General features: G+C 49.4%; 1 protein-coding gene across 2 annotated transcripts; it reads left to right on the top strand.

The window, feature by feature from the left end:
- Window positions 1–16,193: 16,193 nt before the first annotated feature.
- LOC147083623 (uncharacterized) lies at window positions 16,194–24,723 on the top strand. 2 transcript variants are annotated; one of them, XR_015075970.1, is made up of 2 exons: window positions 16,194–16,283; window positions 24,517–24,723. XR_015075970.1 is itself a non-coding variant. In XM_085980165.1 (2 exons), the coding sequence occupies exons 1-2, from the start codon at window positions 22,908–22,910 to the stop codon at window positions 24,559–24,561; spliced, it is 1,164 nt and encodes a 387-aa protein (XP_085836291.1). In that variant the 5' UTR covers window positions 22,829–22,907; the 3' UTR covers window positions 24,562–24,723. The 2 variants fall into 2 exon arrangements, 1 of the variants encoding a protein (XP_085836291.1); XM_085980165.1 differs by lacking the exon at window positions 16,194–16,283 and adding an exon at window positions 22,829–24,026.
- The last annotated feature ends 47,203 nt before the right edge of the window (window positions 24,724–71,926 follow it).

The following is a 71,926-nucleotide window of genomic DNA, read 5'->3' as shown; positions in this document are numbered from 1 at the left end:
TGATAGAGAATTCCACAGGTTCATCACTCTCGGTGAATAAATTCCTCCTCATCTCAGTCCTAAATTTATTTTTTTTATTCATTGATGGGATGTGGGCGTCGCTGGCTAGGCCTGCATTTAGTGCCCATCCCTAATTGCCCTTGAGAAGATGGTGGTGAGCCGCCTTCTTGAACCGCTGCAGTCCATATGGTGTAGGTACACCCACAATGCTGTTAGGAAGGGAGTTCCAGGATTTTGGCCCAGTGACAGTGAAGGAACGGCGATACAGGTCCAAGTTAGGATGGTGTGTGGCTTGGAGGGGAACTTGTAGGTGGTGATGTTCCCATGCGTCTGCTGCCCTTGTCCTTCTAAGTGGTAGAGGTCGCGGGTTGCTGCAGTGCATCTTGTAGATGGTACACACTGCAGCCACAGTGCGCCGGTGGTGGAGGGAGTGAATGTTGAAGGTGGATGGAGTGCCAATCAAGCGGGCTGCTTTATCCTGAATGGTGTCGAGCTTCTTGAGTGTTGTTGGAGCTGCACTCATCCAGGCAAGTGGAGAGTATTCCATCACACTCCTGACTTGTGCCTTGTAGATGGTGGAAAGGCTTTGGGGAGTCAGGAGGTGAAACACTCGCCACAGAATTCCCAGCCTCTGGCCTGCTCTTGTAGCCACAGTATTTATATGGCTGGTCCAGTTCACCCCCAGGATGTTGATAGTGGGGGATTCAGCGATGGTAATGCCTTTGAATGTCAAGGGGAGATGGTTAGAGTCTCGCTTGTTGGAGATGGTCATTGCCTGGCACTTGTGTGGTGCGAATGTTACTTGCCACTTGTCAGCCCGAGTCTGAATGTTGTCCAGGTCTTGCTGCATATGGACACAGACTGTGTCAGTATCTGACGAGTCTCGAATGGTGCTGAACAGTGTGCAATCATCAGCGAACATCCCCACTTCTGACCTTATGATGGAGGGAAGGTCATTGATGAAACAGCTGAAGATGGTTGGGCCTAGGACACTGCCCTGAGGAACTCCTGCAGTGATGTCATGTGATTGAGATGAATGACCTCCACCAACCGCAGCCAACTTCCTTTGTGCTAGGTATGATTCCAACCAATGGAGAGTTTTCCCCTGGATTCCCATTGACTTCAGTTTTGCTAGGGCTCCTTGATGCCACACTCGATCAAATGCTGCCTTGATGTCAAGGGCAGTCACTCTCACCTCACCTCTTGAGTTCAGCTTTTTTGTCCATGTTTGGACCAAGGCTGTAATGAGGCCAGGAACTGAGTGGCCCTGGCAGAACCCAAACTGGGCGTCAGTTAGCAGGTTATTGCTGAGTAAGTGCCGCTTGATAGCACTGTCGACGACACCTTCTATCACTTTGCTGATGATTGAGAGTAGACTGATGGGACGGTAATTGGCTGGGTCGGATTTGTCCTGCTTTTTGTGGACCGGACATACTTGGGCAATTTTCCACATTGCCGGGTAGATGCCAGTGTTGTAGCTGTACTGGAACAGCTTGGCTAGGGGCGCAGCTAGTTCTGGAGCACAAGTCTTCAGTACTATTGCCGGAATGTTGTCAGGGCCCATAGCCTTTGCAGTATCCAGTGTCTTCAGCCATTTCTTGACATCACGTGGAGTGAATTGAATGGGCTGAAGACTGGCATCTGTGATGCTGGGGACCTCAGGAGGAGGCCGAGATGGATCATCCACTCGGCACTTCTGGCTGAAGATAGTTGCAAATGCTTCAGCCTTGTCTTTTGCACTCACATGCTGGGCTCCACCATCATTGAGGATGAGGATATTTTTGGAGCCTCCTCCTCCTGTTAACTGTTTAATTGTCCACCACCACTCACGACTGGATGTGGCAGGACTGCAGAGCTTTGATTTGATCCGATGGTTGTGAGATCGCTTAGCTCCGTCTATCACATGTTGCTTCTGTTGTTTGGCATGCAAGTAGTCCTGTGTTGTAGCCTCACCAGGTTGACACCTCATTTTTCGGTATGCCTAGTGCTGTTACCGGCATGCTCTCCTGCACTCTTCGTTAAACCAGGGTTGATCTCCCGGCTTGATGGTAATGGTAGAGTGAGGGATATGCCGGGCCATGAGGTTACAGATTGTGGTTGAATACAATTCTGCTGCTGCTGATGGCCCACAGCGCCTCATGGATGCCCAGTTTTGAGTTGCCAGATCTGTTCGAAAACTGTCCCATTTAGCACGGTGGTAGTGCCACACAACACGGTGGAGGGTATCCTCAACATGAAGACGGGACTTCGTCTCCACAAGGACTGTGCGGTGGTCACTTCCACCAATGTCTTACCCCTTATCCTTAGACTGTGACCCCTGGTTCAGGACACCCGACCATCGGGAACATCCTTCCTGCATCTAGTCTGTCCAGTCCTGTTAGAATTTTATAAGTTTCAATGAGATCCCCTCTCATTCTTCTAAACTCCAGCGAGTGTAAACCCAATCGACCCAATCTCTCCTCATACGTCATTCCTGCCAAGACGCACCTTAAAACCCACCTCTGTGACCAAGCTTTTGGCCATCTGCCCTAATTTCTCCTTCTGTGGCTCGGGGTCACATTTTTCAATGTCTTACAATACTCCTGTGCAGCACCTTGGGACGTTTTCCTACGTTAAAGGCGCTATAGAAATACAAGTTGTTGTTCTTCTCATTGTTGGAGGTGAGCTCTGAACAGGCCCCGCCCCTCCCCCTACTCCGCATGCGCCGCTCCAAGGTGAGCGCGGGCTCTGAACAGGCCCCGCCCCCTCCCCCTACTCCGCATGCGCCGCTCCAAGGTGAGCGCGGGCTCTGAACAGGCCCCGCCCCCTCCCCCTCCTCCGCATGCGCCGCTCCAAGGTGAGCGCGGGCTCTGAACAGGCCCCGCCCCTCCCCCTCCCCCGCTTGCGCCGCTCCAAGGTGAGCGCGGGCTCTGAACAGGCCCCTCCCCCTCCCCCGCTTGCGCCGCTCCAAGGTGAGCGCGGGCTCTGAACAGGCCCCGCCCCCTCCGCATGCGCCGCTCCAAGGTGAGCGCGGGCTCTGAACAAGCCCCGCCCCCTCCCCCAACTCCGCATGCGCTGCTCCAAGGTGAGCGCGGGCTCTGAACAGGCCCCGCCCCCTCCCCCGACTCCGCATGCGCCTCTCCAAGGTGAGCGCGGACTCTGAACAGGCCCCGCCCCCTCCCCCTACTCCGCATGCGCCGCTCCAAGGTGAGCGCAGGCTCTGAACAGGCCCCGCCCCCTCCCCCTACTCCGCATGCGCCGCTCCAAGGGGAGCGCGGGCTCTGAACAGGCCCCGCCCCCTCCCCCTACTCCGCATGCGCCGCTCCAAGGTGAGCACGGGCTCTGAACAGGCCCCGCCCCCTCCCCCTACTCCGCATGCTCCGCTCCAAGGTGAGCGCGGGCTCTGAACAGGCCCCGCCCTCTCCCCCTACTCCGCATGCGCTGCTCCAAGGTGAGCATGGGCTCTGAACAGGCCCCGCCCCCTCCCCCTACTCCGCATGCGCCGCTCGAAGGTGAGCGCGGGCTCTGAACAGGCCCCGCCCCCTCCCCCTACTCCGCATGCGCCGCTCCAAGGGGAGCGCGGGCTCTGAACAGGCCCCGCCCCCTCCCCCTACTCCGCATGCTCCGCTCCAAGGTGAGCGCGGGCTCTGAACAGGCCCCGCCCCCTCCCCCTACTCCGCATGCGCCGCTCCAAGGTGAGCACGGGCTCTGAACAAGCCCCGCCCCCTCCCCCTACTCCGCATGCGCCGCTCCAAGGTGAGCACGGGCTCTGAACAGGCCCCGCCCCCTCCCCCGCATGCTCCGCTCCAAGGTGAGCGCGGGCTCTGAACAGGCCCCTCCCCCTACTCCGCATGCTCCGCTCCAAGGTGAGCGCGGGCTCTGAACAGGCCCCGCCCTCTCCCCCTGCTCCGCATGCGCCGCTCCAAGGTGAGCACGGGCTCTGAACAGGCCCCGCCCCCTCCCCCGCATGCTCCGCTCCAAGGTGAGCGCGGGCTCTGAACAGGCCCCTCCCCCTCCCCCGCTTGCGCCGCTCCAAGGTGAGCGCGGGCTCTGAACAGGCCCCGCCCCCTCCGCATGCGCCGCTCCAAGGTGAGCGCGGGCTCTGAACAAGCCCCGCCCCCTCCCCCAACTCCGCATGCGCTGCTCCAAGGTGAGCGCGGGCTCTGAACAGGCCCCGCCCCCTCCCCCGACTCCGCATGCGCCTCTCCAAGGTGAGCGCGGACTCTGAACAGGCCCCGCCCCCTCCCCCTACTCCGCATGCGCCGCTCCAAGGTGAGCGCAGGCTCTGAACAGGCCCCGCCCCCTCCCCCTACTCCGCATGCGCCGCTCCAAGGGGAGCGCGGGCTCTGAACAGGCCCCGCCCCCTCCCCCTACTCCGCATGCGCCGCTCCAAGGTGAGCACGGGCTCTGAACAGGCCCCGCCCCCTCCCCCTACTCCGCATGCTCCGCTCCAAGGTGAGCGCGGGCTCTGAACAGGCCCCGCCCTCTCCCCCTACTCCGCATGCGCTGCTCCAAGGTGAGCATGGGCTCTGAACAGGCCCCGCCCCCTCCCCCTACTCCGCATGCGCCGCTCGAAGGTGAGCGCGGGCTCTGAACAGGCCCCGCCCCCTCCCCCTACTCCGCATGCGCCGCTCCAAGGGGAGCGCGGGCTCTGAACAGGCCCCGCCCCCTCCCCCTACTCCGCATGCTCCGCTCCAAGGTGAGCGCGGGCTCTGAACAGGCCCCGCCCCCTCCCCCTACTCCGCATGCGCCGCTCCAAGGTGAGCACGGGCTCTGAACAAGCCCCGCCCCCTCCCCCTACTCCGCATGCGCCGCTCCAAGGTGAGCACGGGCTCTGAACAGGCCCCGCCCCCTCCCCCGCATGCTCCGCTCCAAGGTGAGCGCGGGCTCTGAACAGGCCCCTCCCCCTACTCCGCATGCTCCGCTCCAAGGTGAGCGCGGGCTCTGAACAGGCCCCGCCCTCTCCCCCTGCTCCGCATGCGCCGCTCCAAGGTGAGCACGGGCTCTGAACAGGCCCCGCCCCCTCCCCCGCATGCTCCGCTCCAAGGTGAGCGCGGGCTCTGAACAGGCCCCGCCCCCTCCCCCTACTCCGCATGCGCCGCTCCAAGGTGAGCGCGGGCTCTGAACAGGCCCCGCCCTCTCCCCCTACTCCGCATGTGCCGCTCCAAGGTGAGCACGGGCTCTGAACAGGCCCCGCCTCCTTCCCCTACTCCGCATGCACCGCTCCAAGGTGAGCACGGGCTCTGAACAGGCCCCGCCCCCTCCCCCTACTCCGCATGCTCCGCTCCAAGGTGAGCGCGGGCTCTGAACAGGCCCCGCCCTCTCCCCCTACTCCGCATGCGCTGCTCCAAGGTGAGCACGGGCTCTGAACAGGCCCCGCCCCCTCCCCCTACTCCGCATGCGCCGCTCCAAGGTGAGCGCGGGCTCTGAACAGGCCCCGCCCCCTCCCCCTACTCCGCATGCGCCGCTCCAAGGGGAGCGCGGGCTCTGACCAGGCCCCGCCCCCTCCCCCTACTCCGCATGCTCCGCTCCAAGGTGAGCGCGGGCTCTGAACAGGCCCCGCCCCCTCCCCCTACTCCGCATGTGCCGCTCCAAGGTGAGCACGGGCTCTGAACAGGCCCCGCCCCCTCCCCCTACTCCGCATGCTCCGCTCCAAGGTGAGCGCGGGCTCTGAACAGGCCCCGCCCTCTCCCCCTACTCCGCATGCGCCGCTCCAAGGTGAGCACGGGCTCTGAACAGGCCCCGCCCCCTCCCCCGCATGCTCCGCTCCAAGGTGAGCGCGGGCTCTGAACAGGCCCCGCCCCCTCCCCCGCATGCTCCGCTCCAAGGTGAGCACGGGCTCTGAACAGGCCCCGCCCCCTCCCCCTACTCCGCATGCTCCGCTCCAAGGTGAGCGCGGGCTCTGAACAGGCCCCGCCCTCTCCCCCTACTCCGCATGCGCCGCTCCAAGGTGAGCACGGGCTCTGAACAGGCCCCGCCCCCTCCCCCGCATGCTCCGCTCCAAGGTGAGCGCGGGCTCTGAACAGGCCCCGCCCCCTCCCCCTACTCCGCATGCGCCGCTCCAAGGTGAGCACGGGCTCTGAACAGGCCCCGCCTCCTTCCCCTACTCCGCATGCACCGCTCCAAGGTGAGCGCAGGCTCTGAACAGGCCCCGCCCCCTCCCCCTACTCCGCATGCGCCGCTCCAAGGTGAGCGCGGGCTCTGAACAGGCCCCGCCCCCTCCCCTTGCGCCGCTCCAAGGTGAGCGCGGGCTCTGAACAGGCCCCGCCCCCTCCCCCTACTCCGCATGCGCCGCTCCAAGGTGAGCACGGGCTCTGAACAGGCCCCACCCCCTCCCAGTACTCAGCATGTGCCGCTCCTGCGCGGGACCCCGCATCCTGGGTCGGCCCGGGTAACCGCAAGAGCCCGGATCACCGGCGGAAAGTGAGTTTTATCAGGGTTTTTTTTATATACCGGAGAGAAGCACGGCGGGGAGATAAATAAAAAGAAAATACAAACCGCACCGTCCCAGCGCCCTCCCGGCACCGAGCGGAGCGGATTGAGCGGCCGCAGCCCCTTGTCCTCTGCAGGGAGCCGGACTGGGGCACGTCATCAACTCCACGGCGGTGACTGACGGGAGCTCCGACCAATAGGGAGAGAGCAGGCGGAGCTTGGAGGACTGAGGTGGCGGCGGGTCCGCCAACCAATCGGGGTGTCCGAGGGGCGGGACTTCCGCTGCCTGCTTCTCCCGCTGCTGAGACAAGTGGAATACAGCAGAGGGCGCTCTTCTGAGTTTGGGGCTCAGGCCTGTTAGTGGAGCAGTGCAGAGGGAACTTTACTCTGCACTGGGCTTTACTCCCTCAGCACTGCACTGGAGGGGCAGCACAGAGTTTTAGACTCCAGTCTCTGGAGTGGGACTTTAGCCCACAACCTTCTGACTCAGAGGAGAGAGTGCTGCCGCCTGAGCCACGGCTGACACGCTGTATCTAACCCGTGCTGCACCTGCCCTGGGAGTGTTTGATGGGACAGTGTAGAGGGAGCTTTATTCTGTATCTAACCCGTGCTGTACCTGCCCTGGGAGTGTTTGATGGGACAGTGTAGAGGGAGCTTTACTCTGTATCTAACCCGTGCTGTACCTGCCCTGGGAGTGTTTGATGGGACAGTGTAGAGGGAGCTTTATTCTGTATCTAACCCGTGCTGTACCTGCCCTGGGAGTGTTTGATGGGGCAGTGTAGAGGGAGCTTTATTCTGTATCTAACCAGTGCTGTACCTGCCCTGGGAGTGTTTGATGGGGCAGTGTAGAGGGAGCTTTATTCTGTATCTAACCCGTGCTGTACCTGCCCTGGGAGTGTTTGATGGGACAGTGTAGAGGGAGCTTTACTCTGTATCTAGCCCGTGCTGTACCTGCCCTGGGAGTGTTTGATGGGGCAGTGTGGAGGGAGCTTTACTCTGTATCTTACCTCGTGCTGTACCTGCCCTGGGAGTGTTTAATGTTGACACCAGGTGCTGAGAATGTTAAAATGTTCCTTTCCGCATAATGACATCCAGAATCTCGATGAGCACAAAAATTCACTCCACGAAAGTAACAGAAGCCCCTTAGCTTCTCTCCTGGACACAGTTATTGAGAGGACAGGGAATGTCTGTAACAAGTCATCAATTGGCTCTCGACTTATCTTCGAAACAGGGCCTCAATAGACTGTCTGTTTCTAACGAAGCTGATTTATTGATACAGAATATTAAAATCCAGTCCAGTTATTGGGGTTTTAACATCCACGAAATATAAGATGGTCACCAATAAATCCAGGAGGGAATTCAGTAGAAACTTGTTTACCCAGAGAGTGGTGAGAATGTGGAACTCGCTACTACAAAGAGTAGTTGAGGCTAAAAGTACAGATGCATTTAAGGGGAAGCCACATGAGTGTGTAAGGAATAGGAGGATATGTTGATCGGGTTAACTGAAGTAGGGTGGGTGTGGAGCATAAACACTGGACAAGTTGGATTGAATGTCCTGATTCTGTGCTGTACATTCTATGTAACACCAAGAACAGTCAAAAGAAGGGAATCATAGAAACATAGAAGGCCCTTCGAGCCTGCTCCGCCATTCAATGAGATCATGGCTGATCATCCAAACTCAGTACCCTGTCCCTGCCTTCTCCCCATATCTCTTGATCCCTTTAGCTTTAAGAAATATATCTAACTCCTTCTTGAATATATTTAATGATTTGGTCTCAACTGCCTTCTGTGGCAGAGAATTCCACAGGTTCACCACTCTCTGGGTGAAGAAATTCCTCCTCATCTCTGTCCTAAATGGCTTACCCCTTGTCCTTAGACTGTGACCCCTGGTTCTGGACTCCCCTGCCATCGGGAACATCCTTCCTACATCTCGTCTGTCTAGTCCTGTTAGAATTTTATAAGTTTCAATGAGATCCCCTCTCATTCTTCTAAACTCCAGCGAGTACAAGCCCAATCGACCCAATCTCTCCTCATACGTCATTCCTTCCATCCCAGGTCTGGTGAATCTTCGCTGCACTCCCTCCATGGCAAGAACAACCTTCCTCAGATAAGGTGACCAAAACTGCACACAATACTCAAGGTGTGGTCTCACCAAGGCCCTGTACAACTGCAGCAAGACATCCTTGTTCCTGTACTCAAACCCTCTCGCTACGAAGGCCAACATACCATTTGCCTTCTTAACTGCCTGCTGCACCTGCATGCTTACCTTCAGCGACTGGTGCACAAGGACACCCAGGTCTCGTTGCACTTCCCCTTCTCCCAATCTATTGCCGTTCGGATAATAATCTGCCTTCCTGTTTTTGACACCAAAGTGGATAACCTCGCATTTATCCACGTTATACTGCATCTGCCAGGCATCTGCCTAATCACCCAACCTGTCCAAATCATACTGGAGTTTCTCAGCATCCTCCTCACAGCACACATGCCCACCCAGCTTTGTGTCATCTGAAAACTTGGAGATATTACATCTAGTTCCCTCGTCTAGGTCATTAATATATATTGTGAATAGCTGGGGTCCTAGCACTGATCCCTGCGGTACCCCACTAGTCACTGCCTCCCACTCGGAAAAAGACCCGTTTGTTCCAACTCTTTGCTTCCTGTCTGCCAACCAGTTCTCTATCCAAGTCAGTACCTTGCCCCCAATCCCATGTGCCTTAACTTTACACGCTAATCTCTCATGCGGGACCTGATCGAAAGCCTTCTGAAAGTCCAAATACACCACATCCACTGGTTCTCCCTTATCTATTCTACCAGTTACATCCTCAAAAAATTCCAGTAGATTAATCAAGCACGATTTACCTTTTGTAAATCCATGTTGACTTTGTCTGATCCTGTCATTGTTTTCCAAGTGCTCTTCTATTACATCTTTTACAATGGACTCTAGCATTTTCCCCACTACCGATGTCAGGCTTACTAGTCTATAAGTCCCCATTTTCTCTCTACCACTTTTTTTGAACAGTGGGGTAACATTAGCTACCCTCCAATCCATGGGAACTGTTCCAGTGTCTATAGAATCATCAGCACAGCAGTTATATAATTTTTTTGATATATATAAATGACCTGGATATTGGAATTCAGTGTAGAATTTCTAAATTTGCTGATGACACCAAACTTGGGGGGTGTGACAAACAGTGAGGATGATACCAATCAACTGCAACAGGACATAGAAAGGCTAGCAGAATGGGCAGACAAGTGGCAGATGGAATTTAATAAAGAGAAGTGTGAGGTGATGCATTTTGGCAGAAGGAACAGGGAGAGGCAATATACACTTAATGGCACAGTTTTAAAGAGTGTGCAGGGACAGAGGGACCTGGGAGTTAATGTGCATAAGTCCCTGAAGGTGGCGGGACATATTGAGAGCGTGGTTAGCAAAGCATATGGGATTTTGGGCTTCATAAATAGAGGTATTGAGTACAAAAGTAGAGAAGTTATGCTGAAACTTTATAAAGCGCTGGTTAGGCCACAACTGGAGTATTGCATCCAGTTCTTGTCACCAAACTTTAGGAAGGATGTGAAGGCTCGAGAGGGTGCAGAGGAGATTTACCAGAATGGTTCCGGGGATGGGGGATCTTAGCTACAAGGACAGGTTGGAGAAGCTGGATTTGTTTTCATTAAAGCAAAGGCGGTTGAGGGGTGATTTGACAGAGGTGTACAAGATTATGACGGGTTTGGATAGGCTGGACGGGGAAAGGCTGTTCCCACTAGTTGATGGTACAAGGACTAGGGGACACAGATTTAAGGTTATGGGCAAGAGATACAGGGGGGATGTGAGGAAAACTTTGTTACGCAATGAGTGGTGAGGAGCTGGAACTCACTGCCGACGGAAGTGGTGGAAGCGGAGACACTCAATGTTTTCAAGGGGAGGCTGGATAGGCACTTGAGGGAAATAAACTTGCAGGGCTACGGGGATAGAGCGGGGGAATGGGACTGACTGGATTGCTCTACAGAGAGCCGGCACGGACTCGATGGGCCAAATGGCCTCCTTCTGTGCCGTTATGACTCTATGACTGTGACTGGAACCGTGTGAACGCGCTGGTGTCTCAGTAGGCTGGAGTACTGAGCGAATCCCTTCTCGCACATGGAGCAGGTGAATGGCCTCTCCCCAGTGTGAACTCGCTGGTGCATCAGCAGGTTGGAGGACTGAGTGAATCCCTTCCCACATACAGAGCAGGTGAATGGCCTCTCTCCAGTGTGGACTTGCTTGTGTGTCAGTAGGTGGGATGGCCGAGTGAATCTCTTCCCACACACAGAGCAGGTGAACGGCCTCTCCCCAGTGTGAAGTCGCTGGTGTCCCATCAGATCCCCAGAGCTTTTAAAGCTCTTCCCACAGTCAGGACATTTAAATGGCCTCTCATCAGTGTGAACTCGCTGGTGTCTCAACAAGTGGGGTGATCGAGTGAATTCCTTCCCACACATGGAGCACGTGAATGGCCTCTCCCCAGTGTGAACTCGCTGGTGTCCATTCAAAATCCCAGCGCTTTTAAAGCTCATCCCACAGACAGGACATGTAAACGGTGTCTGATCGGAGTGAAGTCGCTGGTGTTCCTTCAGATCCCCAGAGGTTTTAAAGCTCATCCCACAGTCAGAACATTTAAATGGTCTCTCATCAGTGTGAACTCGCTGGTGTCCCAACAGGTGGGATGACTGAGTGAATCCCTTCCCACACACGGAGCAGGTGAATGGCCTCTCCCCGGTGTGAACTCGCTGGTGTCCGTTCAGATTGCTGGAGCTTTTAAAGCTCATCCCACAGACAGAACATATAAATGGTCTCTGATCAGAGTGAACTCGCTGGTGTTGCTTCAGATCCCAAGAGGTTTTAAAGCTCTTCCCACAGGAAGAACAGTTAAATGGTCTCTCATCAGTGTGAACTCGCTGGTGTGCCTGTAGGTGGGATGGCCGAATGAATCCCTTCCCACACACGGCGCAGGTGAATGGTCTCTTTCCTGCTCTCTCCAGCTGGTGTCCCTTCAGCTCCTGGGACATTTGAAAGCTTTTCCCACAGTCGGAATGTTTCACCGGCCTCTCCCCAGTGTGAACTCGCTGGTGTGCCAGCAGATTTGAGGACTGAGTGAATCTCTTCCCACACACGGAGCAGGTGAACAGAATCTCTCCTGCTCTCTCCAGCTGGCGTCTCTTCAGCTCCTAGGACCGTTTAAATCTCTTCCTACAGTCAGAACATTTAATCGGTCTCTCATCACTGTGAACAAGCTGGTGTCTTAGGAGGGTGTCAGAATGAGTGAATCGCATCAAAAACACGGAGCAGGTCAACGGTCTCACATCAGTGTGGACAAGCTGGTGTCTCAGCAGCACGGATGGTGCAATTAATCCCTTCCACACACGGGGCCGGTGAACAGTTTCTCCCCAGTGTGTAGCCACTGTTGTCGCTTCAAGTACTTGTAGATTTTGAAGCTCTTCCCACACTCAGAACATTTAAAAGGTCTCTCATCAGTGTGAACTCACGGGTGTGGCAGCAGGTTGGATGAGCGACTGAATCAGGTCCTGAGGAAACGTGTAACTCTGTCAGATCTTGAGGTGCTGTTTGGTTTGAGCTTCCTGTCTGTAAATGCTCCACTTCTAAAACCCTGTAAAAGGAGCGTAGAAAGGGTAAGGCGGGAAGCAGGAATTTTTTTTGGCTTATTTTGCCTCAAAGAACAAACAGGGCAGAGCCGGTCCCACTGGTGTCCTGCCGTGCCCACAATAACCAGCGGGCCAGAAACAGCCCAATCCACCTCACTGACTTGGCCCTAAAGTCAAATCAAGTCTCATCAAATGACATCCTTTGTGACTGTGACAAAGGTAAACTATCCCTCCTCGTCCTTCCTGACTTGTCTGCAGCCTTTGACACGGTTGACCACTCCATTCTTCTCCCAACGCCTCTCCACCGTCGTCCAGCTGGGTGGGACTGCACTCGCCTGGTTCCATTCTTATCTATCTAATCGTAGCCACAGAATCACCTGCAACGGCTTCTCTTCCCGCTCCCGAATCGTTACCTCTGGTGTCCCCCAAGGATCTATCCTTGGGCCCCTCCTATTTCTCATCTAAATGCTGCCCCTTGGTGACATCATCTGAAAACACAGCATCAGTTTCCACATTTACGCTGACAACACCCAGCTCTACCTCACCACCACTTCTCTTGACCCCTCCACAATCTCTAATCCGGTTCTGGGCGAGCAGAAATTTTCTCCAATTAAATATTGGGAAGACTAAAGCAATTGTTTTCAGTCCCTAGCCACTGACTCCATCCCTCTCCCTAACATCTCTCTGAGGGTGAACCACACTGTTAACAACCTTGGTGTCATATCTGACCCTGAAATGAGCTTCCGAACACATATCCACAGCAGAACAAAGACCACCTATTTCCACCTCGGTAACATCGCCCATCTCCACCCCTGCCTCAGCTCATCCGCTGCTGAAACCCTCACCCGGCCCTTTGTTACCTCTGGACTCGACTATTCCAACGCACTCCTGGCTGGCCTCCCACATTCTACCCCACGTAAACTTGAGGTGATCCAAAACTACCCGTGTCGTAACTCAATGCCAAGTCCCGTTCACCCATCACCCCTGTGCTCGCTGACCTACATTGGCTCCCGGTTAAGCAATGCTTCGATTTCAAAATTCTCATCCTTGTTTTCAAATCCCTCCGTGGCCTCGCTCCTCCCTATCTTAGTTATTCCCTTCGGCCTCACAACCACCCGCCGCCCGCGATAGAATCACAGAAAAATAATGACACGGAAGGAAGCCATTCGGCCCATCTTGTCCGTGCCAGCCGATTAAGTGCTATCCACACTAATGCCACTTTCCAGCACTTGGTCCATGGCCTTGTAGGTTACGGCACTTCAAGTGCATATCCAAGTACTTTTTAAATGTGATGAGAGTTTCTGCCTCTACCACCCTGTCAGGCAGTGAGTTCCAGACCCCCGCCACCCACTGGGTGAAAACATTTCTCCTCATCTCCCCTCTAAAGCTCCGACCAATTACTTTAAATCTACGCCCCCTGGTTGTGGACCCCTCTGCCAAGGGAAATAGGTCCTTCCTATCTCGGCCCCTCAGAATTTTATACACCTCAATCAGGTCTCCCCTCAGCCTCCTCGGTTCCAAAGAAAACAACCTCCTCCCCCCCCCCGAGACACCTGCGTTCCTCCAATTCTGCCCTCTTGAGCATCCCTGATTATAATCGCTGCACCATCAGTGGCCGTGTCTTCTGTTGCCTCGGCCCTAAGCTCTGGAATTCCCTCTCTGAACCTCTCCGCCTCTCTTTCATATAAAATAGGAGCAGGAGTCGGCCATTCGGCCCCTCGAGCCTGCTCCGCCATTCAGTGAGATCATGGCTGATCATCCAAATTCAGTACCCTGTCCCTGCCTTCTCCCCATATCCCTTGATCCCTTTAGCCTTAAGAAATATATCTAACTCCTACTTGAATATATTTAATGAATTGGCCTCCACTGCCTTCTGTGGTAGAGAATTCCACAGGTTCACCACTCTCTGGGTGAAGAAATTCCTCCTCATTTCTGTCCTAAATGGCTTACCCCTTATCCTTAGACTGTGACCCCAGCTGTTCACAATATATATTAATGATCTGGACGAGGGAATTGGATGTAATATCTCCAAATTTGCAGACGACACAAAGCTGGGAGGGAGGGTAAGCTGTGAGGAGGATGTCGTGAAACTCCAGTACGATTTGGACAGGTTGGGTGATTGGGCAGAAACATGGCAAATGCACTATAATGTGGATAAATGTGAGGTTATCCACTTTGGTGGCAAAAACAGGAAGGCATATTATTATTTGAATGGCAATAGATTGAGAGAAGGGGAAGTGCAAAGAGACCTGGGTGTTCTTGTGCACCAGTCGCTGAAGGTAAGCATGCAGGTGCAGCAGGCGGTTAAGAAGGCAAATGGTATGTTGGCCTTTGTAGCAAGAGGGTTCGAGTACAGGAACAAGGATGTCTTGCTACAGTTGTACAGGGCCTTGGTGAGACCGCACCTTGAGTATTGTGTGCAGTTTTGGTCACCTTACCTGAGGAAGGACGTTCTTGCCATGGAGGGAGTGCAGCGAAGATTCACCAGGCTGATACCTGGGATGGCAGGAATGACGTATGAGGAGAGATTGTGTCGATTGGGCTTATACTCACTGGAGTTTAGAAGATTGAGAGGGGATCTCATCGAAACCTATAAAATTCTGTCAGGTCTCGACAGACTAGATGCAGGAAGGATGTTTCTGATGGCCGGGGAGTCCAGAACCAGGGGTCACAGTCTAAGGATAAGGGGTAGGCCATTTAGGACTGAAATGAGGAGGAATTTCTTCACCCAGAGAGTGGTGAACCTGTGGAATTCTCTGCAACAGAGGGCAGTGGAGGCCAGTTCATTAAATATATTCAAGAAAGAGTTGGATATATTTCTTGAGGCTAAAGGGATCAAGCGGTATGGGGAGAAAGCAGGGATAGGGTACTGAATTTGGATGATCAGCCATGATCTCATTGAATGGCGGAGCAGGCTCAAAGGGCTGAATGGCCTACTCCTGCTCCTATCTTCTATGTTTCTATGACCCCTGGTTCTGGACTCCTCCGCCATTGGGAACATCCTTCCTGCATCTAGTCTGTCTAGTCCTGTTAGAATTTTATAAGTTTCAATGAGATCCCCTCTCATTCTTCTGAATTCAAGAGAATACATGCCTAGTTTACTCAATCTCTTCTCATACGACAGTCCCGCCATCCCAGGAATCAATCTCGTGAACCTTCATTGCACTCCCTCTATGGCAAGTATATCCTTCCTTAGGTAAGGAGACCAAAATTGTACACAGTACTCCAGGTGTGGTCTCACCAAGGCCCTTTATAATTGGAGTAAGACTTCTTTACTCCTGTACATATATTTCTTAAGGCTAAAGGGATATGGGGAGAAGGCAGGGACAGGGTACTGAATTTGGATGATCAGCCATGATCTCATTGAATGGGGGAACAGGCTCGAGGGGCCGAATGGCCTACTCCTGCTCCTATCTTGTATGTTTCTATGTATTCAATCTTTCCTTGTAGCTGAAATTCTCTAGTCCTGGCAACATCCTCGAAAATCTCCCGTCTGGAGCACAGTCACATCTTTCCTGCAATGGGGCGAGCAGAACTGCACGCAGCACTCTAGCCGGTGGCCTAACTGGTGTTTTGTACAGTTCAAGCAGAACCTCCCTGCTCTTACATGATACAGAAAGAGAGAGGCACTGCCCCTTTAAATACCTGGGGGGCACCCATTCCCCTTTAAATGGCCAAGCAATTTTTTTTGTTGAAAAGGGGCCGCAGTCCCCTTTGACTCACCCCTCTCACCCTCCCCCCTCTCACCCACCACAAATACTCACAAGAGAGAGAGAGAGAGAGAGGAGGAAGAATGCTGGTCTTTGTCCCTTTAAAAGTGGCTGCCCACCAAAATGTTCACAGCACCAGGGCTCTTTGTTCTGGATAAAAGTCGAAAAGAGAAAAGGTTCACTTATTTTTAAATGAATGCAGTTGATGAATAGCCTTGCAATAAAGGTAATGCAAAGGAATAAACACTCACAAGCTGGGTTTTTTTCCACCTCCTTCTCCCCTTCCCTTTAACAGCTCCTGCAGACAATGAAAGCAGGAAAGCGGCCTGCAGCCCACCGAGGTCCCGCCCCCCTCCCTCCCGCGCCGCCATTGGTTGGAGGACCGTCAGCCCGCCCGGTCCGCCCAGCGTTTTCCGCGCTCCTGATTGGTGGGCGCCTCGCGTCAATCAACACCCCCTCCGATTACACGGTGACGCCAGCACGCAATGCCCAGGGGTCGGTTGGATCGGCGCACGCCACCGCAAGGTAAAAAAAAGACACCCCACACAAATGAGGAAAAACAAAAATAATAATAATCGCACTTTAGAGGGGAGGAGGTTGGGGGAATTAATGAGTGTTTTCAATTTGTTTCTCAAAAAAAAATATTTGAAAAGCTTCCCAACGGTGCGAGGCGGGCTGCGCATGCGCTCCAGCCGGCCTTTGACTCCCCACGTGGGCCCGGGGGCCGGACACGCCCACTTACCTTCCCCTGCACCAATCACAGCGCGGGCAGGCGCGGGGTCTCCGGGCAGCAGACAGAAGGCCGGGGACGTGGCGGAATCAGCGGCCGGGGTAAAGTAGTGTGTTGGGGAATCGATTTAAATCGAGGTGAGGCGGAGAGCGGGATTATAAAGTAAAATACGAGAAAAACCAAACCTGAGAGTCGGGCGAGCGGGACCTCCGCGGACGCCGAACGGAGCGATTGACCTGCGCGCGGGGTGGCGGAGTGAGCCGGAGCAATGTGATTCTGACTGACGGGAACGCTGACCAATAGCACGAGGGCGGGCCCGGTTCCTCCGACCAATGGCGGCGCGGCTAGGGGGCGGGACCTTCCTCCCCGGCGCTGGGGCTGGTGCCCGATTGTGACGTCATCACAGGAAGAGGCCTGTCGGCGGCCTGGTCCTCCAACCAATGGTGGCGCGGCAAGGGGGCGGGACCTCCTCTCGAGCTCAGGTGCGCTGGGGCCGATTGTGACGCGCTGTCCCCAGGTGAGAGCAGCTCAGTCAGCACAGAGCTGGGGCTGGAATCTGGGAGAGGGGCCGCAGGCAGCGGGCCTGGCAAAGGGGCACAAGCTTCACAATACAAGCTGCTTTCAAATGCACAATTGTTTCCTACAGACAGCTTTGGTCACTCTGCAAAAAACACTGTTTAACAATTCATCATAACTCCCCTGCTTTAGGAGAGGCGCAGAGTGCAAAAAGCAAGGAAGTTATGATGAAACTGTGTAAAAGACTGGAGTCAGCTGTGGCTCAGTGGATAGCAGAGTCAGAAGGTTGTGGGTTCAAATCCCGCTCCAGGGACTTGAGCATATAAAGCGAGGCTGACACTCCAGTGCGGTGCTGAGGGAGTGCCGCACCGTCGGAGGGTCAGTACTGAGGGAGCACCGCACTGTCGGAGGGTCCGTACCGAGGGAGCTCCGCACTGTCGGAGGGTCAGTACTGAGGGAGTGCCGCACTGTCGGAGGGGCAGTACTGAGGGAGCGCCGCACTGTCGGAGGGGCAGTACTGAGGGAGCGCCGCACTGTCGGAGGGGCAGTACTGAGGGAGCTCCGCGCTGTCGGAGGGGCAGTACTGAGGGAGCGCTGCACTGTCGGAGGGGCAGTACTGAGGGAGCGCCGCACTGTCGGAGGGGCAGTACTGAGGGAGCTCCGCGCTGTCGGAGGGGCAGTACTGAGGGAGCGCCGCACTGTCGGCGGGGCAGTACTGAGGGAGCGCAGCACTGTCGGCGGGGCAGTGCTGCGGGAGCGCTGCGGGAGCGCTGCATTGTCGGAGGGTCAGTACTGAGGGAGTGCCGCGCTGTCGGAGGGGCAGTACTGAGGGAGCGCCACGCTGTTGGAGGGGCAGTAGTGAGGGAGCTCCGCACTGTCGGAGGGGCAGTACTGCGGAAGCGCCGCAATGTCGGAGGGACAGTACTGAGGGAGCGCCGCATTGTCGGAGGGGCGGTAATGAAGGAGCGCTGCAGTGTCGGAGGTGCTGTCTTACAGATGAGACGTTAAACCGAGGCCCACGTCTGCCCCCTCAGGTGGATGTAAAAGATCCCGTGGTGCTCGTACTAGTGGTTAGCACTGTTGCCTCACAGCGCCAGGGACCCGGGTTCAAATCTGGCCTCGGGCGACTGTCTGTGTGGAGTTTGCACATTCTCCCTGTGTCTGCGTGGGTTTCCTCCGGGTGCTCCGGTTTCCTCCCACAGTCCAAAGATGTGCAGGTTAGGTTGATTTGGCTATGATAAATTGACCCTTAGTGTTAGGGGATTCAATACGTGGGGTTACGGATATAGGGTGGGATATGTCTCGGTGCAGGCTCGATGGGCCGAAATGGCCTCTTATCTGCACTGTAGATTCTGTGATTCTTTCAAATGCACAATTGTTTCCTGCAGACAGCTTTGGTCACTCTGCAAAAAACTGTTTAACAATTAATCATAACTCCCCTGCTTTAGAGGAGGCGTAGAGTGCAAAAAGCAAGGAAGTTATGATGAAACTGTGTAAAAGACTGGAGTCAGCTGTGGCTCAGTGGATAGCAGAGTCAGAAGGTTGTGGGTTCAAATCCCGCTCCAGGGACTTAGAGCATATAAAGCGAGGCTGACACTCCAGTGCGGTGCTGAGGGAGCGCCGCACTGTCGGAGGGGCAGTACTGAGGGAGCGCCGCACTGTCGGAGGGGCAGTACTGCGGGAGCGCCGCACTGTCGGAGGGGCAGTACTGAGGGAGCGCCGCACTGTCGGAGGGTCAGTACTGAGGGAGTGCTGCACTGTCGGAGGAGCAGTACTGAGGGAGCGATGCACTGTCGGAGGGGCAGTACTGAGGGAGTGCTGCACTGTCGGAGGAGCAGTACTGAGGGAGTGCCGCACTGTCGGAGGGGCAGTGGATGTGGTGTATTTGGATTTTCAAAAGGCTTTCGATAAGGTCCCGCATAAGAGATTAGCGTGTAAAGTTAAGGCAAATGGGATTGGGAGCAAGGTATTGACTTGGATAGAGAACTGGTTGGCAGACAGGAAGCGAAGCGTTGGAATAAATGGCTCTTTTTCCGAGTGGCAGGCAGTGACTAGTGGGGTACCGCAGGGATCGGTCCTTGGACCCCAGCTATCACAATATATATTAATGATCTGGACGAGGGAACTAGATGTAATATCTCCAAGTTTGCAGACGACACAAAGATGGGTGGGCGTGTGTGCTGTGAGGAGGATTACGAGAAACTCCAGTATGATTTGGACAGGTTGCGTTATTGGGCAGAAACATGGCAGATGCAATATAACGTGGATAAATGCGAGGTTATCCACTTTGGTGTCAAAAACAGGACGGCAGATTATTATCTGAATGGCAATAGATTGGGAGAAGGGGAATTGCAACGAGACCTGGGCATCCTTGTGCACGAGTCGCTGAAGGTAAGCATGCAGGTGCAGCAGGCGGTGAAGAAGGCAAATGGTATGTTGGCCTTCATAGCGAGAGGGTTCGAGTACAAGAACAAGGATGTCTTGCTGCAGTTGTACAGGGCCTTGGAGACCACATCTTGAGTACTGTGTGCAGTTTTGGTCGCCTTTTCTGAGGAAGGATGTTTTGCCATGGAGGGAGTGCAGTGAAGATTCACCAGACTGATACCTGGGATGGCAGGAATGACGTATGAGGAGAGATTGGGTCGATTGGGCTTATACTCGCTGGAGTTTAGAAGAATGAGTGGGGATCTCATTGAAACTTATAAAATTCTATCAGGACTGGACAGACTGGATGCAGGAGGGATGTTCCTGATGGTGGGGAAGTCCAGAATCAGGGGTCACAGTCTAAAGATGAGGGGTAAGCCATTTAGGACAGAGATGAGGAGGAATTTCTTCACCCAGAGAGTGGTGAACCTGTGGAATTTGCTCACACCAAGCTCGCACAGATAGCAGTGTGATAATGACCAGATAATCTGTATTGGTGATGTTGGGTGAGCGATAAATATTGGTCCCAGGACACCGGGTGAACTCCTCTTGCCCTTTTTAGTTTTTTAAACTGTCATTCGAGTTTCCCTCCCTCTATTGTGAAGGGCGGGTTTCCGCTGGGATACAGTCCCACAGTCACTGGTTGCCTTCTGGTGCCCCTCCGAGTGGCCAATGTGTGAGGGTGTGCAGTGATTGTTGGCAGCCTATTCAACCTTGGGGGCATCACAGACAAAATCAAGCCCCCTTTGCAGACTCAGCCTTTGCTGCTGGGGTGACTGGACAGTGATCAGCAGCAGGAGCCCAGGGCACTGAGGCTAACTGCAGTCTCCCCAACTGCATCCCAGGCCGGGATCAGCTGAGCACCCCCACAGCGTGCAGCTGGAATGTGCAACCTATCCTGGGGAGCGGGGGAAAGAGAGGTCAAGGGTCAGCACAGACTGTCAGTCAACCTTGACCTCTCAGACTCCCTCACTCATAGAAATTTACAGCACAGAAGGAGGCCATTTGGCCCATCTTGTCCGTGCCGGCCGACAAAGAGCTATCCACCCTAATCCCACTTTCCAGCACTTGGTCCGTAGCCTTGTAGGTTACGGCACTTCAAGTACATATCCAAGTACTTTTTAAATGTGATGAGGGTCTCTGCCTCTACCACCCTGTCAGGCAGTGAGTTCCAGACCCCCACCACCCTCTGGGTGAAAACATTTCTCCTCAACTCCCTCTAAACTTTCAACCAATTACTTTAAATCTGTGCCCCCTGGTTATTGACCTCCCTGCTAAGGGAAATAGATCCTTCCAATCCACTCTATCTAGGCCCCACATAATTTTATACACCTCAGTTAAGTCTCCCCTCAGCCTCCTCCGTTCCAAAGAAAACAACCCCAGCCTATCCAATCTTTCCTCATAGCTAAAATTCCCCAGACCAGGCAAGATCCTCGTAAATCTCCTCTGCACCCCCTCTAGTGCAATCACATCCTTCCTGTAATGTGGTGACCAGAACTGCACGCAGTGTTCTAGCTGCGGCCTAACTAGTGTTTTATACAGTTCAAGCATAACCTCCCTGCTCTTATATTCTATGCCTCGGCTAATAAAGGCAAGTATCCCGTGTGCCTTCTTAACCACCTTATCTACCTGTCCTGCTACCTTCAGGGATCTGTGGACAGGCACTCCAAGGTCCCTCTGATCCTCTGCACTTCTCAGTGTCCGACCATTTATAGTGTATTCCCTTGCCTTGTTAGCCCTCCCCAAATGCATTACCTCACACTTCTCCAGATTGAATTCCATTTGCCACTGTTCTGCCCACCTGACCAGTCCATTGATATCTTCCTGCAGTCTGCAGCTTTCTTCTTCATTATCAACCACACGGCCAACTTTTGCATCATCTGCAAACTTCTTAATCATACTTCCTACATTCAAGACCAACTCATTGATATGGACCAATCAGCAGAACACGTTCTGTTGACGTCATGACGTCTGCACCTTTTATGACGTCAAGACGTCCCAGAGCGCGTCACCCGCCGCCCGCCCATTGATCCCAGGATCTGTCTCCCTAATGGTCGGCGGACACGTCAATCACGCCCGCTGCCCGCTGTCACGTGACCCTGAGGCGCTCTCCGGCTCCGCCCGAGTGAAGTCGCTCCATTCGGTGCCTGCGGAGCCCTCGGACTCTCAGGCTTGGATTCCCTTTATTCTGTCCCCTCCTCTGATCTCAATCGGATCTGGGGGAAAACTCACTTTCCCTCACTGATTGCGGCTCTTCACCAACACCGACTTTACAAAGAAAGCCCCGCGTGGCAGCCTGGAGCTCGGGCCCAGCGCGCAGGCGCGGGGGAGGATGATTGACAGGGGCCCCGGGTGTGTGCTGAGCATGCGCGGTGTGGGCCGGGCGCCTGTGGAGCAGGAGAGGGCTGGGCCATGTGGCGCATGCGCGGGGTCAGCCACAACTCAGCGCGGCGGCCAGGACGCTTTCTGGAGCGCGGGGGCTTGTGGGTATTGTAGCCGCCATTACTGTTGATCCTTTCAACCAACCTATGCAGCAGCTGGGGTCTGAAAATCAGCTTCACTGCCCCTGGGCTGGGAAAAGGGGGACATGAGTACAGGTACCGTACCATAGTGGTTATGTTACTGGACTAGTTATCCAGAGGCCTGGACTAGTGATCTGGAGAAGTGAGTTCAAGTGAGAACTATATCTATCTCCTTCTTGAATATATTTAACAATTCATTAAATATATTCAAGAAGGAGTTAGATATATTTTTTAAGGCTAAAGGGATCAAGGGATATGGGGAGAAAGCAGGGACAGGGTACTGAATTTGGATGATCAGCCATGATCTCATTGAATGGCGGAGCAGGCTCGAGGGGCCGAATGGCCTACTCCAGCTCCTATCTTCTATGTTTCTATGTAATCCCAGCACGGCAGCTGCAGAACTTAAATTCAGTTAATTAAATAAATCTGGAATTAAAAGGCTAGTAATGGTGACCATGAAACCGTCGTTAAAAACCCATCTGGTTCACTAATCTGACTGGCTTATATGTGACTTCAGACTCACAGCAATGTGGTTGTCCCTTAACTGCCTTCTGAAGTGGCCTAGCAAGCCCCTCAGTTATACCAAACCACTGTAAAGAAGTGTACCCGCACTGTGGGAGCACCTTCACCACACGGACTGCAGTGGTTCAAGGCGGCGGCTCGCCACCACCTTCTCAAGGGCAACTAGAGATGGGCAATAAATGCTGGTGTTGCCAGCGACGCCCACATCCCGTGAACGCTAAAGGGATCAACTGAATGGCGGAGCAGGCTCGAGGGGCAGAATGGCTTACTCCTGCTCCTATCTTCTATGTTTCTATGAATGATTATATAAATAAAATGGAGACCCCTTTCTGCACTCCTTTCACAGGGTTTTAGAATTGGAGCCTTTAAGGACAGGAGGCTAAGACCAAACATCACGTCAAGATCTGACAGAGTTACAGGATTCCTCAGGACCTGATGCAATCGGTCCTCCAATCTGCTGGCACACCAGTGAACCAGAGAGTTCACACTGATGAGAGACCTTTTAAATGTTCTGAGCGTGGGAAGAGCTTCAAGATCTACAAGCACCTGAAGCGACACCAGTGGCTACACATTGGGGAGAGCCTGTTCACCGGCCCCATGTTCCAGAAGGGATTCACTCAGTCATCGGCCCCGATGATACACCAGCAGGATCACACGAGGGAGAGACCTTTAACCCGCGCCGTGTGTGGGAAGGGATTAATTGCACCATCCGTGCTGCTGAGACACCAGCTTGTCCACACCGATGAGAGACCGTTGACCTGCTCTGTGTTTTTGAAGCGATTCTCTCATTCTGCCACCCTCCTGAAACACCAGCTTGTTCACAGTGATGAGAGACCGATTAAATGTTCTGACTGTGGGAAGAGATTTAAAAGGTCCCAGGATCTGAAGAGACACCAGCTGGAGGGAGCAGGAGAGATTCTGTTCACCTGCTCCGTGTGTGGGAAGAGATTCAATCGGTCCTCGAATCTGCTGGCACACCAGCGAGTTCACACTGGGGAGAGGCCGGTGAGACATTCCGACTGTGGGAAAAGCTTTAAAAGGTCCCAGGAGCTGAAGGGAGACCAGCTGGAGAGAGCAGGAAAGAGGCCGTTCACCTCCGTGTGTGGGAAGGGATTCACTCAGTCATCCAACCTACTGACACACCAGCGAGTTCACACTGATGAGAGACCATTTATATGTTCTGTCTGTGGGAAGAGCTTTCAAAGCTCCACGGAACTGAAGCAACACCAGCGAGTTCACACTGATGAGAGACCATTTACATGTTCTGCCTGTGGGAAGAGCTTTAAAACCTCTGGGGATCTGAAGCAACACCAGCAAGTTCACTCCGATCAGAGACCATTTACATGTTCTGTCTGTGGGATGAGCTTTACAAGCTCCAGGAATCTGAACGGACACCAGCGAGTTCACACTGGGAAGAGGCCATTCACCTGCTCCATGTGTGGGAAGGGATTCACTCTGTCATCCGACCTGTTGACACACCAGCGAATTCACACTGATGAGAGACCGTTCACCTGCTCCGTGTGTGGGAAGGGATTTACTCAGTCAGCCCACCTGGTGAGACACCAGCAAGTTCACACTGTTCTGTAGTGCAGGGCCCTGTAGAAAGCTGGGGTGACATGAACATGGACATTAATGTTTTATAAATCTTGTACTGCTGTTTAATCTTTAAGACTGTTGTGCTGACGATTCCCTTCGATTGACTGTTCATGGTGTTACATAGAATGTACAGCACAGAAACAGGCCATTCGGCCCAACTGGTCCATGCCAGTGTTTATGCCCCACACCCACCCTACTTCAATTAACCCGATCAACATCTCCTCCCATTCCTTTCTCCCTCGTGTGGCTTCCTCATAAATGCATCTGTGCTGTTCACCTCACCCACTCCTTGTGGTAACGAGTTCCCCATTCTCACCACTCTCTGGGTAAAGATTTTTCTCCTGAATTCACTACTGGATTTCTTAGTGACTTTTATATTTATGGCCCCGTAATTATGATGAGATTCTGTTAAGCTGACCATTATGTTGTTGTACTTTGTCTTTTTCAGATGAATGAAACATTACTGAGCCCCTGTACCTGTGTTATGGGATGAAGTGCCAGACAAGTGAAGGCACAACGTCTGGGTGTGAATTTGATAATAACCTCACGGACCGTATAGGTGTGATAACCAGACGGGCTTGTGGTTATAGTCTGGTCACAGATGGACTAAATTCCCTGAATTAGCAGGAGTTCAGGAGGCGGTCAACAGACGGGTCCAAACAATCCCATTTCCTGAGCGGTAACCAAGCTTGTGTATAAGAACAGGCCACTTAAGCCGTTGTCAGTTGGAACAGACTCGAGAAGATCGCGCGCGAATCCACTGTACTTCTATTCTCCAGATTGAGGGAATTATCACCCGATCTGTGTTATGCAGCGCTCTTAATAAAGCCTGGAGAGACAATTTGTGTTCCTGTGAGCTTGATTATCTGGTATCCGAAACTCTGGGACTCCCGATCATTAGAGTCAACCTCAGTGTGTGGAAAGGGATTCCCTGGTGTATCCCACCCGCTGACACACCAGAGTGTCCACAGTGTGACTGCGGTGGGTCGATTCCACTGTTTCCGATGCCTTTAATCACAGGCATGTGCGGCCCAGTTAAAGGGACATCGACCGTCACATCCTCTTCCCTCGGAGTATTGGTGTCAGTTAAAGAGTCTGCGACCTTTCTGTCTTCTCCTTTGTAACTAAAGGGACAATGTGTCTCCTTACCTCAGCGTAACACCCCGATATTTAAAGGGACATTGTCTCTCTGTATTCATAGAATCACAGAATAGCACAGAAGGAGGCCATTCAGCCCATCGAGTCTGTGCCGGCTCTTTCGAAGAGCAATCCAGTTAGTCCCACTCCTCCGCTCTTTCCCTATATCCCTGCAATTTCTTTCAGTTCAAGTATTTATCCCGTCCCCTTTTGAAGGCTCCTGTTGAATCTGCTTCCACCGCCCTATCAGGCAGCGCGTTCCCCATCACAACAACTCGCTGTGGAAAAAAAGTTTCCTCATGTCACCTCTGGTTCTTTTGCCAATCACCTTAAATCTGTGTCCTCTGTTTAACGACCGTTCCTCCGCTGCAACAGTTTCTCCTTATTTACTCTATCCAAATTATTCATGATTTTTAACACCTCTATCAAATCTCCCCTTAACCTTCTCTGCTCCAAGGGGAACAACCCCAGCTTCTCCACTCTCTCCACATAACTGAAGTCCCTCATCCCCGGTACCATTCTAGTAAATCTCCCCTTAACCTTCTCTGCTCCAAGGAGAACAACCCCAGCTTCTCCCGTCTCTCCACATAACTGAAGTCCCTCATAACATAAGAACATAAGAAATAGGAGCAGGAGTAGGCCAATCGGCCCCTCGAGCCTGCTCCGCCATTCAATAAGATCATGGCTGATCTGATCCTAACCGCCAATCCACTATCACAGAACCATCTCCTGAATCTAACAGAATTAGACACATTCTAGTAAATCTCCCCTTAACCTTCTCTGCTCCAAGGAGAACAACCCCAGCTTCTCCAGTCTCTCCACATAACTGAAGTCCCTCATCCCCGGTACCATTCTAGTAAATCTCCCCTTAACCTTCTCTGCTCCAAGGAGAACAACCCCAGCTTCTCCAGTCTCTCCACATAACTGAAGTCCCTCATCCCCGGTACCATTCTAGTAAATCTCCCCTTAACCTTCTCTGCTCCAAGGGGAACAACCCCAGCTTCTCCTGTCTCTCCACATAACTGAAGTCCCTCATCCCTGGTACCATTCCAGTAAATCTCCTCTGCACCCGCTCCAAGGCCTTGACATCCTTCCTAAAGTGTGGTGCCCTGAATTGAACACAATACTCCAGCTGAGGCCTAACCAGTGTTTTATAAAGGCTTAGCATAACCTGCTTGCTTTTGTACTCTATTCCTCTATTAATAAAATCAAGGACCCTGTATGCTTTTTAACAGCCTTCTCAACTTGTCCTGCCACCTTCTAAGATTCGTGTACATACACCCCGAGGCCTCTCTGTTCCTGCACCCTCTTTAAAATTGGACCATTTAGTTTTATTGCCTCTCCTCATTCTTCCTACCAAAATGTATCACTTCACACTTCTGTGTTAAATTTCATCTGCCACATGTCTGCCCATGTCACCAGTCTGTCTATGTCCTCCTGAAGTCTGTTACTATCCTCACTGTTTACGACATTTCCAAGTTTCATGTCCTCTGCAAACTTTGAAATTGAGCCCTGTACACCCAAGTCCCGGTCATTAATATGGATCAAAAAGAGCAGTGGTCCTAATTGCGAGCCCTGGGGATCCCCACTGAATCCCTCCCTCCAGTCTGAAACACAGCCGTTCCCCACTACTCTCTGCCTTCTGCCCCTGAGCCCATTCTAGATCCATGCTGTCACTGTGTGGTAAACCACTGTTTGTATTCCACTGTGTACATGCCTGGACATGCCTCGGCTGACTCCTCCCACAAGTCCTAGTATAAAGGTGACTGCTCCCCAGCCCTTTGTATTTCTGGACCGGTCGACCACTCGAGGCAGACCTTCATTCTTTTGTTAATAAAAGCCTTTAGTTACTCTCTTAACTCTCAGTCTTCTATGAGTAATTGATAGCGCATCACACTGTCCCTTTAATCCCATGGACTAAGGCCAACAAGTCTATTATGTGGGACTTTGTCAAACGCCCTTTGAGAGTCCATATACACAACATCAACCGCTCTACCCTCAACCCTCTCCATTACTTCATCAAAGAACTCCATCAAGTTAGTCAGACACGATTTGCCTTTAACAAACTGACTTTCAGTTACTAGCCCAGACTTTTCTAAGGGCCAATGAATTTTGTCCCGGATTATTGTCTCTAAAAGTTTCCCCACCACCGACGTTAGGCTGACTGGCCTGTAGTTGCCGGGTTTATCCCTCTCCCCTATTTTAAACAGGGCTGTAACATTTGCAATCCTCCTGTCCTCTGGCACCACCCCCATGTCCAAGGAGGATTGGAAGATTGTGGCCGGAGCCTCCGCAGTTTTCACCCCTACTTCCCTCAGTAACCGAGGACAAATCCCATCCGGACCGGGCGACTTTTCTACTTTGAGGACTGCCAACCTTTGAAGTCCCTCCTCTTTATCTATTTGTATCCTATCCAGTATCGCTCCAGCCTCCTCCTTTACTGCTACATTGGCAGCATCCTCTTCTCCAGTGAAGACAGATGCAAAGTTCTCATTTAGTCCCTCAGCCCAGCCCTCTGCCTCCACAAGACAATCTCCCTTTAGGTCCCCAATCAGCCCCTCCCTTCCTTTGACTGCCCTTTTACTATTTAAGTGTTTATAAAAGACTTTTGGGTTCCCTTTTATGTTAGCTGCTAATCTGTTCTCATACTCCCTCTTTGCCCCTCTTATTCCATTGTTTAGATCTCCTCTGTACTTTCTATATTCAGCATGATTCCCCACTGTATTATCAACCTTACATTTGTCATAAACCTCCTTTTTCTCTCTCACTTTAACCTCTATCTTTAGTCATCCAGGGAGCTCTAGCTTTGGATGCCCTTCCTTTCCCCCTCATTGGAATGTGTCTGCTCTGTACCCGAACCAGCTCCTCTTTGAAGGCCTCCCATTGGTCATTTTCTGTTTTGCCTCCCAATTTTTGACTCCAATCCACCTGGGCCAGATCCCTTTTCCTCTCACTGCAGTTAGCCCTCCTCCAGTTAATTAGTTTTACACTTGATTGTTCCTTGTCCTTTTCTATAACTATTCTAAACCTGATGATATTATGATCACTGTTCCCCTAAATACTCTCCCACTGAAACACGCTCCACTCGCCCCACTTCGTTCCCCAGAACTAGATCCAGCTCTGCTTCCTTCCTCCTTGGGCTGGAAACACACTGATCCAGAAAGTTCTCTTGTACACATTTCAGGGATTACTCCCCAATTTGCCCTTTACACTGTTACTATCTATATTCGGATAATTGAAGTCCCCCATTATCACTACTCTTGAAGACCGATAAATCCCCAGGGCCTGATAATCTACATCCTAGGGTACTTAAGGAAGTGGCCCTAGAAATAGTAGATGCATCGCTGATCATCTTCCAACATTCGATGGAATCTGGAACAGTATCACAGAATCACAGAAACCTCACAGTGCAGATAGAGGCCATTTCGGCCCATCGAGCCTGCACCGACACATATCCCACCCGATCCCCGTAACCCCTACACATATCCCACCCTATCCCTGTATTTAATCCCCCTAACACTAAGGGTCAATTTTATCATAGCCAATCAACCTAACCCGCACATCTTTGGACTGTGGGAGGAAACCGGAGCACCCGGAGGAAACCCACGCAAACACGGGGAGACTGTCTGTGTGGAGTTTGCACAGTCACCCGAGGCCGGATTTGAACCCAGGTCCCTGGCGCTGTGAGGCAACAGTGCTAACCACTATGCCACCGTGCTGCCATGGATTGGAGGGTAGCTAATGTTACCCCACTATTCAAAAAAGGTGGTAGAGAGAAAACGGGGAATTACAGACCGGTAAGCCTGACATCGGTAGTGGGGAAAATGCTAGTGTCCATTATAAAAGATGTAATAGCAGAGCACTTGGAAAGCAGTGACAGGATCAGACAAAGTCAACATGGATTTACAAAAGGTAAATCGTGCTTGACTAATCTACTGGAATTTTTTGAGGATGTAACTGGTAAAATAGATAAGGGAGAACCAGTGAAGGTGGTGTATTTGGACTTTCAGAAGGCTTTTGATAAGTTCCCGCATAAGAGAACAGCATGTAAAGTTAAGGCACGTGGGATTGGGGGCAAGGTATTGACTTGGATAGAGAACTGGTTGGCAGACAGAAAGCAAAGAGTTGGAATAAACGGGTCTTTTTCCGAGTGGCAGGCAGTGACTAGTGGGGTACCGCAGGGATCGGTCCTTGGGCCCCAGCTATTCATAATATATATTAATGATCCAGACAAGGGAACTAGATGTAATATCTCCAAATTTGCAGATGACACAAAGTTGGGTGGGCGTGTGTGCTGTGAGGAGGATGCCGAGAAACTCCAGTATGATTTGGACAGGTTGGGTGATTGGGCAAAAGCATGGCAGATGCAATAGAACATGGATAAATGTGAGGTTATCCAGTTTGGTGGCAAAAACAGGAAGGCAGATTATTATCTGAATGGCAATAGATTGGGAGAAGGGGAAGTGCAACGAGACCTGGGTGTCCTTGTGCACCAGTCGCTGAAGGTAAGCATGCAGGTGCAGCAGGCGGTTAAGAAGGCAAATGGTATGTTGGCCTTCGTAGCGAGAGGGTTCGAGTACAGGAACAAGGATGTCTTGCTGCAGTTGTACAGGGCCTTGGTGAGACCACTCCTTGAGTATTGTGTGCAGTTTTGTTCACCTTATCTGAGGAAGGATGTTCTTGCCATGGAAGGAATTCAGCGAAGATTCACCAGGCTGACACCTGGGATGGCAGGAATGACGTATGAGGAGAGATTGGGACGATTGGGCTTGTACTTGCTGGAGTTTGGAAGAATGAGAGGGGATCTTATTGAAACTTATAAAATTCTGACTGGACTGGACAGACCAGATGCAGGAAGGATGTTCCCGATGGTCGGGGAGTCCAGAAACAGGGGTCACAGTCTAAGGATAAGGGGTAGGCCATTTAGGACAGAAATGAGGAGGAATTTCTTCACCCAGAGAGTGGTGAACCTGTGGAATTCTTTACCACAGAAGGCAGTCGAGGCCAATTCATTAAATATATTCAAGAAGGAGTTGGATATATTTCTTAAGGCTAAAGGGATCAAGGGGTATGGGGAGAAGGCAGGGACCGGGTACTGAAATTGGATGATCAGCCATGATCACATTGAATGGCGGAGCAGGCTCAAGGGGCCGAATGGCCTACTCCTGCTCCTATCTTCTATATTTCTATGTTCTTGCATCTTTCTGTAATTTGCCTGCAAATCTGCTCCTCTATCTCCTTCCCATTATTTGGTGGCCTGTAGTAAACACCCAGCAGTGTAATAGCTCCTCTATCTCCTTCCCACTATTTGGTGGCCTGTAGTAAACACCCAGCAGTGTAATCGCTCCTCTATCTCCTCCCCACTATTTGGTGGCCTGTAGTAAACACCCAGCAGTGTAATCGCTCCTCTATTGTTCCTGAATTCAAACCAATCTTTGCTCCCTCGACTACATCACCCTCTCCAGTGCTGTAATAGTTTATTTGATCAATACTGCCACCCCTTCTCTTTTTCCTTCCCTATCTTTCCTGAATACCTTGTAGCCAGGAATATTAAGATCCCAATCCTCCCTTTCTTTGAGTCTGGTCTCTGTTATTGCCCCTATATCAGAGTCCCCTGTGGCACCTTGTGCCTGCAGCTCACCAACCTTATTTACCAGGCTATGTACATTTACACACATGCACTCCAAACACATCTTAGTCTGCCTCGCTTTTGCCCTGTCTGATTCCTCCTATTTCTGAACTTTTCTTTACTCTGGTGCTATTTCTCTCTCTCATATTATTATATCTATGACAGCGAGTTCTGGTCCCCCCGACAAGTAGAAACATTTTCTCCACGTCTACCCTATCAAACCCTTTCATAATCTTGATGACCTCTATCTGGTCACCCCTCAGCCTTCTCTTTTCCAGAGAAATGAGCCCCCAGCCTGTTCAGCCTTTCCTGATCGGTATATCCTCTCAGTTCTGGTGTCATTCTTGTGAATCTTTTTTGCACCTACTACTGATGTCAGACTAACTGGCCCAGGGGTCCTTGTTTTCTCTTGCCCTCCTTTCTTGAACGGCGGGGTTACATTTGATACCTTCCAATCCCCGGGGACCATTCTAGAATCTAAGGAATTCTGGAAGATCATAACCAAGACTCGAGGAGTTATTGGTAAACTCCTGGAGTCTCTAATATGGGATAAAGTTAATTACAAACTCGCAGAACAAGGAGAATCGCTGTCCCTTTAACCAGCACAAATCCCTGTGTGGAGGAGAGGGGGAGATACAGTCTGTCCCAGGAACTGTCGCACAACAGAATGAGAGACCCTGTCCCTTTGATTCATGAATTTAAAAAGTCTGTATTGCAATCTGAGCCCGTGTGTTGTGAGCCAAAGAGCCTTGTGTCCAATGAGGGGAATAAAGGCCCACAGCCTCCCCTGGCCCCGGGCCCTGAACAAGGGACTGGAGAAACTCGCTGCCCTGCGGATCAGACAATCAGCCAGCGCAAGTCATGCCCCTCAGGCTCCCCGGTTGGTTGGAGGACCCGCCGCCAGCTCGCTCCTCCAGCCCCACCCCGCTCGCTCCCTATTGGTCGGAAGCTCCCGTCAATCAGGCCCTGGGCCCGGGTCATGAGTCCCTCACAAAGAAAGCCCCGCACGGTCACCGGGCGGAGCTGCTGGTCAGCGGGAGTGGGGTCGGGAGATTAATAAACTGCGGGTAGTCCACGCCGCAGGGTTTATAAAGCTGGTGAATGGCCTCAGGCCCGAATGAGATCCAGCGGCCTGGTCTCTGTTCCACCGGACTGCAGTTGTGAGGCTTTTTCTCGGTGACAGGCCCGGGTTACGCGTCGCCATCTTGGTGCAGGAAAGACAGACCGGTTCCGCTGGCAGCACGGTGCATGCGCGGCCATCTTGGTATAGGAACAAAGAGTGGGCGGGGCTTCAGGGTCCCCGTAACCAGGAGAGATAATCATTCACTCATTGACTTTATTCTCACTCTGCACACAGCGGGTGTAGAACTGAACCCAACCAGAGTAGAGTGAGGGAGAAAACTGGGAGTGGAGGAAAGAAATGTTGGAGATGGTGCGATGGGTTTGGATTTCAGCACAGGGAGGAGGGAGAGTGTGTGGGATGGGGATTTACAGCTTTGGGGAAACGAGAGGAAAGAATGTTCCACAGAAACTAGAATTGTTTGTTCTGAATTTCTATCCTGTATTTACAGTGATGGCTTTTGTAAACTCCTTTTACAGGGTATTAGAAGGGGAGGATTTGCAGATGGGATACTCAAACCAAACATCACATCAAGATCTGACAGAGTCACTCCATTCATCAGGACCTGAATATCATTGACCTTTGAATATGGAAGGACAAATGTTTGACTGTTCTGTCTGTGGGAAAAGATTTCAAACATCCATGTGACTGGAAAACACACACCCGAGTAAGAGTGTTCCAGTGCGTTGACTGTGGAAAGAGATTTAACCAGTTACACAGCCTGAAAAACATCACACCATTCACAGCGGGGAGAAACCATACACGTGTTCTGTGTGTGGATGAGGCTTCAACTGATCATCCAACCTGGATAAACACAAGGACACCCGCACCACGGAAAAACAGTGGAAATGTGGGGAGTGTGGGAAGAGATTCAATTATCCATCCAAGCTGGAAACTCATCGGCGCACTCACATCGGGGAGAGGCTGTTCACCTGCTCCGTGTGTGGGAAGGGATTCGCAGAGTTATCCAAGCTCCAGATACACCAGTGAGTTCATACTGGGGAGAGGCCGTTCACGTGTATTGAATGTGGGAAGGGATTCACTCAGTCATCCAGCCTCCATACACACCAGCAAGTTCACACTGGGGAGAAACCGTTCTCCTGCTCCGTGTGGGGGAAGGGATTTGCAGAGTCATCCAAGCTCCAGATACACCAGAGAGTTCACACTGGGGAGAGGCCGTTCACCTGCTCCATGTGTGGGAAGGGATTCACTGGTTCATCCATCCTGCTGAGACACCAGCTTGCTCACACTGATAAGAGACCATTTAAATGTTCCCATTGTGGGATGAGCTTTAAAAGTCCTGGGGAGCTGAAGGGACACCAGCGAGCTCACACTGGGGAGAAACCGTTCACCTGCTCTGTCTGTGGGAAGGGGTTCGCTCGGTCCTCCAACCTGCTGGCACATCAGCGAGTTCACACTGACGAGAGACCCTTTAAATGTTCTGACTGTGGGAAAAGCTTTAAAAGCTCCCGGGAGCTGAATGGACACCAACGATTTCACACTGGGGAGAGACTGTTCACCTGCACTGTGTGTGGGAAGGGATTCACTCGATCCTCCAACCTGCTGGCACAACAGCTTGTTCACACTGACGAGAGATCCGTGAAATGTTCTGACTGGGAAGAGCTTTATAAGCTTGAAGAGCCTTAAGAGACACCAACGTCTTCACACTGATCATAGAATCTAACAGCACAGAAGGAGGTGATTCGACCCATCGTGTCTGTGCCGGCTCTTTGAAAGAGCTGTCCAATTTAGTCCCACACCCAGCTTTACCCCAGAATTCTGCTAATTAGTCCTCTTCAAGTACATGTACAATTACCGTTTGAAAGTTGCTGTGGAACCTGATTCCAGCATCCTTTCAGATGGTGCGTTCCAGATCTTAACAACGATAGAAACATAGAAACACAGAAGATAGGAGCAGGAGTAGGCCATTCGGCCCCTCAAGCCTGTTCCGCCATTCAATGCGATCATGGCTGATCATCCAAATTCAGTACCCGGTCCCTGCTTTCTCTCCATATCCCTTGATCCCTTTAACCTTAAGAAATATATCCAACTCCTTGAATATATTTAATGAATTGGCCTCTACTGCCTTCTGTGGTAGAAAATTCCACAGGTTCACCACTCTCTGGGTGAAGAAATTCCTCCTTAACTCTGTCTAAATGGCTTACCCCTTATCCTTAGACTGTGACCCCTGGTTTTGGACTCCCTGACCATCGGAAACATCGTTCCTGCATCTAGTTGTCCAGTCCTGTCAGAATTTTATAAGTTTCAATGAGATCCCCTCTCATTCTTCTAAACTCCAGTGAGTACAAGCCCAATCATCCCAATCTCTCCTCATACGTCATTCCTGCCATCCCAGGTATCAGCCTGGTGAATCTTCGCTGAAATCCTTCCATGGCAAGAAGATCCTTCCTCAGATAAGGCGACCAAAACTGCACACAATACTCAAGGAGTGGTCTCACCAAGGACCTGTACAACTGCAGCAAGACATCCTTGTTCCTGTACTCAAACCCTTTCGCTACAAAGGCCAACATGCCATTTTGCTTCTTAACCGCCTGCTGCACCTGCATGCTTACCTTCAGCGACTGGTGCACAAGGACACCCAGGTCTCGTTGCACTTCCCCTTCTCCCAACTATTGCCATTCAGATAATAATCTGCCTTCCTGTTTTTGCCACCAAAGTGGATAAGGTCACATTTATCCATGTTATATTGCATCTGCCATGCTTCTGCCCAATCACCCAACCTGTCCAAATCATCCTGTAGTTTCTTGGCATCCTCCTCACAGCACACACGCCCACCCAGCTTTGTGTCGTCTGCAAATTTGGAGATATTACATCTAGTTCCCTTGTCTAGATCATTAATATATATTGTGAATAGCTGGGGCCCAAGGACCGATCCCTGCGGTACCCCACTAGTCACTGCCTGCCATTCAGAAAAAGGCCCGTTTATTCCAACTCTTTGTTTTCTGTCTGCCAACCAGTTTTCTATCAAAGTCAATACCTTGCCCCCAATCCCATGTGCCTTAACTTTACACGCTAATCTCTTATGCAGGACCTTATCGAAAGCCTTCTGAAAGTCCAAATACACCACATCCACTGGTTCTCCCTTATCTATTTTACCAGTTACTTCCTCAAAAAATTCCAGTAGATTAGTCAAGCACGATTCACCTTTTGTAAATCCATGTTAACTTTGTCCGATCCTGTCACTGTTTTCCAAGTGCTCTGCTATTACATCTTTTATAATGGACTCTAGCATTTTCCCCACTACCGATGTCAGGCTTACTGGTCTGTAATTCCCCATTTTCTCTCTACCACCTTTTTTGAATAGTGGGGTAATATTAACTACCCTCCAATCCATGGGTTCTGTTCCAGATTCCATCAAATGTTGGAAGATGATTAGCAATGCATCTACTATTTCTAGGGCCATTTCCTTAAGTACCCTAGGATGTAGATTATCAGGCCCTGGGGATTTATTGGCCTTCAATTCCATCAATTTCCCTAACACCATTTCCCGACAAATACTGATTTCTTTCAGTTCCTCCCTTTTATCAAACTCTATGTTACCCGACATCTCTGGAAGGTTATTTGTGTCCTACTTTGTGAAGACAGAACCAAAATATGTATTTAATTGGTCCGCCATTTCTTTGTTCCCCATTATAAATTCCCCTGATTCTGACTGCAAGGGACCTACGCTTGACTTCACCAATCTTTTTCTCTTCACATATCTATGAAAAGCTTTTACAGTCAGTTTTTATGTTCCCTGCAAGCTTACTCTCACATTCTATTTCCCCCCCTCTTAATTAATCCCTTTGTCCTCCTTTGATGAATCCTAAACTGCTCCCAATCCTCAGGTATACTGCTTTTTCTGGCCAATTTATATGTCCTCTCCTTGGATCTTATGCTATCAATACAATACAATACAAATCGCTTTATTGGCATGATAAGGTACATCTTATGTTGCCAAAGCATCAAAATACATTTATGGTTGAACACATAAACGCGGTTCCATTCATACAGTGTATAAACAGGTATATCCCTGAGTTTATAAATATATTTTCGCCTTGTTTATATATACTCTTGTCTTAGTTTACTGGTTGTCCCTCTGTTCATGGCAAGCTGTAACATAGTGTGCCGCCAGTGTTACACAGCTTCTCTCCTCCCCCAGTAGGAATGGGAGTTTTTGGTTGTCAGTCAGATTTCTGAATTCAGGGCATATTTGTGAGAATTTTTGATAGAAATTCTCTCTGATGCCCTGATATTTTCCACAGGCTGTGAGGAAGTGCATCTCTGTCTCAACTACTCCCTGACTGCAGTGAGAGCATATCCTGTCTTCTCTTGGCAGCCTGGTCTGCCTGTGTCTGCCTTTTTCGATCGCTAGGCTATGTTCGCTAAGTCTGTACCTTGTCAAGGTTCTTCTCAGTTTGTTATCCTTTACCATGGTCAGGTAATCAGCTATGTTGTATTGTCTGTTTAGGGCCAAGTAGCAATTGAGTTTGCTTTGGGTTTTTGTTGTTTCTGCCCAATATGACAGATATTTTTCCTTTTGCTTAGCGACGATTGTGTTGGGTCGAATTCTTTGTGTTACCCTGTCACTGTCCTGGGGCTGGTTATTGTTAGTATTGTTATTAGTTACTTTATTGAGTCCCAGGACTAGTTGACTGAGGGTATTCTTCTTTATGGTCAGCTCTTGGCATTTCAGGGCGTCGTAGTGATAGCATTGGGGGTTGCTCATTTGTAGGTGATTCCAAAATTTGGTGGCTCTTTTTTGGATAGTGATTATTAATGGGTATTGGCCTAGTTCCGCCCTGCATGCGTTGTTTACTGTTTTCCTTTGAGTCCGGAGGATACTTTTACAGAATTCTGCATGTAGGATCTCAATTGGGTGTTTGTCCCATTTTGCAAAATCTTGTTGTGTTAGTGGTCCCCAGACCTCACTGCCATAGAGTGCAATTGGTTCAATTACTGATTTGAAAATTTTGAGCCAAATGCTAATTGGGATTTCTATTTGGATTGATTTTTTGATGGCATAGAAAGCCCTTCTTGCTTTCTCTTTCAGTTCATTCACAGCCAGTTTGAAGTTTCCCGTAGAACTGATTTTTAAGCCCAAGTATGTGTAGTGAGTGGTTTGTTCAATTTTGGTTGTTCCTACTGTGAAATTTATTGTGGGTCCATGTTGTTTGGATCTTTGCTGGAACACAAGGACTTTGGTTTTTTGGGGATTTATTGTCAGGGCCCAAGTCTGGCAGTACGACTCCAGCAGGTCCAGGTTCTGCTGTAGACCCTCCTTAGTTGGTGACAGCAGAACCAGGTCGTCGGCATAGAGGAGGAATTTAACCTTGGATTCATATAGGGTGAGGCCGGGTGCTGTAGATTGTTCAAGTAGTTTTGCCAATCCATTAATGTAAATATTAAAGAGTGTCGGTGAGATTGGCGAGCCCTGCGTCACCCCCCGCCCCTGTGGGAAGTATTTTGTTTGTTTGTCTCCAATTTTAACTGCACATTTATTGTTTGTATACATTGATTTAATTACATCATATGTTTTACCTCCTACCCCGCTTTCGATAAGTTTCAGGAATAAACCGTCATGCCAGATGGAGTCGAAAGCCTTCTGGAAATCTACAAAGCATGCGTAGATTTTGCTTTTGTTATGGTGAACGTGTTTGTCAATTAGGGTCTGTAGGGTGAAGATATGATCGGATGTTCTATAGTTTGGCAGGAATCCAATTTGGCTTTTACTCAAGACATTGTGCTCTTCAAGGAAGTTTATAAGTCTTTTGTTTATGATGCTACAGAATACCTTCCCCAGGTTACTGTTTACACAGATGCCTCGATAGTTGTTTGGGTCGATTTTGTCCCCACTTTTGTATATGGGTGTTATGAGTCCTTTGTTCCAGATGTCAGGGAAATAACCGACACTCAGAACCAAGTTGAAGAGTTTTAGGATAGCCAGTTTCAGTTTGTCGTCTGCGTGTTTAATCATCTCGTTTAGTATGCCGTCTGTCCCGCAAGCTTTTCCTGGTCGCAGGTCCTTGAGTTTTTCAAGAAGTTCTTTTTCTGTTATTATGGCGTCTAGCGGGTTTTGGTTATCTTTTATGGCCATTTCAAGCTTTTCAAGTTTTTTGCGTATTTGGTGTTGCTCTGGTCCTAGTGTGTTTTTCTGGTATAATTTTTCAAAGTGGTTTACCCATGTGTCCCCATTTTGAATGGACAAATCGTCGTGTTGTTTTTTGTGTAGTGTTTTCAAGTTGTCCCAGAAACAATTCGACTCAATGGATTCCTCCATGGAGCTGAGTGTATTCTTAATAAATTGCTCTTTTTTGGTCCTGAGTGTGTTTCTGTATTGTGTTAGCGTCTGACAATAAGTAAGGCGTAATTCCTCGTTTTCTGGATGTCTGTGTTTTTGGTTTGATAGTTTTCTAAGTTTTTTCCTCATGTTATGGCAATCATGGTCAAACCATTTTTCATAGTTTTTTGTTTTGGGTTTGTTCTTGCGAGCTTTCAAGTTTGCATTTGTTGCCAAATTATCAAAAATATTGTTTAGTTTACTAACTGCCCGGTTTATGCCTTCTTTATTGTGAGTGTATATGTTATCCAGAAAGGTGTCTAAGAGAGCTTGAGTTGATGCATTGCTAATTGTTTTCTGGTATTTTTCCGTGTCGTTTTTGGCCCATCTGTACGATTTTTTGGTGTTGTACAGTTTACTGGGTTGTGTTTCTATGTTGTTTGTTTCTGTCTTTTTGAGAAACATAGTAATTTGACTGTGATCTGACAGTGTTGTTTGGTTGTTTGTGGTTTGACTGTGAATGCTCTGAAAGAGGATGAGTCCAAGTCCCTAAATTCCCTTGTTAGCCACGGTTGAGTCACCTTTTTTGTTTTATTTTTATGCCAAACTGGAATGAACAAATTCTGCAGTTCATCCATGCGGTCTTTGAATGTTTGCCATTGCCTATCCACCGTCAACCCTTTGAGTGACATTCTCCAATCAATCCTACCCAACTCGCGCCTCAGACCATCATAGTTTCCTTTATTTAAATTCAGGACCCTAGTCTCTGTGTCAACTACTTCATTCTCCATCGTAATGAAGAATTCTATCATATTATGATCACTCCGACAACAAGATTGCTAATTAATCCTTTCTCATTACATAATACCCAGTCTAAGATCACCTGATCTCTGGTTGGTTCCTCAACATATTGGTCCAGGAAACCATCCTGTAAGCACCCCAGGAATTCCTCCTCCACAGTATTGTTACTAATTTGGTTAGCCCAATCTATATGTAGATTAAAGTCACCCATGATGACTGCTGTGCCCTTATTGCACGCTTCTCTAATTTCCCTTTTAATATATACCACTCCCACTAACGTTTTCTGCCCCTTGGGATTTCTCAGTTCTACCCATACAGATTCCACATAATCAGAGCCAATATCCTTCCATACAATTGTGTTAATCCCTTCTTCAACCAGCAATGCTTCCTCACCTCCCTTTCCTTTTTGCCTATCTTTCCTGAATATTGAATACCCCTGGATGTTGAGTTCCCAGCATTGGGAGCTTTACTCTGTATCTAACCCGCGCATTACCTGCCCTGGCAGTGTTTGGTGGGTCAGTGTAGAGGGAGCTTTGCTCTGTATCCAACTCATGCTGTAACTGCCCTGGGAGTGTTTGATGGGACAGTGTAGAGGGAGCTTTACTCTGTATCTAACCCATGCTGTAGCTGGCCTGGGAGTGTTTGATGGGACAGTGTAGAGGGAGCTTTACTCTGTATATAACCTGCCCTGGGGATGTTTGATGGGACAGTGTAGAGGGAGATTTACTCTGTATCTAACTCATGCTGTACCTGCCCTGGGAGTGTTTGATGGGACAATGTAGAAGGAGCTTTACTCTCTAGCTAACCTGCGCTGTGCCTGCCCTGGGAGTGTTTGATGGGACAGTGTAGAGGGAGCTTCACTCTTAACTCCCACAAACAGCAATTCAAAAATTATATAGATTATGGAACAGTTCCTGCAGATTGGAGGGTGGCAAATGTAACGCTGCTATTAGCCTAACATCAGTAGTAGGGAAAATGCTAGACTCGATTATAAAGGATGTGATAACATGACACTTAGAAAATATCAATGGGATTAGACAGAGTCAATATGGATTTATGAAAGGGAAATCATGTTTGACAAACATACTGGAGTTTTTTGAGGATATAACTGGTAGAATAGATAAGGGAGAACCAGTGGATGTGGATTTTCAGAAGGCCTTTGATTAAAGGCCCACATCAGATGTTAGTGTGCAAAATTAAAGCTCATGGGATTGGGGGTAATATACTGGCATGGATTAAAAATTGGTTAACAGACAGGAAACAGAGAATAGGAATAAATGGTTCTTTTTCATGGTGGCAGGCGGTGACTAGTGGGGTACCACAGGGATCAGTGCTTAGGCCCCAGCTATTCACAATAAAAATAGCAATGATTTGGATGAGGGAACCAAATGTAATATTTCCAAGTTTGCTGATGACACAAAACTAGGTGGGATTGAGTTGTGAGGAGGATGCAAAGAGGTTTCAAGGCGATTTTGACAAGTTGAGTGAGTGAGCAAATACATGACAGAGGCAGTATAATGTGGATAAATGTGAAGTTATCCACTTCGGTAGAAAAAACAGAAAGGCAGAGTATTATTTAAATGGTGATAGATTGGGAAATGTTGATGTACAGAGGGACCTGGGTGTCCTTGTACACCAGTCACTGAAAGCAAACATGCAGGTGCAGCAAGCAGTTAGGAAGGCAAATGGTATGTTGGCCTTCATTGCAAGAGGATTTGAGTACAGGAGCAAGGATGTCTTACTACAGTTGTACAGGGCCTTGGTGAGACCACACCTGGAGTACTGTGTACAGTTTTGGTCTCCTTACCTAAGAAAGGATGTACTTACCATAGAGGGAGTGCAGCGAAGGTTCACCAGACTGATTCCTGGGATGGCAGGACTGTCATATGAGGAGAGATTGGGTCGACTGGGCCTGTACTCACTAGAGTTTAGAAGAATGAGAGGGGATCTCATTGAAACGCATAAAATTCTGACAGGACTAGACAGACTGGATGCAGGGAGGATGTTTCCCCTGGCTGGGGGGTCTAGAATGAGGGTTCACAGTCTCAGGATACGGGGTAGGGCATTTAGGACTGAGATGAGGAGAAATTTCTTCACTGAGAGGGTGGTGAACCTGTGGAATTCTCTACCACAGAAGGCTGTGGAGGCCAAGTCACTGAATATATTTAAGAAGGAGATAGATAGATTTCGAGACACAAAAGGAATCAAAGGGTACAGGGAGAGAGCGGGAATATGGTATTGAGATAGAGGATCAGCCCTGATCATATTGAATGGCGGAGCAGGCTCGAAGGGCCGAATGGCCGACTCCTGCTCCTATTTTTCTATGTTTCTATGTATCAAACTCATGCTGTACCTGCCCTGGGAGTGTTTGATGGGACAGTATAGAGGGAGCTTAACTCTGTATCTAACCTGTGCTGTACCTGCCCTGGGAGTGTTTGATGGGACAGTGTAGAGGGAGCTTTACTCTGTATCTAACCCGTGCTGTACCTGCCCTGGGAGTGTTTGATGGGACAGTGTAGAGGGAGCTTTACTCTGTATCTAACCCGTGCTGTACCTGCCCTGGGAGTGTTTGATTGGACAGTGTAGAGGGAGATTTACTCTGTATCTAACCCATGCTGTACCTGCCCTGGGAGTGTTTGATGGGGCAGTGTAGAGGGAGCTTTACTCTGTATCTAACCCGTGCTGTACCTGCCCTGGGGGTGTTTGATGGGACAGTGTAGAGGGAGCTTTACTCTGTATCTAACCCATGCTGTACCTGCCATGGGAGTGTTTGATGGGACAGTGTAGAGGGAGCTTTACTTTGTATCTAACCCGTGCTGCACCTGCCCTGGGAGTGTTTGGTGAGACAATGTAGAGGGAGCTTTACTCTGTATCTAACCCGTGCTGTACCTGCCCTGGGAGTGTTTGGTGAGACAATGTAGAGGGAGCTTCACTCTGTATCTAACCCGTGCTGTAGCTGCCCTGGGAGTGTTTGATGGACAGTGTAGAGGGAGCTTTACTCTGTATCTAACCCGTGCTGTACCTGCCCTGGGAGTGTTTGATGGACAGTGTAGAGGGAGCTTTACTCTGTATCTAACCCGTGCTGTACCTGCCCTGGGAGTGTTTGATGGACAGTGTAGAGGGAGCTTTACTCTGTATCTAACCCGTGCTGTACCTGCCCTGGGAGTGTTTGATGGGACAGTGTAGAGGGAGCTTTACTCTGTATCTAACCCGTGCTGTACCTGCCCTGGGAGTGTTTGATGGACAGTGTAGAGGGAGCTTTACTCTGTATCTAACCCGTGCTGTACCTGCCCTGGGAGTGTTTGATGGGACAGTGTAGAGGGAGCTTTACTCTGTATCTAACCCGTGCTGTACCTCCCCTGGGAGTGTTTGATGGACAGTGTAGAGGGAGCTTTACTCTGTATCTAACCCGTGCTGTACCTGCCCTGGGAGTGTTTGGTGAGACAGTGTAGAGGGAGCTTTACTCTGTATCTAGCTCATGCTGTACCTGCCCTGGGAGTGTTTGATGGGACAGTGTAGAGGGAGCTTTACTCTGTATCTAACCCGTGCTGTACCTGCCCTGGGAGTGATTGATGGGACAGTGTAGAGGGAGCTTTACTCTGCATCTAACCCATGCTGTACCTGCCCTGTGAGTGTTTGATGGGACAGTGTCGAGGGAGCCTTATTCTGTATCTAATCCGTGCTGTACCTGCCCTGGGAGTGTTTGATGGGACAGTGTAGAGGGAGCTTTACTCTGAATCTAACCCATGCTGTACCTACACTGGGAGTGTTTGATAGGACAGTGTCGAGGGTGCTTTACTCTGTATCTAACCCATGCTGTACCTGCCCTGGGAGTGTTTGATGGGACAGTGTAGAGGGAGCATTACTCTGTACCTAACCTATGCTGTACCTGCCCTGGGGGTGTTTGATGGGACAGTGTAGAGGGAGCTTTACTCTGTACCTAACCCGTGCTGTACCTGCCCTGGGAGTGTTTGGTGAGACAGTGTAGAGGCTGCTTTACTCTGTATCGAACACGTGCTGTACCTGCCCTGGGAGTGTTTGATGGGACAGTGTAGAGGGAGCTTTACTCTGTACCTAACCCGTGCTGTACCTGCCCTGGGAGTGTTTGAAGGACAGTGTAGAGGGAGCTTTACTCTGTATCTAACTCATGCTGCACCTGCCCTGGGAGTGTTTGACGGGACAGTGTAGAGGAAGCTTTACTCAGTATCTAACCTGTGCTGTACCTGCCCTGGGAGTGTTTGATGGGACAGTGTAGAGGGAGCTTTACTCTGTATCTAACCTGTGCTGTACCTGCCCTGGGAGTGTTTGATGGGACAGTGTAGAGGGATCTTTACTCTGTATCTAACCCATGCTGTACCTGCCCTGGGAGTGTTTGGTGAGACAGTGTAGAGGCTGCTTTACTCTGTATCTAACACGCGCTGTACCTGCCCTGGGAGTGTTTGATGGGACAGTGTAGAGGGAGCTTTACTCTGTATCGAACCCGTGCTGTACCTGCCCTGGGAGTGTTTGAAGGACAGTGTAGAGGGAGCTTTACTCTGTATCTAACTCATGCTGTACCTGCCCTGGGAGTGTTTGACGGGACAGTGTAGAGGAAGCTTTACTCAGTATCTAACCTGTGCTGTACCTGCCCTGGGAGTGTTTGATGGGACAGTGTAGAGGGAGCTTTACTCTGTATCTAACCTGTGCTGTACCTGCCCTGGGAGTGTTTGATGGGACAGTGTAGAGGGATCTTTACTCTGTATCTAACCCATGCTGTACCTGCCCTGGGAGTGTTTGATGGGACAGTGTCGAGGGAGCTTTACTCTGTATCTAACCCATGCTGTACCTGCCCTGGGAGTGTTTGATGGGACAATGTAGAGGGAGCTTTACTCTGTATCTAATCCACGCTGTATCAGCCCTGCGAGTGTTTGATGGGACAGTGTAGAGGGAGCTTTACTCTGTATCTAACCCGTGCTGTACCTGCCCTGGGAGTGATTGATGGGACAGTGTAGAGGGAGCTTTACTCTGTATCTAGCCCATGCTGTACCTGCCCTGTGAGTGTTTGATGGGACAGTGTCGAGGGAGCTTTACTCTGTATCTAACTCATGCTGTACCTGCCCTGGGAGTGTTTGATGGGACAGTGTCGAGGGAGCTTTAATCTGTATCTAACCCGTGCTGTACCTGCCCTGGAAGTGTTTGATGGGACAGTGTAGACGGAGCTTTACTCTGTATCGAACCCGTGCTGTACCTGCCCTGGGAGTGTTTGATGGGACAGTGTCGAGGGAGCTTTACTCTGTATCTAACCTGTGCTGTACCTGCCCTGGGAGTGTTTGATGGGACAGTGTAGAGGGAGCTTTACTCTGTATCTAACCCATGCTGTACCTGCCCTGGGAGTGTTTGATGGGACAGTGTCGAGGGAGCTTTAATCTGTATCTAACCCGTGCTGTACCTGCCCTGGGAGTGTTTGATGGGACAGTGTAGAGGGAGCTTTACTCTGTATCGAACCTGTGCTGTACCTGCCCTGGGAGTGTTTGATGGGACAGTGTAGAGGGAGCTTTACTCTGTATCTAACCTGTGCTGTACCTGCCCTGGGAGTGTTTGATGGGACAGTGTAGAGGGAGCTTTACTCTGTATCTAACCCATGCTGTACCTGCCCTGGGAGTGTTTGATGGGACAGTGTCGAGGGAGCTTTACTCTTTATCTAACCCATGCTGTACCTGCCCTGGGAGTGTTTGATGGGACAATGTAGAGGGAGCTTTATTCTGTATCTAATCCACGCTGTATCTGCCCTGCGAGTGTTTGATGGGACAGTGTAGAGGGAGCTTTACTCTGTATCTAACACGTGCTGTACCTGCCCTGGGAGTGTTTGATGGGGCAGTGTAGAGGGAGCTTTACTCTGTATCTAACCCATGCTGTACCTGCCCTGGGAGTGTTTGATGGGATAATACAGAGGGAGCCTATTGCCCATGATGCACCCTCCAATTAATGCTCCGATGGTCCCAGCACTTGATCCTCCTGAAGATCCCTCCACTTATTGCCTCTGGTGCCCTTCCTGTTACAGGGAATAGACATGTTTCAGAGCACAAAGGAGGGAGAGGTAATATCCCAAACACCATTCCCACAAACCGTCTCTGTCTGCCAAAGCAGGAGGGAGAAACACTCAGATATAAAGTGAGGGGAGACTTTCTGGAGTATAAAGCAAGAGGTAGAAATGGGGGCCTTTGAATCGTGGGACCTCACATTCAGAGGATGGGAGGGAGAATTTATCAGTGGTAATTTTGGGAGTCAGTGCTCCCTGCCTGGAGTCTCAGTACGCGGGAGCAGGGTTGGAGACGGGACTGATTGTGCAACCTGCGTTCATGCCCAGTGAGACTGCACACCAGGAGCAAAGCCTGGTCATGTGACTCTGTAATACCTAGAGTGGGAGGGGTGTGGGCTGCTTTGTGACATGGTCCCTGGCTCCTTTCTGATGTCACCTGGAGATGGTTTACGCCCCTGGTTACACAGCATCAGTGGGAGTCAGTGTGTGTGGAGCTGGACATGGCAGCTGACACTGCCGGTGAGTCTAGTCCATATAAATAGGGGAAAGGAAAGAACAATTTAATATTAAGGTAAGTAATTCAACCTAATGTCATTAATTCCAAATATATTCAAATTAAATCTAATCACAGTCACAAAAATTGTATTCCAATTACAGATTCTAGAATTAATATTAATCAGTTTCATGTTAAAGGATTCTTGGACTGAACAGTATCTGTGAAAAGTGGAGAGGAGTCGAATCATCGTCACACTAACTGGGACTGGATGGAGGTGGCTGGATTCACAGAGCCGATCAGGTGGGACTAAGACCCCTCCCGAGGTGAGAGTTTAACCAGCCACAGGGAGCTGTCTGACAGCTGCCAGAAGGCTCGGCCTTTGATGCGACAAGTTGACCTGAGCTTAACTCGTGTGTGAAGCTACCTGGGAGTGCTTGACACTTACATGTAGAGGGATTTTTATTCTGCATTCTTACTATGCATTACCTGAGCTGGTGTGCATCATTGGATAGTGTCAGAGGAGCTGTACGCTGCATTTAACACATGCTGGATCTGAGTTGGCTGTGGTTGGTGTGATAAGTTAAATTAATCACATACTGCCGTACAAATGCCTTGCAAAGCATGATGGACTAGTTGACATGGGTTAAAAGTTTAAATGTTGAAAAAACTGATGCAAGGCTATTGAGATGCAGTAGGAGTAGATAAGAAGGAACAGAAGGAGCAGAATGTTTTACTCCCCAACCCCACTCAAGGCGCATCCTGCAGATAAAAAAGAACTGAACAATGTTGGAGGAATCAAAATAAGCTTGACATAAGATAACTGGCGTAGCAATGTGAAACTCAAGCAAAACTTTGTAAAAACAAGTGACTCACAGAACGCGTGATCGTCTAGTTTAATGTTTTCCCATGACTTGCAGTGTATGAAAATGTATAAATGTTGTAGCTCCGTGGGTCTCGGGGCTCACTCTTGGGGAGGCATACTTGTGTGCAGACACAAAGGGTTTCTCAGAGTGAGTCCAGGTACCGGATTACTTTAATAAAACGTAATTATTTTACAGTTTCTGACTTTGTGTATTACTGAGAAAGTGATAGACTGACCAGCTTGTTTAGTCTCCTAAAGCAACAAACCTTGATCCCCCACGGGAGGGGTAGATCCTCCTCAATGACTGCGAGGAGTTAACAATTCTGGCGACGAGGATGGGATTCCAAAGCACTTCGGTCTAAATCACTGCGGTCTAGGCTGACGAGTCGCTTTCAGACGACTGAGCAACTAAGTGGCCACAGGTAAGATTTTTACCTTTTTGCTCTGTCTGTTACGAAGTGACTTGGCGCATTCGCTTGTGATCCTGACCTCGTGCCGACAGAATCCTTTAGGTAGGAATTCGTGAGATAACACTTTCTCAAAGTCAGACTAAAATGTTAGGTTAAAGTCCCTTGGGTTCGAGTCCCATAAATAAAGAAGGTTCGAGTCCTTCGAGGAAAGGGTTAGGCACATTGAACCGGTTCGAGTCCGGAGAACTAAATCAAGTACGTACTAAGGGCGGGAATATGGGGGCAGGAAATAGTAAATTGATGGAGATCGGGGATCCGAAAACTCCGTTGGATATAATAATCGAACAAAATAAGAACGAAGGAAAGATGGTGACTAAATATTGTAAGAAATGGGCTAAAGGGAAGACAGGCTGGCCACAAACAGGTACCTTTGATCCGGATATAATACAGAGACAACAAGTCGAGCTCAGAAGCAAAGCGCCGAAAGTAAATCAAAAAGAATGGGACGTATTGGCAAAATGGTCAAAAGAATCCAATGATCGGCTCCAAAAGTCCCAGTTTGCCTCACGGCAAAGTAACGCCCAAGCAAAGGGAATATTATTGCAAGATGAGTTTGGTGTGTGATATACCTTAAATAGCTACAGAGACTGGTAGTTATAACTCAAACAGTTGGCTTTTAATAGCTTAGAACTGGACAGAACAGAACACACATGTTAGCCTTCTGACCAGCTTCTCAGAAGTGAACTAGGAGGCGGAGCCAGGGGCGAAGTAACAGATCAGGACAATCAATGGCACAGCAGAGTGGTATACAGTACATCAGCATTCCTGGCCAACCAAGAAAACAGCAGGGTTACAATAGATTACAATAGGAAACTATACACAGGTAGAATAAGGTATATACTTATAAGACTTATTTCACCACATTCACCCCTCCTATAAGTTAAGTCTGACCGGGGGTTTTACAGTTCGTAGTGAGCAATGTAGCGTCGGCCAAGGAATCTCTTGGGGGACTTGCTCAGGTTCCTCCGCCATCCCGGCGTCTGCTGGGTTTTCCAAAACGACGTTTTGTACGTCTTGTACCTCCGGGCATCCCATTCCCACAGGCGGCGCATCACGGTGCTCCACACCCGCATCTTCGCTAGCAGCATCGCTCTCTCTCTCTTCTCCTGCCGGAGCCAGGTCCTTTATTGAAACAGTATCCTCACATCCATCAGGGTATTGAATATATGCGTCCTGAGGATTGGCGTGGAGGAGCTGTACTTCCTCCACTAGGGGATCAGTCTTATGACCTCTCACATGTTTTTGTAGCAGTACAGTGCCCGGGGACATCAACCACCCGGGTAGTGAAATACCTGAGGAAGATTTCCTGGGGAAACCGAACATCCTCTCATGAGGAGTAGCATTTGTTGTGGTGCACAGCAGGGACCTTATGGAATGCAGTACATCGGGAAGAACTTCCTGCCAGCGAGAGGTCGGTAGGCCTTTCGATTTTAAAGACAGAACGACTGCCTTCCACACTGTCGCATTCTCCCTCTCAACCTGCCCATTGCCCCGGGGGTTGTAGCTAGTGGTTCTACTAGTAGCAATCCCTTTTGATAGTAAGAACCGGCGTAACTCATCACTCATAAATGACGTCCCTCTGTCGCTATGGATATAGTTGGGCATACCGAACAGACAGAATAAGTTGCAGAGGCTTTTGATTACCATAGCACTGGTCATGTCCGGGCAGGGAATGGCAAAGGGGAAACGAGAGTATTCGTCTATAACATTGAGGAAATAGACATTACAATCAACCGATGGGAGAGGACCTTTGAAATCAAGGCTTAGGCGCTCGAATGGCCGAGCTGCCTTGATGAGGTGAGCTTGTTCGGGCCTGTAGAAGCGGGGTTTGCATTCCGCACAAACGCGGCAGGCTCTGGTCATCGTTCGGACCTCCTCAATGGAGTAGGGTAAGTTGCGAGACTTGATGAAGTGATTCAATTGGGTGATTCCTGGGTGGCAGAGTGCGTTGTGGAGACTTTGGAGCTTGTCAGTACTAAGGCTGGCACATACCCCTCGAGATAGGGCATCGGGTGGCTCGTTGAGTGCTCCTGGCCTGTACATAATATCGTAGTCATAAGTGGACAGTTCTATCCGCCATCTTAGGATCTTGTCATTTTTTATCTTGCCTCTCTGCTTCGTGTTAAACATGAAGGCCACAGACCGCTGGTCAGTGAGGAGTGTGAAACGTTTGCCGGCGAGATAATGTCTCCAATGTTTGACCGCCTCGATAATTGCTTGTGCTTCCTTCTCAACGGAAGAATGCCTGACTTCAGGACCCTGTAGTGTACGGGAAAAGAAGGCTACCGGTCTCCCGGCCTGGTTGAGGGTTGCAGCCAACGCGAAATCAGAAGCATCGCTCTCTACCTGGAAGGGTATCCTCTCATTTACAGCACATACCACGGCCTTTTCAATGTCCCGTTTGATGTTGGTGAATGCCTCCTGCGCTTCTACTGATAGAGGGAAGGATGTCGACTTGATAAGGGCTTGGGCTTTGTCCGAATAGTTGGCCACCCACTGAGCATAATAAGAGAAGAATCCCAGACACCTTCTTAAGGCCTTAGGGTTATGTGGCAGTGGTAGTTCTTTAAGCGGGCATAATCGTTCAGGGTCTGGCCCGATTACCCCATTCTCTACCACACAGCCGAGAATACACAGACGAGTAGTGTTGAAAGTACATTTGTGCTCGTTATAGGTCAGGTTTAGCTTTTGGGCAGTCTCTAGAAATTTAGCGAGATGCCGGTCATGCTCCTGTTGGTCGCGTCCACAGATAGTAACATTGTCCAGGTACGGAAATGTTGTCTCCAACGCATTCTCATCTACCATACGGTCCATTTCTTGTTGGAAAACAGAAACTCCATTCGTGACCCCGAAGGGTACCCTAAGGAATTGGTACAGGCGTCCATTTGCTTCAAAAGCCGTATAAGGACGGTCGTCTACTTTTATGGGGAGCTGGTGATAGGCAGACTTTAAGTCAATAGTGGAAAACACACGATACTGGGCAATCTGGTTCACCATCTCGGAGATGCGAGGCAAGGGATAAGCGTCTAGTTGCGTATATATGTTGATGGTCTGGCTGTAGTCAACCACGAGCCGTTTCTTTTTGTTAGTTTTAACCACCACTACCTGAGCACGCCACGGGCTATTACTATTTTCGACGATACCCTCCCGCTGTAGCCTTCCTACTTCTTCTTTTATAAATGTTTTATCTTCCGAACTGTACCGTTGACTTTTGGTCACGATAGGTCTACAGTTTGGGGCGAGGTTCGCAAACAGGGATGGCGGGCTTATTTTTAAAGTGGAGAGGCCGCAAACTGTGAGCGGGGGCTGGGATCCGCCATATGCAAGTGTGACGCTCTCGTGGTGGCACTAGAAATCTAGGCCTAGAATTAGTTTCACGCAGAGCTGCGGCAACACAAGGAGTTTAAAATCTTTATACTCTGTGCCCTTAACAGTCAGTGTTACTTTACAGAAACCGATTACCTCCGAAGCGAGGTACTTAGATGCCATCGCGATTTTGCTCCGGGTAGGGTACACCTTTAGTGAGTACGGTTTGATGAGGCTAGGGTGAATAAAACTCTCAGTACTCCCGCAATCGATTAAACACTTCGTCGGGTGTCCGTTTACCTTAACGTCCATCATAGACTTTGATAGTGGATGCGGTCTGGACTGGTCAACCATGACTGAGGCTATCGTAGATCCGTAGGCGGCCGCTGAGACGGTATCAAATTCTGGGACCACGTGTAGGGCCGCGGAGACTGTATCAGGTACGGGATTCCCCTTACATACCTTGCTGAAATGTCCCCGTTTCTTGCACTTGAAACATGTGGCGTCTCTCGCAGGACATCGGTGTCTGGGGTGCTTGAGCTGGCCGCAGAAGTAGCATCTTGGTCCGCGGGACATCGCTGCAGTGGTGGGGCTGGGTGGAGACTCCCGTGGTGTAGGGCTGTTCCGAGGCCCAGGCGGAGAGGATGGCGCCTCCTCGCTCGGCGCGCACGAGGCTGAGAGGGCCGCATGGCCTGACGCATAGGTCTCAGAGTTCTTCTGCGCCACATCCAGCGATCGAGCTGTAGCCACGGCCGTCTTTAGATCCAGAGTGTCCCTTTCAAGCAACCTCTGCCTAATGTAATTCGATCGAAGGCCCGATATAAACGAATCGCGAACCGCTTCTTCCTGGTACAAAATGGCCGTCACGGCCTTGTAGTTGCAGTCCTTCACCAGGGCCTTTAGATTCTGTAGAAAATCATCCAGCGATTCCTCCGGTAGTTGCCTGCGGGTAGCCAAGAGATGCCTGGCATACACCTCGTTAACAGGCTTCAGGTATTGGGCCTTGAGAGTCGCGAGTGCATCCTCGTATGTAGAAGCATCCTCGATTAGCGAGTAAGTCCGATGACTTACTAGGTTAGTCAGTAGGCCCAGTTTGTTGGCCCCATCATCGAGCGATGCAATGAAATGTTCGAAACACCGGAGCCAATGTGCGAATTTCTTCGATGCGTCCGCCGAATGTGGATCACTGTCTAGACGCTCCGGCTTCAGGAGTCTGTCCATCCCTGGAAGTAATAAGCTATTAAAATTGATATACCTTAAATAGCTACAGAGACTGGTAGTTATAACTCAAACAGTTGGCTTTTAATAGCTTAGAACTGGACAGAACAGAACACACATGTTAGCCTTCTGACCAGCTTCTCAGAAGTGAAATAAGAGGCGGAGCCAGGGGCGAAGTAACAGGTCAGGACAATCAATGGCACAGCAGAATGGTATACAGTACATCAGCATTCCTGGCCAACCAAGAAAACAGCAGGGTTACAATAGATTACAATAGGAAACTATACACAGGTAGAATAAGGTATATACTTATAAGACTTATTTCACCACAGTGTGCAAAAATCCTTAGACAGGCTTAAAGCAGAATGTAAAGCCGACAATTTGAAACTGAAACAAGATCGTGAAAAACAAAAATGAGAAAAAGGTATAAAAGATCGAAAGGAAGGAATGTACCCGATGGCTGAGGAATTGGCTAAAGACGCGAAGGCAGCTGCGGATAAAGTAGAGCAGGATATGTTAACTGTGAAACAAGCTTTTGAACAACTGCCATACGATGAAGCATCAGAGGATGATGAAATTATCACTCAAACGTTGGTAAAATTGGGGGGATTATTGGCTTCAGCTCAGTCTCGGCAACAGCAGCAACCCCAACCATCTTCACCAGCACAGTCACTGTCGGTGCAGTCACCTTGGCAACCACTTCCCCAACCATACAGTCACCCTCCGCTACCCAACAAATCAAATAATCCATTTCTCGGGTTATCTAATTTACCGACCCCACCAGTGTCAGCAGGACAAACGATCCCATTAGGAGGCCATTTTCCATTACCACAAGCTCAATCCACCCCCTACTTAAACTCTCAAAATTTAGGGTCTGACCCTCATGTGGCCCCACAGAGGCATGCTCCCCTAGATGTTAGTTCCCTTTTGATCCCACAATTTTCGCCCTATGTAACTCCTACTGCATTGGCTCCAGCAGTCAATCTTTCCCCTGGATCTCCACAATGTGATCCCTCGTGTTATACGGACCCTAATGATTCCACCAATCCCGCTCCTCCCTTTTCTCCCTTGACACCCTTAGGAGCTCAAATGGCCCCTACTGGTGGAACCCCAACTGGTAGTCCTAACCACGGGTCCCCAGCGACACCACGAGGACGGTCCCGAGGACACGGAGACCCTACAATGGTCCCCATTAGGGAATACCCCGATGGATTAGGGCGTACGGTAGAAATGTATAAACCATGGTCACCAGGAGAATTGTGTGCTCTCAGAAAGGACTGCCCAAATTTAGAAACCGAGGGAGCAGAAAGAACATGGGATTGGTTACAACAAACGGTTGTAGCTTATCAGGGAAATGCAAAAGATATGTGGGACTTGATCGCACATTGCCTAACTAGACCACAATTTAATGCTGTTAAGATGGAATTAGGAGACACCTCATGGACAGACTTTGAAATAAGTCATCCAACAAGCACGGTTACAGACCGACAGAGAATTGATTATTTGGGATGTGCATTTAGGGATCAAAAAATCAAAAAAATCAAATCAACTTTTATTGTCATTGTTAGTGCACAAGTGCAGTACAACGAAATGTAGGCTTGCGGCTCCCGAGAGTGTACATTTAGATTAAGACATTTAAACATTCAACATTCATTTGGCTTGTAATACATTAACATAAATATAACCATAATAAAGTGGATTGAAGACGAAGATTAACTATTCTAAAATAATAAATACTAAACAGAAGAAAGAGGAATGGGTAGAGGACTTTGTTCAGCGATTCTCTCAGGTCTATAGCAAGTACTCAGGAGATACCGATTTTGATGAAGACGAAAACTCTCCTCAGTATAATGCCTTGATTCTATCTTGCCTTAAACCTGAAATTGCCTCTGCCTATAAATTAACCACTGAAAATTGGGAGGAGAGAACTACAAATGCAACTCATAAACGGCTTGTACAGGTTGAAGAAAGTTTGGGAAAAGAGAAAAAAGAGGAGAAAGACAGTAAGGGAGGGAATAAAGAGACAATGTTTGCCCAGGTTCCCAAGCAACAGGGCCCCCAGACGAATGCGACATGGGTGCCCCCAGCCAACTCCGGATGTTATACTTGTGGTAGTCCTCATCATTGGCAAAGGAATTGCCCGTCCCGACCACAAAATGAATGGTCATTTCAAGGGGCAAGACCACGTTTTAATCCAGGCCAGAGAGGCAGGGGCAGGGGAGGTTTCAGAGGACGTGGCGGACATAGGGGCAGAGGAGGTTACACTCAGGATGATCAGGCCTGGCAATCTCGACAGGAATGTTGGAACGGCGGTCAGTCCACACAGGAACCATTGCCACCCCCACCACCACCGGCGGCCCCACATTATGAGGGAGGTGCGTGGTATCCCCATAATAATCAGTTTTGACAACCCACACCCTCGGGAACCTCGAGTGATACTGACGCCGCGTCACTAATAGACAAACAATTTCCCCAATTTACGGCGAATGCCAAGTTGGAGCCATATGTATTTTTACGGATTGAAGGACAAGATTTGGCCTTTTTAGTGGATACCGGAGTCACATACTCATCCATCTCAGGGAAGGATTTGGATATCCCTGGCACAGGAAAAGTTAAAAATCTTTGGGGCTTCTCAGGAACTATGGTTACTAATGAAATCTCAAAAGAAGTAAAGGTGGAAGCAGCAGGCATCGTCACCCCCACCAATTCCTAAAAACAAAGGATATAGGCCTAGAAATTGGGTTGGGGCGCCAAAGTGGCGCAAAAGCCGCCTGAGCGCAGGATTTAGCGCAGCGATCGGAGTGATACCGATCGCCAGAAATTCAGTTTCATTGCCACTCGAGGGACACGGGGCGAGGCTCGAGGCGCTCCGTGTCCCTCTTAGGGCGCTGAAACTGATTATCGCAGCGCAACGTGCCGCAGCGCCACATGCTGCGGCACGGCACGCTGCGGTACTGCAGGCCTTCCTCCCATTGTTAAGGGGGAGGGGCCTGCAACAGCGCAATCCCCGCTCGCGAGTGCCGGCCAATGAGCCCGGCACCAAGGAGAAGTGCCGGGCTCTCGGGAAACAGCCGGCAATGCCGCGGGGGGGGGTTAGGAGGCCGGGGACGGAGGTGCTGGCAGGCGGCCGCCCCGCACCTCCACCTTAACTTGCACCGCTGCCGGCACAGTAAGGCCCCGTGAACCGGGCGCGGGTAGCGAGCGGCGCAACTGCGGCATTCGCTACCAAATATCGCGAACAGGGCATGAATGGGGCGCTGCGCACACCGATGACGTCATCAGTGGCGGCGCAGCACAAATGCCTAACGCCACCATTAGCGCCCCTACTGAATATCGCCGGAGATGCAGCCAGTGGCGCTACAGCCACTGACTGCCTCTTTAGGCGCTAACAGGTGGCGCTACTCACCCAATTTCTCCCCCATAGAGTTTAATGTCCTCGGCCGGGACCTATTGTGTAAATTGGGAGTAGTGATCAAATGTAATAAGGAAGGATTATCAATCGATCAGGAGGAAAGGAGTCTTATGCTTTCCAAAGCGGAAAGGTATTCTCCGCAATGGTGGGCTTTGGACTTAGGAGAGGATGAGAAAGAAAAGCTTGTCCTGTCCCTTGGATCACTGTGCTGTAAAACTAATCCGTCACAAGTTTTTACAGAACAAATAAACCCGAGATCACCTTTACATTGTACGCTAGCATATGATAAAACTGGGAAGGATCAGGTTCTGGAAGATTTTTTCAAACCTTTTATTGGGACACAGCATACTCTTGAAGTCTGGGGATACTTTGCAGGAAGGGAAGGAACTGCCGCCTGGGTTCAGCTAGCATCAGGAGATACGAGTCTTTACCAACAAGGTTGAAATAGGGCCCCCCATATCACCCTGCATGTCAACATAGGTTTTCCGGCCAAAGATCTCGGGCCTATGGTTCAAAGAGTTCTGTCAAAACTACCAATCAATGCTGAACCAGGATTTCACCGGCTAGATGAGCACACGTTCGCTTGGTTATGCGATTGGCCCCTACGCCTGGCATCGATCCTCTCTCAAATCAAATCGACTTTTATTGTCATTGTTAGTGCACAAGTGCAGTACAACGAAATGTAGGCTTGCGGCTCCCGAGAGTGTACATTTAGATTAAGACATTTAAACATTCAACATACATTTGGCTTGTAATACATTACATAAACATAACCATAATAAAGTGCATTGGCAGATGTGCAGGCTTTAGAGTTTATTTGTGGAGTTCAGTAGGATGACAGCCCTGGGAAAGAAGCTGTTCCTAAATCTGGTCGTTCGGGTGCGAATGCATCTGTAGCATCTCCCAGATGGCAGGAGGGCGAACAGACTGTGGCTGGGGTGGGTAGGGTCTTTGATGATGGACCGTGACCTCCGTAAACAGCGTTTCTGGTATATGTGCTCTATGCACCCGGATCGATCCACGGTTCCCTTAAAAATGGAAGAGGGGGTTAATAATAACCTGACAGAGGGAATAGATCCTGCTGTATGGGCAATACATCCTAACCAAGTAGGATTCGCTAAAAACGCTGAATCATACAGAATCCATTTAAAACCAGGGACTCGATTGCCAGCCATTCCACAATACCCGATGAAACTGCAGGCTAGAGACGGCATTAGACCAATGCTGAAGGATTATTTACAACAAGGAATTTTAGTACCCACCTCCTCCCCGTGCAACACACCCATATTTCTAGTTCCTAAGCAAAATAATGATTGGAGATTAGTACATGATTTAAGGGCCGCAAATGAAGTAATTGTTAAGTCTGTGTGTTCCAGTTGTATTAAGATTAATTACTGACACAGACTACAAGAATAAAGTTCAACAGGTCTTTACTAGTTGGAGGTCAGGACTATACTAAATACAATATCACTACACAATACTTATATACCGGTGGTCACCACCGGTATTACGTATACAGCAGCCAGAGAAAGTAGTACATCTCTTAAGGTGGAACAGGCTTAAGTTCTCTTAAGGTGGAACAGGTTACATACACCACAATCCTCCCTTTTTAGCTTAACAGTCATATCCCCATTTAACATAACATCATAACATATATACATATATGTAACTTCAGGTATAAACAGTTCAAAGGTTCAGTCTCTCAGGAGGCCTTCTGATTCGGTTTGGATAACGCCTTTCAGTGGTCTCTGATTCTTGTTGCTGAGGTGACTCTTCTTGTTGGTTTCCTATGTATTGGATGTCATCATCAGGTACAGTCCCTGCTGAGGTAGATGCTTCAGGTTCATTAACGTCTTCCACAGTTGTCTCTGTCGCAACCATGGGTTCGACCCTTGCTCTTGATTCTACCAGTTGATCCGCATGACGCCTTATCACATTGTTACCAATATCTACTGTGTACATCAGAGGTCCTTGTCTGGCCTGAATTGTTCCGGACTGCCATTTTTCGTTTCCATAGCCCCTTGCCAACACTGGTTGTCCTACTTCGAAACTTCGAGTGGACTTGTTATTAATATGCCGGAACTGTTTGTTTTCCACTTCCCTCCGCACATTTGGTTTTAACAAGTCCAACCTGGACCGCAACCTCCTGTTATAAAACATCATGGCAGGACTTTGGTTAGTCACTGCATGAGCGGCGTTTCGATATGCCATTAGGAAATTGTCCACCTTGTGTTGTAACGGAATCTGATCATCGTTCATGGCCTTTATTGCCTTTTTGAATGTTTGGACAAATCTCTCGGCCAACCCGTTTGTCGCCGGATGATATGGGGCAGAGGTATAATGTTTCACCCCATTTTTCTTTAAGAATTTTTGGAATTCTTCCGACACGAACTGTGGTCCGTTGTCTGAACATATCTGTTCTGGCAATCCGTTCCTTGCGAATATTATTCTTAACACCGCAATTGTCTTTTCTGAAGTAGTGGTATTCATCTTGATCACTTCTGGCCATTTGGAATGTGCGTCCATCGCAATTAGGAACATGGAGTCCATGAATGGACCAGCAAAGTCAATATGTACGCGTTGCCATGGGGCTGAAGGCCATTCCCATGGGTGTAGCGGTGCGATCGGAGGTGCATTTTGCACTTTTTGGCACCCAGCGCAGCTTTTTGTCAACTCCTCTATCTGTTGGTCAATGCCCGGCCACCATACATAAGCCCTAGCAAGACTTTTCATCTTAACTCCCCCCAGATGACCTTCATGCAGTTCCTTTAGAACTCTTTCCCGTAACTTGGGAGGAATAATCACTCTTGTCCCGTACATCAAAGTACCATGGCAGACAGACAGCTGGTCTCGCCTTGCCGAGAATGCCGGTAACAGAGGATCACCATGTGTTGGCCATCCCTTCACTGTCACCTCGTAAACTCGGGACAGTGTCGGGTCGTTCCTGGTTTCTCTTTCAATACTTGCATTGGTGACTGGTAAACATTCGATGATGGTCGAATGAAATAACTCCACAGGGTCAACTTTCGTCGTCTCTTCTGCTTCAGGTAGTGGCAGGTACGACAGCCCATCAGCATTGCCATGCTGCTTTGTACCTTTGAATTCTATTTGATATTGATGTGCCCCTAGGAAAAGGGACCATCTCTGGAGTCGCTGTGCTGTCATCACCGAAACACCTTTCTTAGGGTTAAAAATGGATACCAATGGCTGATGGTCTGTTAGAAGTGTGAATTTTTGGCCCTGCAGGTAATGATTAAACTTCTTCACTCCCCATACAAGGCTGAGAGCCTCCCTATCGATCTGCGCATAGTTGCGCTCAGCGGAGGTCAATGACCTGGATGCAAACGCGACTGGCCTTTCCGTGCCATTTGGCAACTTGTGTGAGAGTACCGCCCCAATACCATATGGAGAAGCATCACAAGCCAACCGAATAGGCAGTGTCGGGTTGAAGTGAGCCAACACTTCCTCTGAGGTGATCAATTCTTTGCTTTTGCGAAATGCCTTCTTACAGTTTTCGCTCCATTCCCATGGTACCCCCTTCTGTAAAAGAGCGTTCAGCGGGTGCAGTACCGTGGATAGATTCGGTAGAAACTTATGGTAATAGTTAATCAATCCCAGAAACGACCTCAACTGAGAGACATTATCCGGAGCGGGAGCCTTTACAACTGCCTCTATCTTGTCAGGAGACTTATGAAGCCCCTCCCGGTCAATGACATGACCACAGTACGAGATCCGCTTCTGAAAGAACTCACATTTCTGCCGATTAACTCTAAGTCCATACTCTTTCAGTCTGTTGAGCACCAGTTCCAAGTTTGCGAGGTGTTCTTCATCACCATCACCTGTAATCAGAATATCGTCCAGGTAACATTGTGTGCCTGGAATTCCCTGTAATACCTGCTCCATGGCCCTCTGCCAAATTGCCGGAGCCGATGCCACTCCAAAAACCAGCCTATTATACCGGTACAAACCTCTATGCATGTTGATCGTGAGGTACTGGCGTGACTCTTCATCAACCTCCATCTGCAAGTACGCCTGCGCCAGGTCTATCTTGGTGAAGTGTTTCCCGCCAGACAACGAAGCAAAAATATCCTCAATCCGCGGAAGCGGATACTGCACTGTGTGAAGCACCTGATTAACGGTGATCTTGAAATCTCCACAGATGCGAACCTTCCCTGGTTCTCCTGGCTTGTTGCTCGAAGGACGTTTCATAACGGGAACAATGGGCGTAGCCCACTCACTCCAATCTACCTTAGACAGTACACCTGAATGTTCTAGCGCTTCCAGTTCCGCTTCTACAGTAGGTCGTATTGCGTAGGGTACCGGTCTGGCTTTGAAAAATTTTGGTTGTGCATGTTCATCAATCTTGATGTTTGCCGTAATTCCTTTCAGTGTTCCCAGTCCTTGCTGGAACACCTCTTTAGCATCATCCAATATTTTGGACAATCGTTTAGGTTTGACATCTGTTTCCCCGGAATCTACCGTTAGTGCTTTTAAGGAGTGCCAGTCCATATTCATTTCCTAATCCACTCCCGTCCCAGTAGTGGTGGACCTCCTTCAGGTAGCACATATAAGTCCATTACTTGGCTTTCTTCGCCCTTGTGGACCACTTTTACCTCTATCTTTCCGATGGGGTACACTCTTTGCCCCGTGTATATTTTCAATATAATCTCCGTATCCCGTAGGGGAATATGTTGGAATAACCTTTTGTAATCTTTCTTATTCATGACCATCAATGCCGATCCAGTGTCCAATTCCATCTTTACTTGGACTCCTGCTATCTGAAGAGTGACCCAAATTGTCTGGAGATCTGCATCCTTACCAACGTTGTGTACTCTTAAGCTACCCAGTTCATTACTGCTAGCGTCTGAATCTGACTTCTGTTCATTCGAACTGGTCTTTGTCACCTTGTGCACCTTTATGTATTTTCCTTGCGGTGACTTTTTGTTGCTGGTCTTCTTTCCTGACCGGCATACTTTAGCTATGTGGCCAAGCCTGCCACACGTTCTGCATTCTTGGTTTTTAAACCAACACTGGTTCTGATCGTGTGTTGTCTTTCCACAATGATAACATTTTTCAGTACTCAAACCCAATTTATTTGTACTGTGTTCCGGTGACCGTAGCTGCATTACTGCCGTGCCTCTCGCTGCGGCTTCGTGTGCTGCTACCATAGTGACCGCTTTCTCAAGCGTCAGCTCATTCTCCTCGAGCAGTCGCTTTTGTGTATCTTCTTTTACTAATCCACACACAAATTTATCTCTTAGCGCATCTGTTAGTCCCGTTCCAAACTGACAGTACTTTGCTAGCTTACGCAATTCCATTAAATATTCAGCATTGCTTTCATCCTTCAGCTGCCTTCTGCTGTAAAATTTAAATCGTTCCGCTAGCATCAGCGGCATGGGGTTTAGATGATTTTTCAGGACAGTAACAATCTCCTCGAACGTCTTATCCGCCGGTTCATCTGGTGATAAAAGGTGTTTCAATTGCCCGTATGTCTTTGCACCCATTAAGTTCAATAAAGTTAGTGCTTTCTCTGCATCTGGGATTTTATTTGCTTTACAATAATTTTGTATGCGTTCTACATACATGGCCCAATCTTCGATGTCGCCATCAAAGGTACCAATGTTCCCATGTTTAGGCATCGTTGCAATTTATTTTATCCCAAGATGGCGGCTTCCCGCTCTTGTCTTCGTCCTCCACCTACAAAATGGTGGTTTTCCCGCGCTTGGCTGCAATGGCGTTTGGCGTGCCGCTGCTGCTCCCCTTTCCCAGCGGTTAGTAACTCCCCCGACGCTGTCTCCGCTTCACCGCGGCTCCCTCGGGCATTCGTGCTTCCCCGATGTCGCGCCTCGCAGCCCTTCTTGCAGCCCGGTTATTAGCACCGGCTGCGTTCGCCTTCACCGCGTCTCTCGCGCCTTCAGTCGCCCCAGACGCTGCGCCTTTTTGGCCCGAAAGTGGCCCGGCCCTTATCACCAGCCGCGATCGATGTTCCCGCGCTGCGCCTTTCGGCCCGAATGCAGCCCGGCCCTTATCTCCGGTCGCGATCGATCTCACCGCCCTTATTCCTCTGTCTTCCTCCCCCCGTCTGTACAGCCAACGCGGCCGACTTTCTGTTCACGTCGCTGACCGGCTTACCCACTACCGAGGTAGAAAGAAGATAGCTGACTGCCGCTGATGGAGGTTTCGAGTTCAGGATGTCTTCTGCACTCCGGGTTCTCGATGCCTGCCGTGCGACGTGTCTTCCAGCAGGGTGATGAGGGTGGATGCCTCTCTTCAATGCCCGTTCTGTGGACGAAGCCGCCGTGGATGTAAACTGCTGCAGGGTAAGAATCGGACTCGTCGCCACTGTTAAGTCTGTGTGTTCCAGTTGTATTAAGATTAATTACTGACACAGACTACAAGAATAAAGTTCAACAGGTCTTTACTAGTTGGAGGTCAGGACTATACTAAATACAATATCACTACACAATACTTATATACCGGTGGTCACCACCGGTATTACGTATACAGCAGCCAGAGAAAGTAGTACATCTCTTAAGGTGGAACAGGCTTAAGTTCTCTTAAGGTGGAACAGGTTACATACACCACAATTGTTCCAATGTTTCCATTAGTCCCGGATCCATCCACTATTATGGCTTCTACTCCCCCGAAGGTTGAAAGGTATACGGTTATTGATCTAAAAAATGCTTTTTACGCGATTCCAATCCATGTGGATTCACAGTACTTGTTCGCCTTCTCTTTTGAAGGCCGACAGTAAACTTGGACACAATTACCACAAGGTTTCGTTGATTCTCCGACCGTCTTTTCAAGGGAACTGCACAAATGTTTGGCCCCTTTGCAACTACCGGGAGGTTCAACTCTTGTACAATACGTGGACGACTTGCGTATTGCATCACCCACAGAGATGGATTGTCAAATGGATACAAATGTAGTATCAAAGGCAAAGATCCAATTTTGCAAAAAGCGTGTCACGTATTTAGGGCACATTCTGACACCAGATGAAAAAGTCCTGCTCTCAGAAAGGACCCAAACAATATCCCAATATCCAGAACCTACCACTAAAAGAGGGATACGAGCATTTTTAGGATTAATAAATTTCTGCAGGCAATGGATACCAAAAACCACCCATGGAAGAATAAATCAAAATTATGTACTCCAAGGCCAGTAGGAACGGCGGGAGGTTTTCCATTGATGGCAGTCACATCTGATGACTGTCTGATATGCGACTTAATGCATAAACAAGCCAAACTTACATACGCTTCTGATAAAAGGTGCAACTTGACAAGGCACAGAATACGACCCTGGTCCAAAGAACATTGCACCGGAACCGATAAATGCAAGAAATGTACCGAAGTAGAAGGTATACCAATAACAATCGTACCGCATTTCGAATGGTGTATAGAATCAAAAATTGGTGAAGTGGAGGTAGGGGCGCTTTTCCCCACATTTTGTGACAACATCATCTCCATAAATGGAAAGAGAGAGGGACAACACAATGAAACTATGTGGCCTACCAAACCCCATGATAAATCAAAAGGAACTACTAAATGTCTACAAACTTCAGAATGGAACCTAGAGAACCTAGCCAGACGATCATACCAGTGTTCTCCAACAGCACTTGAAGGGACTATGTGGGTGTGCAATCATACTGGGTACCCATATTTACCAAATAACTTTAAGGGAAGATGTGCTATAGCATTTATCATCCCAGCCTTCAGACTTGAAGATGAGATTCCGAGTGAAGACCCAACCTACAGTCAATGGAAAAAAAAGAAATTATGGAACTAATTTCGCCATGCGCAAACTCTTGGGCTCGGATCCTTTCAAAACACACCACCAAACCTGGTGGAACCGACTCCTAGGAGCTTTAATACCATCTTATGGAGTAATGATGGCATTAGATGAAATAAGAAATTTAGCACAGGATGTGGAAGATATTGCCAATGACATCGCCATGGCTTTGAAATTGATCAATAAGGAATTGGGCCAAATAAGAATGTTTGCCCTACAAAACAGAATGGCACTAGATTATGTTTTACATGCTCAAGGAGGAGCATGTGCAGTTATCGGAGCAGAATGTTGTACGGACATTAGTGATTTCTCAAAGCAAATCCAAAACGAAATTGATGAAATTGACAGAAAGGGAAAGGAGGCTGGAGACATTGACCACACAACGGGAAATTGTGGATGGGGAGCCGTTGTGTCTACTAGATGGACTATTTGGAGGACTGTTTAGAACAATATTGGAATGGGTCATTTGTCTGGTTGTCTCATACGTACTCGTCTCGGTGATAATTAACAGACTGATTAAGTGTGGATCAGGAGGTGAAAAGCAGATGGTTATAATCAATAAACCTCAAGGAAGTGTCAATGTCACACAGGATTGGACTAGGATTAATGTGGAAGAACTGCAAGAATTAGAGGAAGGTGATAGCATTTGCGAAGATTCGGCGTAGTACTAGGAAGAAATGAGACAAGAATGACGCATGCGTTTGGGCAAAGGAGGGCAAGAAACAGAAACTACAAGGGAGGACCCAACCCCTGGACATTGATATCGGGCTACCTTTGCCTGATTGTATGCTCATATTGTATATTGAAAATTACCCTGTCCAGTATGTAGAGAACAAAGTTGAGGTTATCATGTAATGATAAAAGGAGGGAAGGTTAAGTTAAATTAATCACACACTGCCGTACAAATGCCTTGCAAAGCATGATGGACTAGTTGACATGGGTTAAAAGTTTAAATGTTGAAAAAACTGATGCAAGGCTATTAAGATGCAGTAGGAGTAGATAAGAAGGAACAGAAGGAGCAGAATGTTCTACTCCCTAACCACACTCAAGGCGCATCCTGTAGATAAAAAAGAAAAAAAAGAACTGAACAATGTAGGAGGAATCGAAATATGCTTGACATAAGATAACTGGTGTAGCAATGTGAAACTCAAGCAAAACTTTGTAAAAAACAAGTGACTCACAGAACGCGTGATCGTCTAGTTTAATGTTTTCCCATGACTTGCAGTATATGAAAATGTATAAATGTTGCAGCTCCGTGGGTCTCGGGGCTCACTCTTGGGGAGGCATACACAAAGGGTTTCTCAGAGTGAGTCCAGGTACCGGATTACCTTAATCAAACTTTACTTATTTTACATGTTCTGACTTTGTGTATTAGTAAGAAAGTGATAGACTGACCGGCGTGTTTAGTCTCCTAAAGCAGCGAACCTTGATCCCCCATGGGAGGGGTAGATCCTCCTCAATGACTGCGAGGAGTTAACAGGTGAACCAATTTAGAGAGAGCTTTCCTCTGTATCTAACCTGTGCTGTTCCTGCCCTGGGAGTGTTTGATGGGACAGTGTAGAGGGAGCTTTACTCTGTATCTAACCTGTGCTGTACCTGCCCTGGGAGTGTTTGACAGGACAGTGTAGAGGGAGCTTTACTCTGTATCTAACCCGTGATGTACCTGCCCTGGGAGTGTTTGATGGGACAGTGAAGAGGGAGCTTTACTCTGTATCTAACCTGTGCTGTACCTGCCCTGGGGGTGTTTGATGGGACAGTGTAGAGGGAGCTTTACTCTGTATCTAACCCGTGATGTTCCTGCCCTGGGAGTGTTTGATGGGACAGTGCAGAGGGAGCTTTAATCTATATCTAACCCGTGCTGTACCTGCCCTGGGAGTGTTTGACGGGACAGTATAGAGGGAGCTTTACTCTATATCTAACCCGTGCTATACCTGCCCTGGGAGTGTTTGACAGGACAGTGTAGAGGGAGCTTTACTCTGTATCTAACCCGTGCTGTACCTGCCCTGGGAGTGTTTGACAGGACAGTGTAGAGGGAGCTTTACTCTGTATCTAACCCGTGCTGCACCTGCCCTGGGAGTGTTTGACAGGACAGTGTAGAGAGAGCTTTACTCTGTATCTAACCTGTGCTGTACCTGCCCTGGGAGTGTTTGATGGGACAGTGTAGCGAGAGCTTTACTCTGTATCTAACCTGTGCTGTACCTGCCCTGGGAGTGTTTGATGGGACAGTGTAAAGGGAGCTTTACTCTGTATCTAACCCGTGATGTTCCTGCCCTGGGAGTGTTTGATGGGACAGTGTAGAGGGAGCTTTAATCTATATCTAACCCGTGCTGTACCTGCCCTGGGAGCGTTTGACGGGACAGTGTAGAGGAAGCTTTACTCTATATCTAACCCGGTCTGTTCCTGCCCTGGGAGTGTTTGACAGGACAGTGTCGAGGGAGCTTTACTCTGTATCTAACCCGTGCTGTACCCGCCCTGGGAGTGTTTGACAGGACAGTGTAGAGGGAGCTTTACTCTGTATCTAACCCGTGCTGTACCTGCCCTGGGAGTGTTTGATGGGACAGTGTAGAGGGAGCTTCACTCTGTATCTAACCCGTGCAATCAAATCAAATCAACTTTTATTGTCATTGTTAGTGCACAAGTGCAGTACAACGAAATGTAGGCTTGCGGCTCCCGAGAGTGTACATTTGGATTAAGACATTTAAACATTCAACATACATTTGGCTTGCAGTATATTAACATAAATATAACCATAATAAAGTGCATTGGCAGATGTGCAGGCTTTAGAGTTTATTTGTGGAGTTCAGTAGGATGACAGCCCTGGGAAAAAAGCTGTTCCTAAATCTGGTCATACGGGTGCGAATGCATCAGTAGCGTCTCCCAGATGGCAGGAGGGTGAATAGACTGTGGCTGGGGTGGGTAGGGTCTTTGATGATGGACCGTGACCTCCGTAGACAGCGTTTCTGGTATATGTGCTCTATGGTCGGTAGCTGGGTGCCGGTAATGCGTTGGGCAGTTTTGACTACCCGCTGCAGGGCTTTCCGGTCATCGTAGCTACAGCTGCCATACCATACTGTGATACAGTTTGTCAGGATGCTCTCTATAGTGCAGCGGTAAAAGTTAGAGAGGATCAGGGGTGACAGATTATATCCCTTCAGCCTCCTTAGGAAATATAGGCGCTGCTGGGCCTTCTTCACCAGAGAGGAGGTGTTGAGGGACCAGGAGAGGTCTTCCGTGATGTGGACTCCGAGTAACTTAAAGCTGTCCACCCTTTCCACCACAGCCCATTGATGTGGATGGGGGTGTGACTTCCACCTTTGGACTTCCTGAAGTCCACAATGATTTCTTTTGTTTTCTTGGTGTTAAGGGCCAGGTTGTTATCGGCACACCACTTCACGAGATGCTGGACCTCCTCCCTGTAGGCTGACTCATCGTTGTTGGTGATCTGGCCTACTACCGTGGTGTCATCCGCAAACTTGATGATAGTATTGGAACCATTAACAGCCACACAGTCGTGTGCCTGCCCTGGGAGTGTTTGATGGGACAGTGTAGAGGGAGCTTTCCTCTGTATCTAACCTGTGCTGTTCCTGCCCTGGGAGTGTTTGACAGGACAGTGCAGAGGGAGTTTTACTCTGTATCTAACCCGTGCTGCAACTGCCCTGGGAGTGTTTGATGGGAAAGTGTAGAGGGAGCTTCACTCTGTATCTAACCCGTGCTGTACCTGCCCTGGCAGTGTTTGATGGGACAGTGTAGAGTAGAGCTTTATGCTGTTTCTAACCCGTGCTGTACCTGCCCCGCGAGTGTTTGATGGAACAGTGTAGAGGGAGCTTTACTCTGTATCTAACCCGTGCTGTACCTGCCCTGGGTGTGTTTGATGGGACAGTGTAGAGGGAGCTTTAGTCTGTATCTAACCCGTGCTGTACCTGCCCTGGGAGTGTTTGATGGGATAATACAGAGGGAGCCTATTGCCCATGATGCACCCTCCAATTACTGCTCCGATGGTCCCAGCACTTGATCCCCCTGAAGATCCCTCCAATTATTGCCTCTGGCGCCCTTCCTGTTACAGGGAGTAGACTTGTTTCAGAGCACAAAGGAGGGAGATGGAATATCCTTGCCATATCCCAAACACCATTCCCACTAACCTTCTCTCTTTGCCAAAGCAGGATGGAGACACACTGAAATAAAGTGAGGGGAGACTTTCTGGAGTATAAAGCAAAAGGTAGAAATGGGGGTCTTTGAATAGTGGGACCTCACATTCAGAGGATGGGAGGGAGAATTTATCAGTGGTAATTTTGGGAGCCAGTGCTCCCTGCCTGGAGTCTCAGTACGCGGGAGCAGGGTTGGAGATGGGACTGATTGTACAACCTGCGTTCATGCCCAGTGAGACTGCACACCAGGAGCAGAGCCTGGTCATGTGACTCTGTAATACCTAGAGTGGGAGGGATTTGGGCTACTTTGTGACATGGTCCCTGGTTCCTTTCTGATGTCACCTGTAGACGGTTTACGCCCCTGGTTACACAGCATCAGTGGGAGTCAGTGTGGGTGGAGCTGGACATGGCAGCTGACACTGCCGGTGAGTCTAGTCCATATAAATAGGGGAAAGGAAAGAACAATTTAATATTAAGGTAAGTAATTCAACCTAATGTCATTAATTACAAATATATTCAAATTAAATCTAATCATAGTCACAAAAATTGTATTCAAATTACAGATTCTAGAATTAATAATAATCAGTTTTATGTTAAAGGATTCTTGGACTGAACAGTATCTGTGAAAAGTGGAGAGAGGAGTCGAATCATCGTCACACTAACTGGGACTGGATGGAGGTGGCTGGATTCACAGAGCCGATCAGGTGGGACTAAGACCCCTCCAGAGGTGAGAGTCTAACCAGCCACAGGGAGCTGTCTGACAGCTGCCAGAAGACTCGGCCTTTGATGCGACAAGTTGACCCGAGCTTAACTCGTGTGTGAAGCTACCTGGGAGTGCTTGACACTTACATGCAGAGGGATTTTTATTCTGCATTCTTACTATGCATTACCTGAGCTGGTGTACATCATTGGATAGTATCAGAGGAGCAGTACGCTGCATTTAACACATGCTGGATGTGGGTTGGCTGTGGTTGGTGAACCAATTTAGAGAGAGCTTTACTCTGTTTCTAAACCGTGCTGTACCTGCCCTGGGAGTGTTTGATGGGGCAGTGTAGAGGGAGTTTTACTCTGTATCTAACCCGTGCTGTACCAGCCCTGGGAGTGGTTGATGGGACAGTGTAGAGGGAGCTTTACTCTGTATCTAACCCGTGCTGTACCAGCCCTGGGAGTGGTTGATGAGACAGTGTAGAGGGAGCTTTACTCTGTATCTAACCCGTGCTGTACCTGCCCTGGGAGTGTTTGATGGGACAGTGTAGAGGGAGCTTTACTCTGTATCTAACCCGTGCTGTACCTGCTCTGGGAGTGTTTGATGGGACAGTGTAGATGGAGCTTTACTCTGTATTTAACCCGTGCTGCACCTGCCCTGGGAGTGTTTGATGGGACAGTGCAGAGGGGGCTTTACTCTGTATCTAACCCATGCTGTACCTGCCCTGGGAGTGTTTGATGGGCAGTGTAGAGTGAGCTTTACTCTATACCTAACCCTTGCTGTACCTGCCCTGGGAGGTTAATGGGGACAGTGTAGAGGGAGCTTTACTCTGTATCTAACCCGTGCTGGACCCCAGCTATTCACAATATATATTAATGACCTGGACGAGGGAACTAGATGTAATATCTCCAAGTTTGCAGATGACACAAAGCTGGGTGGGCGTGTGTGCTGTGAGGAAGATGCCGAGAAACTCCAGTATGATTTGTACAGGTTGGGTGATTTGGCAGAAGCATGGCAGATGCAATATAACATTGATAAATGCAAGGTTATCCATTTTGGTGTCAAAAACAGGAAGGCAGATTATTATCTGAATGGCAATAGATTGGGAGAAGGGGAAGTGCAATGAGACCTGGGCGTCCTTGTGCACCAGTCACTGAAAGTAAGCATGCAGGTGCAGCAGGCGGTTAAGGCAAATTTATGTTGGCCTTCGTACTGTGAGGGTTTGAGTACAGGAACAAGAATGTCTTGCTGCAGTTGTATAGGGCCTTGGCGAGACCACATCTTGAGTATTGTGTGCAGTTTTGGTCGCCTTATCTGAGGAAGGATGTTCTTGCCATGGAAGGAGTGCAGCGAAGATTCACCAGGCTGATACCTGGGATGGCAGGAATGATGTATGAGGAGAGATTGGGTCGATTAGGCTTGTACTCGTTGGAGTTTAGAAGAATGAGAGGGGATCTCATCAAAGCTTATAAAATTCTAACAGGACTAGACAGACTCAATGCTGGGAGGAAGTTCCCGATGGTCGGGGAGTCTAGAACCAGGGGTCACAGTCTAAGGATAAGGGGTAAGCCATTTAGGACAGAGATGAGGAGGAATTTCTTCACCCAGAGAGTGGTGAACCTGTGGAATTCTCTACCAAAGAAGGCAGTAGAGGCCAATTCATTAAATATATTCAAGAAGGAGTTGGATATGTTTCTTAAGGCTAAAGGTATCAAGGGCTATGGAGAGAAGGCAGGGACAGGTTACTGAATTTGGATGATCAGCCATGATCTCATTGAATGGCAGAGCAGGCTCGAGGGGCCGAATGTCCAACTCCTGCTCCTATCTTCTATGTTTCTATGTTTTCCTCACTGATTGCAGCTCTTAACCAACACCAACTTTACAAAGAAAGCCCCGTGTGGCAGCCTGGAGCTCAGGGGCCCAGCGCGCAGGCACGGGGGGAGGATGATTGACAGGGGCCCAGGGTGTGTGCTGAGCATGCGCGGTGCGGGCCGGGCGCTTGTGGAGCAGGAGAGGGTGGGGCCATGGGGCGCATGCGCGGTGTCAGCCACAACTCAATGCTGCGGCCGGAGTGCTTTCTGGAGTGCGGGGGTTTGTGGGTATTGCAGGCGCCATTACTGTTGATCCTTTCAACCAACCTGTGCAGAAGCTGGGGCCTGAAAATCAGCTTCACTGCCCCTGGGCTGGGAAAGGGGGACATGAGACAACATTCTCCCTCTTACACCTTTCTAAACTCCTTTTACAGAGTTTTAGAAGTGGAGCATTTACAGACAGGAAGCTCAGACCAAACATCATGTCAGGATCAGACAGGGTCGCTCAATTCATCAGGACCTGAATATCATCGGCCTTTGCACATGGAAGGAGAGAGCAGCGATCGCAGCGCAGACAAACCGCACACGTGTTCTGTGTGTGGACTCGGATTTAGCCGATCGCCTGACCTGGCGAGACACGTGCACCGTCACACCGGGGAGAAACCGGGTAAAGGTGGGGATGGTGGGAATGGATTCAGTTCCCCGTCTACATCAGAAGTTCATCAGCGCTGTCACACTGGGGACAGTCTGTTCACCTGCTCCATGTGTGGGAAGGGATTTGTTTATTCATTCCACCTGCTGAGACACCAGCTTGTTCACACTGATGAGAAACCATTTAAATGTTCTGACTGTGGGAAGAGCTTTAAATGATCCGGGGACCTGAAGCAACACCAGCAACTTCACACTGATGAGAGACCGTTTACATGTTCTGACTGTGGGAAGAGCTTTAAATGCTCCAGGGTCCTGAAGCAACACCAGCAACTTCACACTGATGAGAGACCGTTTACATGTTCTGACTGTGGGAAGAGCTTTAAAAGCTCCAGGGCTCTGACCAGACACCAGCGAGTTCACACTGGGGAGAGGCCATTCACCTGTTCCATGTGTGGAAAGGGATTCTTGCAGTCCACCAAACTGCTGGCACACAAGCTTGTTCACACTGGGGAGAGGCCATTTCCCTGCTCTGTGTGTGGGAAGGGATTCACTCAGTCATCCAACCTGCTGATACACCAGCTTGTTCACACTGATGAGAGACCATTTAAATGTTCTGACTGTGGGAAGAGCTTTAAATGCTCCAGGGGCCTGAAGCAACACCAGCAACTTCACACTGATGAGAGACCATTTACATGTTCTGACTGTGGGAAGAGCTTTAAAAGCTCCAGGGCTCTGACCAGACACCAGCGAGTTCACACTGGGGAGAGGACATTCACCTGTTCCGTGTGTGGAAAGGGATTCTTGCAGTCCACCAACCTGCTGGTACACCAGCTTGTTCACACTGGGGAGAGGCCATTTCCCTGCTCCATGTGTGGGAAGGGATTCACTGATTCATCCAACCTGCTGATACACCAGCTTGTTCACACTGATGAGAGAGCGTTTAAATGTTCTGTCTGTCAGAAGAGCTTTAAAAGCTCCACAGACTTGAAGCAACACCATCTTGTTCATACTGATGAGAGACCCTTTAAATGTTCTGACTGTGGGAAGAGCTTTAAACGCTCCAATGACCTGCTGAGACACCAGCAAGTTCACACTGGGGAGAGGCCATTTCCCTGCTCTGTGTGTGGGAAGGGATTCTTGCAGTCCAACAACCTGCTGGCACACCAGCTTGTTCACACTGATGTGAAACCATTTACATGTTCTGACTGTGGGAAGAGCTTTAAAAGCTCTGGGGCTCTGACCAGACACCAGTGAGTTCACACTGGGGAGAGACCAATTCCCTGCTCTGTGTGTGGGAAGGGATTCTTGCAGTCCAACAACCTGCTGGCACACAAGCTTGTTCACACTGATGAGAGACCATTTATATGTTCTGACTGTGGGAAGAGCTTTAAAAGCTCCAATGACCTGCTGAGACACCAGCGAGTTCACACTGTTCTGTAGCGCAGGGCCCTGCAGACAGCTGGGGCGACATGAACGTGGAATGGATGAATGTTTTATAAATTCTTGTACTATTGTTTAATCTTTCAATCTGTTGTGCTGATGATTCCCTTGATTTGACTGTTAATGTTATTTTTGTTTTTCTCCTTATCACAGGCAAATGCCTATTAAAAGTCAACCATCACAACCAATAAAACCTGTAACACAACCAAAAAAAAGTTTAACGGCAACTTAAATGAAATTAAAATTCTATTTTCGGTGGTGATGATACATGTCAGTCTCTCCGGTACCCACCGGTCACGGAAGGCCTCGAGCGCGCCGGTGGACTGTTCATGTTATCACATCGAATGTACAGCACAGAAACAGGCCATTCGGCCCAACTGGTCCATGCCGGGGTTTATGCTCCACGCGAGCCTCCTCCGACATATCCTCCTATGTTTATCTGGCTTCGTCTTAAATACATCTATGTCGTTCACCTCAACTACTCCTTGTGGTAGTGAGTTCCCCATTCTCATCACTCTCTGGGTAAAGAAGTTTCTCCTGAATTCCCTCCTGGATTTATTGGTGACT

Source organism: Somniosus microcephalus, unplaced genomic scaffold (assembly GCF_052327205.1).
Source record: "Somniosus microcephalus isolate GS21.2 unplaced genomic scaffold, FLI_Smic_1.0 scaffold58, whole genome shotgun sequence".
Lineage (NCBI taxonomy): Eukaryota > Metazoa > Chordata > Chondrichthyes > Squaliformes > Somniosidae > Somniosus > Somniosus microcephalus.
The sequence above is the reverse complement of the archived record's forward strand: the minus strand, read 5'-3'. Positions and strand labels throughout refer to the sequence as shown.

Excerpts from the sequence above, each read along its gene's own strand:
- LOC147083623 (XM_085980165.1), top strand. The coding sequence starts at position 22,908 with ATGCAATCGGTCCTCCAATCTGCTGGCACACCAGTGAACCAGAGAGTT. Across the intron at positions 24,027-24,516 it reads TTACTCAGTCAGCCCACCTG|ATGAATGAAACATTACTGAG; the intron begins GTGAGACACCAG and ends TGTCTTTTTCAG.